Source organism: Glycine max, chromosome 19, assembly GCF_000004515.6.
Source record: "Glycine max cultivar Williams 82 chromosome 19, Glycine_max_v4.0, whole genome shotgun sequence".
Lineage (NCBI taxonomy): Eukaryota > Viridiplantae > Streptophyta > Magnoliopsida > Fabales > Fabaceae > Glycine > Glycine max.
Window position 1 is genome coordinate 27,495,621 of NC_038255.2, and position 72,089 is coordinate 27,567,709.

General features: G+C 30.6%; 3 protein-coding genes and 1 long non-coding RNA gene across 5 annotated transcripts; 2 read left to right on the top strand and 2 right to left on the bottom strand.

Moving 5' to 3' along the window:
• Positions 1-16,178: 16,178 nt before the first annotated feature.
• LOC102663753 (uncharacterized) lies at positions 16,179-16,490 on the bottom strand. Its single transcript, XM_006605040.1, has one exon. The coding sequence runs from the start codon at positions 16,488-16,490 to the stop codon at positions 16,179-16,181; it is 312 nt and encodes a 103-aa protein (XP_006605103.1).
• A 12,976-nt stretch (positions 16,491-29,466) lies between these two features.
• On the bottom strand, positions 29,467-33,023 carry LOC102665834 (uncharacterized). 2 transcript variants are annotated; one of them, XR_005890090.1, is made up of 4 exons: positions 32,487-33,023; positions 30,184-30,573; positions 29,893-30,029; positions 29,467-29,579 (listed from the first exon to the last, which is right to left on the bottom strand). It is a non-coding gene; the product is annotated as an uncharacterized lncRNA (long non-coding RNA). The 2 variants fall into 2 exon arrangements; XR_419850.4 differs by lacking the exon at positions 32,487-33,023 and having other exon boundaries at positions 30,184-30,588.
• Positions 33,024-38,851: 5,828 nt separating this feature from the next.
• LOC100306290 (uncharacterized) lies at positions 38,852-42,424 on the top strand. Its single transcript, NM_001249613.3, has 3 exons — positions 38,852-39,297; positions 41,134-41,214; positions 41,607-42,424. The coding sequence occupies exons 1-3, from the start codon at positions 39,120-39,122 to the stop codon at positions 42,020-42,022; spliced, it is 675 nt and encodes a 224-aa protein (NP_001236542.2). The 5' UTR covers positions 38,852-39,119; the 3' UTR covers positions 42,023-42,424.
• An 11,272-nt stretch (positions 42,425-53,696) lies between these two features.
• Positions 53,697-56,300, top strand: LOC100818044 (UPF0481 protein At3g47200). The gene is made up of 2 exons (XM_003555071.5): positions 53,697-54,530; positions 55,363-56,300. Exons 1-2 carry the CDS (start codon positions 53,884-53,886, stop codon positions 56,132-56,134), a joined length of 1,419 nt encoding a protein of 472 aa, XP_003555119.2. The 5' UTR covers positions 53,697-53,883; the 3' UTR covers positions 56,135-56,300.
• Positions 56,301-72,089: the final 15,789 nt, after the last annotated feature.

The window sequence follows — 72,089 nt, forward strand, 5'->3', positions numbered from 1 at the left end:
GGCAACTGCTCCACCTTCATGTGTCTTTAGGTCTAGGAACATAGGTCATTCCCCGTCATGTGTCATAACTCATAAGCATCCACTATCTAGGTATCAACTTAAACCCTGGCCTTTTCCTACCAAGGATATATGCAATAGGCACTATTTGAGATTTTGGTACCCATATCTTTTTAGGTCCAACATAGTTAGTACTTTTAGACATTTGTTTCTTCTTATGGGTGCATCTGAACTTGGAGTGTCCAAATTTACCATAAAAGTCATTTTTTTGAAATAGATTGTGACTTGGAGGAAGTTGTTCCCTTTTCAAGGCCTAGACTAGACTTATCATGAGGATGTTGATGAAATTTCAAAAGAGTGGTGAAAGTTTTTGAAGTTTCCAAGAACTTCCCAAAGTCATTAGTAAGACATGCTACTTCTTCCCTTAGTTTTTCAACAATGGAAGTTTCATCAGTCTTACTAGCTAGGCTCAGACTCTTTTTTAGAGTTTGGATCTTTTTTTTTAGATCCTGATTTGATTTCTTTAATTCAATATGTTCATAAGCAAAAACTTTGAATTTTTCTTTAAACCTTTTACATTGAAGATAAATCATATGATAGTTCTGAAGAAGAACATCATAGGGCATATCCTCTTCATTGTTTGATGAAGCACAAGAAGAAGTATCAAATTCAAAATAGGTTTTTACCTCGACCTTATCGTCTATATCTACCATTAGACAGATGTTGGCTTGTTCATCGTATGAGCTACTACTTTTCTCACTGTATAAGTCATCCCAGGTGACCATCAAACTTTTCTTCTTCTTGTCCCTAAAGTATTACTTCTTCTTTAGTTAGGGACATTTAGCCTTCGTATGTCCATGCTTTCTACACTCAAAGCAAATGATCTCATTGTTTTCCTCTTTGTTCTTTTTTTTGAATCTGGAATTTTTACGTCCAGGGGATTGTTGAAACTTTCCCTTCTTCTTCCTCATCTATTTTAACTTCCTGGACATGAAGGCCAACTCACCATTTATGGATTCATCAAAGTTGTTTGATCCATCAGATTACTGCATCTGCACTTTTAGAGCTTTGGACAAGCTCTTCTTTTCTTCTCTTCTTGTCTATTCAGACTTAAGGGCAGCAAAATTATTCCTTTGTAGATGCTCCTTGTTTTGAAGGTGGACTTCATGGACTCAGAGGATGCCTAACAACTCATTCCATGCAAGATTTTTCAGATCTCTTACTTCTTAAATGGTTGTGATCATAGGTTCCCACACCTTGGGAAAGTTGTCCAGCCCCTTTAAGTTTATCTAAGCCTTGAAGTATGCTTGCCGAAGAGACTCTAGATTGTATAGAAGAACTTGAAGTCTTCTAAACATGTCGTCCATAGACTCTCCATCCTTCATGATGAAGCTTTCATAATGTCTGGTCAGAGTCACGACTTTCCTAAGTCTAACATCTTCACTGCCTTCATAGTTTATGTTCAATGAGTCCTAGATCTTTTTAGCAGTTCTCAGTCTGTAGATCTTGTTGTACTTATTCTTTGATATGGCACATGTCAGAGTATATCTGGCTTTAGTGTTGAGCTCCATAATGGCCAGATCATCATTTGTCCAGTCAGCTTCAGGTCTCGTAATGGGAATATCCTTATTGGTGATGATGAATCAGATTCTATACTAGGTGGACTTGATGTACATCTTCATCTTGTCCTTCCACTAGGGATAGTCTTCTCCAGCGAAGTCTGGTGGTCTTGTGAGAGATTTTCTCTCAGTGATGAACTAGCATTGGTTATTTGCCATCTAGATCTTTTCCTCCAAACATTGTTAAGTACTTAAACCTTAAAGGCTAAGCTCTGATACCAAACTGTAGAAGCAAATAACACAATAAGAAGAGGGGTTGAATTGTGTTTTTAGAAAATATAAAACTTTTCTTAAGATTGTAAAACACGTTTATCATCTAATGAATATAAAAGATCAAACAATGAAAAAAATATTTAAAATTAAAAGATCTAAAAACAAATTCAAAGCCCTTTGCCAGTTAAACAAGAAAGTACACAAAGAATTTATATTGTTTTGTCTTAACCATAAGACTACGTCCAGTTCTTAACAACCACCAAGTTTCCACTAACTTATCAAAGTTACGAGTATTGTTCATTGTCATTTCTAGCTCTTACACTTGCAAGTTCTACCCCAAGCTTGACTTAAAACCAGTATTCTTTGTCCTACCAAGCCATTGTTGGCTCTAAACAAAGCAACTATATTTGTTGAAAGATTGCACACTGACTAAAGAGTATGATTGTCTTATAGACGGATATAACACGCGACACTTTTAGTATTTTCTCTCAAGGTATACAATGTGTTTTGAAAGCTTTGTATCTTTACAAGAATTTATAGAAAGCTTTAAAGGAAAGAATGAAAGAATGATTCACATAGATTATTCATATCTTGTTTCTTCAAAAGCTTCTTCTATATATATTCTTCATCTCCAAGTATCCATTGTCTCTCAACAGTTGGATTCTTCACTTTGTTCTTTGTCTGGTGTCTTGAATCCATTGAAGCATTTAATGCTTGCATTAAATGCACGCCCCTTCTTCATGCAAAGTTCATGTAGTTAGGATAACGTGTATGTACTTTAGTAGGGAAGTCGCTTCTCTGGAGATAGAGAGAGAACCAGTATAATATTGGTGTACTTCTTATCTTGATCTTACCTCGTTCTCTCTTTCTCTCTCATTGTATTCTCGATCAATTTGTTGAGTTTAAAGAAAATTTCTTTTTGAAAAGAACATTAACAAAAGGATATTGTGTACGAGTGATTGATTACATATTGGTTTTAAACAAAATTTTGGGATATGATCCTTGGAAGCGAAAGCTTTTCAAAACTCTATCTTTAAGTATGATTTTGATTTCAAAACCAATTCACCCCCCTCTTGGTTTGTGAGTTCCATCATCTTTTTCATTTTCCCCTAATTCCTATTTTAATTAAGAACTCACAGTTACCAATTAATTGCCTAATACCTCTTATTTTAATTATCAGCCTATGATGAAGGTTTGAGAATATTCTCCCCCCTAAATATATCCTACATTGGCCATTTGGGATTTAACTTAGGATTAAGGATGAATAGCAAAGAAGTTTGTAAAAAGGGGATTCATGCTACCAGTTTGGTCATGCAAGCTTTTTGAACCCTATCATTCTATTGGCTAGTTAATTACGAGAAGATGGTCACAAACATACAATTAACTAATAATCAGAGTGATCAATTCCAATATAGAAGTGAAAGTGATATAAAAATACAATTAACTGAATAACATTGAAGTAGGCGTGTTCGCAGGCCGATTCAGACTGGTTTTGGTCAAATTCAGGATCCAACCCAATCAAATTTAATCGGTTTGGTTCGATTCAATTTTCACAAATTTTTTTTTGAAACTCAACCCAACCCATTCATGAAAGGTTTGATTTGGTTCGAGCCAATGGATTACCCATTTAAATTTGATCTTTTTTTTCTTAGAACTACTATTTTATATCATGATTCATCCAAATATCAAATACAATTAACACAATATTATCAAATGTCTGAAAGTAGTAAAATTGATCCATTTAATACCATTAACATAATATTCTAAAATAGACTGATACAAATTAAAACAAAATATTTTTCAACGAGATTTACTATAATAGTTTGAAGCACAACTATTTCCTACAAACTAATTTCTTGCAATAAGCTTTGCTGCAACTAGATTTGCGACAACCAGATTTGTTGCAATCAGATTTGTTAAAACAAATGAACAAAATATGATCAATTAATATTATAAACATGGCTGAAAAAAATATGAAAAAAAGGTGAAACAAATAACAATTTACTTGAAAGTAATACCTTAAGAAGTTCCAACACTAGTAGATAGACTCCAGCTTCTCATTTATAGACTCCTAAAGATAATTACTTTAATTAGACACACTATAGATAGATATTCTAATATGATCTCTAAAGATAATTACTTTAATTAGGCACACTATAGATAAATATTCTGATTAGATCCCTAAAGATAATTACTTAAATTAGACACCAAAAGATATTTTCCTTAATTAAGCTTACTACGGTCATAGTGATATCTACCATGTCTGTTATCGGAATCCAAATACTGAAGCTTGAGATGTTGTAAAATGACGACGGTCCTCATGATTGACCATGGCCTTCCTGGTAGACCAAGGTCATGGTCAATGTACCACGATCATTATCAAGTGAAAATAACATCATATCTTCATAAAATTATGCATTTTCCAAGTTTTTCACTTGATTGAGCGATTGTACTTCTACAAGGTAAAAACTAATGTCCAAACATGAGTTCTGCCAAGAAAATACATGAAATAGCACAAAAAATCACATAAAATATCACTCAAATTATGATTTTTTTATTAGTGCACCAATTTGTATAACTTAAGGTGGTTATGGATGAACTAAAAGGTGAACCTAAGCATCAAATCTACAGGAAAGGAACATAGGATTTAGGTCATGAATGCATATTTAATTTCTCTATGGGGAGCAATTGAATTATCAAAGAATGTAATAAGTCTCATTGAACATAGTTACAACAAAAGTAGGACTCCATTCAATTAGATCCCCCTTAGTGTCATGAAAGAAAATATAGTTACATTGAAAATAGAACTCAATTCAAATAGATATCCTTTGTTTATTGTTATGCTTCAAACATAATAAGCAAGTGAACCTAGTCTAATTTGTATAAAAAAAAACAATAAGTATAAAGAGTTATCATATCCATAAAAACTATGTGTAACATAAAGGAATCAACAATTTTTTCACTCATTCGCTGCAACGAGTTGTCAATTCGATGTGGCGAATGCATGGAGTTTTATTTTTAGAAAAGAAATATTTTTTTTGTAGCGAGGCGTCAAATCGTTGTGATGAAATTAAATCAATTGATCAAAATGTTGCTGAGATGAAATTCATAGAATTCTTCATATCAAAATCATTCCTAATCAATCTCCTAGTTCAATGCAACCAATATCCAAACTACAATGACTAATTCTAATTCCTTAGCAATTAATCCTTGAGTTCCAAGTCAAATCTCCAATTCCTTAGGTAACTCAAACCTAGAAACTCAAAATAATATCAATGAATCTCTACAAATGCAAGTATTTTATCTAGCATCAAAGTTGTAAAGACAAAAATCATAAGAAGGGGGGTTGAATTGTGATTTCAGAAATTTTTAAAAACTTTTCCCCTTAAAACAAAGTTTTCGTCTGATAAAACATTGTAGATAGTAGATAGAAGATTTTTTTGAAAATCTATCAGACGATGTAAAAAAGTTTTCAGAAAACACAAGATATTTGTTTTAAATCTAAAAAAATTTCACACCCTTCGATTAGTCTAAAACTTTAAAGGAAAGCAAAAAAAAAAAAAATCAGACACAAAAAGTTTTATATTGGCTCGTCTCTACCACTAAGAGTATGTCTAGTTCTTGGTAAACCACCAAGTTCCGCTAATTTCACACAAGTTAAAAGTATTGTTCATTACCACTTCTAGCTCTTACACAATCAATCTCTATACCAAGCTTGACAAAAACCTAGTATTCTTTGTTCCACCAAGCCAGTACTGGCTCTAAAAAAATCAAAGTATTAGTTATTTGAGATTGCTCACTGACTAAGTTTTGAACATCTTATAGAAAGATATACAATCAACTTTTTTAGTCTTTTCTCTCAATATATTCAAAGTGTTTTGAGAGCTTTTGAACTTTACAATAATAAACAGAAAGCTTTTTACATAAAGAATAAAAGAATGAATGCATGTACGATTCATAGTGACCTCACACATGTCAGAGCAGGTTTGCACAATAGAGCGCATCTTTTGATGATGATCAACACCTTCAGATCCAGAGTGAGAGGGATCCAAAGGTATATAGGTATGAGACTGTACAATTAAGGATGACTTCAAGAAATTAATTGGTACTACCTATACCAACAAGATGCATCTACTTTTTGGTAGCCCATCACTTAAGAATTCCACAATTAAGTGTGTTTGACTTCGACCGATTTCAAGATGGATGACCTTCTGGTAAGTTTCCTAGAAAGCGTGTGAGTAAGGACAAAGCATACTGAAAAGTCTTATCTTAAATGCCTCATCATATCATTGTTTATGCTTGTTGTCGTCTTGAATATCAGACGCAAAATAGCAAATTATGATCAGATGATGCGTTGGACGCTTCTTTTACCTTTTGTACTTATTTGTATCTAATCAAAATAATTAGAAGCCGTAATTCGTCTTAAGTTATAAATTTACTTTTGACTTAACAAAAGCCTTGCATGATTTCAATTCAGATATAGGATTTGAACTTGTTTCCACACAATCCAAATCCCTAAAAGTTAAGTCAATCACTCCTAACATGCATCCAAGCATAGAACTAAAATAGGATCACATTGACTATTAGAATTGATCAGAAAAATAGAGTTTACATACTTGAATTCCACTTCAATCACTCAACATCTGTGAATTTTGGCACATTTGGATCATGAAGGATCAAAATAGAACCTCAAAAGAACAATAATGGAGGAAAAGAAGAGAGAGATGGGAGAAAAGTGAAAAATGTGGGATTTCATTTCTTAAAAAGTCAAATGAACCAAAAGTTCTCACAATGATATTACAATCTCTTTTAATGGAGATGATATTACATTATTCTTTTATGCCTCGGAGAAGTTTCACCACAGCAAAATTACACTAATGAACTAAGGACTCTAAACTTGATCTTCATGCCTTCAGACCTCTATTTTCTAAGGACAATTGTCAAATTGTTGTGGCAAGTTTCTCTTAATTCCAAGGTCTTTAGTTATGAAAATTTGCTAAGGTGAATTCTCTGTCAGTTCCAGCTGATCAAGTGTCATGTTTTGCTATGGCAAAAACATATCTTGTTGTGGCAAGATCATCTCTGCAACTCTTTAATTCTTGATTTATCAAAATATGCTCTTGTAATATCAAAATTTACACAAAAACATCATAAACTATCCTTTTAAGTTTTCAAAACTATTTTATATCAATTATGAACAAAAATTCTAAAGAAAAGCTAAGATAATTGCTTACAAAAAAAGTGTGAAAAACAATTATCGTTTACAAGCCAAACTCCTTTTTTGTATCACTTTTTGTTGGAGTACAATTGTGACCATCTGAGGGGGAGAAAACACCTAATATATCTACACCACATTGGGTGAAGTACAACATTAGGCATGGAGATCTCTTGTATCAAAAGTCTTCATGGCGGTTGATCCATACATGGAGGTCAGACGACATGTCCGATTGTTGTGGGCTAACAATGAAGAGCGGCAATGTAAGGTACTAAAGTAATAAGCTCTACAAGCACCACCATTGGATACCCATGGATTGAAAAGGATTTTTGCTTGAAGGGGAGCTACCATATAAAAGAGACTTACACTTGAGGGAGAGATTGTTGGAGTCCAAATGTGGAGATAAAGTCTCACATTGAATAAAAATGGGCAAATTAAGCAACATATAGGTGGAAAGACCCATAAACCTAAAGCCTTAAGGTTTTGGGTTAAAGTATAGTGTCAAGTTCACTTATGTGGTGTGCTCAAGGCCTATTGGTGAATATTTATTCAAAGTTTTATCCCCTCAGTTTGCACAACAATTGGTATCAGAACCGATGGTTCAACCAGGCAATTGACTCAGACAAATATAATGAAAAGTGGTCTAGACTTAGGCATGGGGATCCTTGTATTGAAAGTCTTCCTAATGGTGGTTCCATATATAGAGATCAAAAGTCTTCCTGATAAAACATATGGATGCCAGATGACGTGTCTCATGGCCATTGAATACTCGTGGATTGAATAGCTCCTGCATGAGGGAGAGCTATTATGTGAAAGAGACTTATACTTGAGGGAGAGATTGTTGGAGTATAAGTGTGAAGGTGAAGTCCAAGATTGGGTAGGAATTGGAAAGTTAAGTAACTTATTAGTGAGGAAAAACCCACAAACCCAAAGCCTTAAGGTTTTGGATTGAAGTGTGGTATCAAGTTCATGTGTGATTTGCGTGTAATCCATTGGTGAAGATCTCTCAAAGTTTCAACCCCCTTATTTGGGATAACACTTTTGATTTTTCTTCACTTATCCCTTCTTCTTACTTTTTCTCTATAAACTCACCTAGTTTTCATAAAAATGTTTTGGTGTTAATGGAACAAGAAAGAGTGATGTTATGTTGGTTGAACACAAACAAGTACCTATTGGTGAAGCCATCGTGCTTCATTCACTAATTGAACTGCTAAGAATGCCTAAGCAATAAGTGCTTAATTTGTTTACCTTGGTGTTATATCACATAATACACCTCATCTTTGAGAGAATTAAGGCTTTCTAAGATTCCAAGCTTTGCAAGAGAAAATTATGTTTAAATTTGAAATGGTTTAGGTTCAAAAAAAGAAGGAAAATAAAAATTTACAAAATACCTTTATGAAGAAGTTAAGATGAGGACAAATTAATCCTTTCATTAGTCTCTATTCCATGTAATTGATGACAAAAACAACTTATAATTATGTGATATGATGGAGCTTGTAAGGATTGTACATGTCGGAGCTAGAACTTAACTTTTTTGGAAAAATTTCTTTTTGTTTTTCCCTTCCTCTTTCTTTGTAATGCTCCACCTTTTTTGGGAACAACACTTGATCTGCCTTCCTTATCAATATGGCCAATACAACACAAACACAAGTTAATCAAGAGTTGGATCAAATGGGAGAATGCCTTCATTGTTAATTGGGAAATTGGATTTAGAATATGAACACCCTGTAAATGCCAACAATAAGGTCATTCTTAAGGGGGCGATCGAAGATGTTCCTTTCCTTTCCTTACATGAGTCAGGTGAGGGTGAGGGTACGAGTGAGTTGGGTGAGGTGATCGATGGAAAAGTAAAGGGGACAATGATTATTGACGTTAGGGCTTGATGCAAAAGGTCATAAAGCCTCCTTGAGAGTGTCACCATGGAGCTCAACATTTTTTATGCACTACTATTATTGGTGATGTTGGGTTCTAATTTAAATCCTAGTGATGATTAATAATGACAATTAAAAATCACCACTCTGTTAAAAGTAATTATTTCAAATACATGTGTCTAGTGATGATTCAAAACTGTCAGATACTGTTAGCACCATTTGGAATTTAATAAAGATATGACAAAAAGACAAAATTTGTAACATTTTAAAAGGTGGGGGGGAATGTGGAAAATAGAAAGTAGGAAACAAAATTTATTAGAAATGATAAGTTAAGGATAAAAAACACAATTAAGTCATTTTTTTTTTGCCTTGACAAGATTTACCATATGACTACACTTAGCTAGCTTGACTTTATCTCAGTTCATATAAATCATATACAAAAATGCTAGATAGATAAACTTCTGGTATAGTTACTTGTTAGTTAGTTTATATCTTGAAATACCTTTCTAGATATTCACTCTTATTATTTTGAAAGAAAAACTTACATAGAAAAGTTCATTGAACTAAAATGACACTTTTTTTAAAATAAATTTCTTCATAAGCATTTATAAAAACAAAAAAACAGAATTTATTATTTAATAAACTAAAGAGCAAATTACACTCATATCCCTTATATTTAAGACTTATTACACTTGTACTCTCTCATTATTGAACTCCTACAAAAGTCTCTCCTAATTTTTACAATTATGTTATAGATACACCCCTTACGCCAAAATGGTGTTACTTTTGTTAACCCAAATTCATCATGTGAGATGCACATGCTTGTTTTATGAAACTTTGGGACAAAAAAAATCCTCATCTTTCTTATTGGCTCATTGCAGAGTGTCTCCTATCCAACATGCGTATTGAAGTCAACCCTAAACCAATACTTGATACAATTCTCTCAAATACAAACAACACTTATAAGTTATATTCTTTCTGTCCTTAATTATAAGACTTTTTTCAAATTTATAAATTTATTAATTATTAAAAAATATCTTATAATTAGAGGTAGAAACAGTATAAGCTGCTAGATCCATTCACCTTCATTGAATGCTCCATTGCTTCGTTGGAAGCTTCCAAATCCGTTCCACTGCAACCTTTCCCTTCTCTCCCATTTCGATCGACTTCGCTACCAGCTTCCACCACCACCACCAAAAAATCTCGCGACCTGTCCTTCGCCAGCCACCAACCACGCCCTCTGTCATCCCCCATCATTCCTCGGCCTCACTTGCCTTGGGATCTTAAACGACCGTCGAGGGAGGAAAAGATAGTCGAAGGGTTCTATAGGCAGAGATCACTGCAGCACATAATGGAGTTACCTATATATATATATATATATATATATATATATATATATATATATATATATATATATATTATTCATTATTTTTATCCTTTCTGTTTGATTGCGATCTGCTTTATTTTTCTTTTATGGATAACTTTCCTTTTTTTCTTTTCAGATTGCAAGTTTATTTGATTTGGGGAGAAAATTGATGGTATTAAGTGTTAACAACATTGAGTTACCATCAACAACATGGTTATCATTGTAATCACGGTCTAAGTTTAGTTGTCGTTTTTTGAAACTAGCATTTTTTATTTTGCTTAAGAATATACTCCCGTGGAAGATGCACCTCAAGCAAAAAAAATGTTTTTTATGTAATTTTTAAAATTTTATGTCCATGGTGGTTGATGAAAAGAGAGTAGATATTGTACGTATTTGTTATGTTTCTTGAGTTTCAATTACTACTTGTTTTTGCTGCGTTTTATTTCATCATGATGTAATGTAATAGATTTGATAAATTTGTTATTTTATCACGAATTTGGTGGTCAATCGGGTGTTGAAGGTGGTGTTGTGGTGGGGATGATGACTCTGGCGTGAAGGACGGGAAGGGGTTAAGTGGTTAGTGTTAGACTAAACCTTTTAACCTGTGATGTTACAAACTACAAAAGAAACACATGTCATTAAAAAAATGCGGAAAATAAAAATCAAATCATACCTCCAGCCATTGCCATGAAAGAGTTGCTTTGTTTTGGTTCTTCCAAGCTCTCTCTCTTTCTCTCTCTAGATGGTGTATTAGATGAATTGGAAGAGATGAGCTCAGGGACCAAATGCATGTGCTATATATAGGCATTCTACCATCAAGAATGCATTTAGTAGCCATTACCACTCATTATTGGTCATTACAACCCATTAGTGGTCATTACCACCCATTAATAGTCATTCAATTTGGCTTCCAAAACTGACGAGCGTTTCATTTTTTTTTAATGTTAAGACCAAAAATTATTACATTCTCCCACTTGGTCCAAACATTTTGACTCAATGATGAATCTTCTTAAGAAATGAATATACGAATCATAGTGATAGTTCCTCTTATAACGAGTAATATCATCCATGTATTACAATATGCTCAATTTCCCAAGCAGTATACTCAAAGTGGTAATAAAACTTAATGAATAAACCCAATGTTTATTCTTGGTCCAAAACATAATTTTTCTCAAATAAATCAATGTGCACCTAAATATGAGAAAATATGGCAATATAAAAGTTTCAATTTGAACATATAAGTATACAATCATAAAGTGGAACCAAGTCCCATTCTTTCTACATGATCCTTAAATTTAAACGGTGGCATGCCCTCAGTTAAAGGATCAGCGATCATCAACTCAATTCTTATATGCTCAATGACCACTTTCTTGTCTTTTACTCTTTCTCTAATGGCTAAGTACTTAATGTCGATGTGCTTACTTCGACTTCCACTTTTATTATTCTTAGCCATAAAGACAACAACTGAGTTATCGCAGAAAATTCTCAAAGGTGTGAATGTATGTATAGATGATTTTGATGATGTCAAAAGAACAATCAAACAAGGCTCATTTTGCTTCAAGATTAATACAAGATTGTTTCAACAAACAAAGCCTTGATTCAAGATTTCTTCAAGATCAAGCCTTGCCTCAAAATGAAAAGATTTCAAGTCATCCAAGGCACATGTAATTGATTACCAATACATGTAATCGATTACCAAGGCACATGAAAGTGTGTAATCGATTACACATCATATGTAATCGATTACCAGAGACTCTGAACGTTAGGAATTCAAATTTTAAATGAAGAGTCACAACTGTTCAAGAAAAATAACTGTGTAATCGATTACACTAATTCTGTAATCAATTACCAGAGAGGATTTTCAAGGAATATCGCCAACAGTCACATCTTATCATTTGGATTTTGAATGGCCATCAAAGGCCTATAAATAGGTGACTTGGGCACGAATTAAAGTGAGAGTTTTTCTTGGAAAAAATGTCTTATCCTCTCAAAAGACAATGAGAGAGATTCCAAAAGAACTTCATTGTCAAATGCTCTCTCAAAAGAAATCTTTGACCAAACACTTGCAAAATCTATAAGGATTCTTACATGATCTTCATTGTAATATTCTTCTCTTGAAGAGAGATTTATTCTTCCATTCTTCTTATTCAATGAGATTGGCTAAGAGACTGTGAGTCTCTTGTTGTAAAGCATCTGAACACAAGGGATGGGTTGTCCCTGTGTGGTTCAGACTTTGTAAACGATTTTACAAAGATAGTGGAAATCTCAAGTGGGTTGCTTGAGTACTGGACGTAGGCACGGGAAGTGGCCGAACCAGTATAAAATTGTGTTTGCATTCTTTCTTCCCTTATCTTATTTATTTTGTTGCAATCAATTTGTGTCTTGCATGTTTAAAGAACATTATTAAATTGATTGTTGCTTCTTCTGCATTCTAAGCCTATCCCTCTTAAGTTATTGAGGCCACAAGGTCTAACAAAAGGCCTTGAAATAGTATCAACTATCTTTAGCCCAAAAATGAAACTTTTAAGCCATACACCATGTGATGTAGCCTCAAAACAAGAGACAAACTCAGCTTTCATGGTAAAAGTAGCAGTCAAAGTCTGCTTAATACTCCTTCATGAAATAGCTCCACCAGCCATCATGAAAATGTACCCAGATGTTGATTTACAAGAGTCAACACAACCAGCAAAGTTGGAGTCTGAATAACCAATCACATCTAGATTGTCTGTTTGTATATTCATAAGCATGTAATATTTGGTCCCTTTAAGGTACCTTAGCACTTTCTTAGCAGCTCTCCAGTGGTCAATACCTGGATTACTCTTATATCATCCTAACATTCCAACTGCAAAAGCAATGTCAGGCCTTGTGCATACTTTAGCATACATGAGGCTTCCAACAACTGAAGCATAAGGAATGTTTTTCATTTGTTCCCTCTCAAAGTCATTCTTTGGACATTGGTTCAAATTAAACCTACCACCCTTCACAATGGGAGCAACACGTGGTGAACAATCTTTCATCCGAAATCTCTCTAGAATTTTGTTAATATAGGTTTCCTGTGATAGACACAAAATACCTCAAGATCTATCTCTATGAATCTTAATGTCGACAACATAAGATGCATCACCCAAATCCTTCATGTCAAAATTCTTAGAGAGAAATTGTTTCACCTCATGTAGCAAACCCCGATTATTGGCTGCAAGTAAAATATCATCTACATATAAAACAAGAAAACATATTTTACTCCCACTGACCTTGTGGTATATGCATTGATCCATGAGGTATATGCATTGATCAATGATGTTTTCATCAAAACCAAATGAAGAAATTATGCCATGAAACCTAAGGTACCACTGATGGGTGGCTTGTTTTAAACCATATATAGATTTATCAAGCTTGCAAACCAAATGTTCACCACTACTAGAAGAAAAGCCTTCGGGTTGTTTCATATAAACCTCCTCCTCTAAATCACCATTAAGAAAAGTTGTTTTCACATCCATTTGTTGCAACTCAAGGTCAAAATGAGCAACTAATGCCAAGATAATACGAAGAGAATCTTTCTTAGATACTGAAGAAAAAGTCTCTGTGTAGTCGATTCCTTCTTTTTGAGTAAATCTCTTAGCAACAAGTCTTGTCTTGTATCTCTCAATGTTGCCTAATGAATCCCTTTTGGTCTTAAAGACCCATTTACATCCAATGGCCTTTGCCCAATTAGGCAACTCTACAAGGTTCCAAACTCTGTTACTCTACATGGAATTCATGGCTTCATACCATAAATTTGACTCTTTACAACTCATGGCTTGATCAAAAGTTTCGGGATCATTTTCAGCTCCAATATTATAGTTAGATTCTTGCAAATATACAATATAATCACTATGAATAGTTGATTTTCTTACTCTAGTAGACCTCATTAATGTTGCATCAACATTTTCTTGGGGATCACGTTGTTCAACTGGTTGTTCGTCATTTTCACGAATTTGATGATCAACTTGATCTATTGGATTATCAACAACAGTTTGTGGAATGCCAATCATGTGTTGTTCATCATCCCTTTGAACTTGAGGGGTATGAATTACAACCAATCTTTCACTTGATGTGGAAGGTTGAGACTCTATATAATCAATTTCAGAACCTAAGTCCCTCAATTGATCACTCCCACTGATCAAGTCATTTTCAATAAACTTGGCATTTCTTGATTCCACAATCCTAGTAATGTGATGTGGACAATAAAACCTATAACCTTTAGACCTTTCGGCATATCCAAAGAAATACCCACTAATAGTCCTCGAGTCAAGTTTCTTCTCTTGTGGGTTATATATTCTCACCTCAGACGCCAACCCCAAACGCGCATATGTTTCAAACTCGGTTTCCAACCTTTAAACAACTCAAAAGGTGTCTTTAGGACAGCCTTGGTTGGAACACGATTTAATATATACACTGCCGTCTTTAGTGCTTCAGCCCACGAGGATTTAGGAAGATTGGAGTTGCTAAGCATACTCCGCACCATGTCCAATAATGTTTGGTTCCTTCTTTCTACCACACCATTCTGATTTGGAGAACCAGGCATAGTGTATTGGGCAACAATCCCATGTTCTTGAAGAAACTTTGCAAAAGGACCAGGTGTTTGTCCATTCTCAGTATATCAGCCATAGTATTCTCCAACTCTATCTGATCTCACTATTTTTATTTGCTTGCCACATTGGTTCTCAACTTCAGCCTTAAAGACTTTGAAGGCATCCAATGCTTCGTATTTGTTATGAAGCAAATAAACATTCATATATCATGAATAATCATCTATAAAGGTGATAAAATATTTCTGACCACGTGCATCCATATCTTGACAACAAATATCAGTATGAATTATTTCTAATATGCTTGAACTCCTGTTAGCACCTTTCTTAGACATGTTGGTCTCCTTACCCTTAATGCAGTCCACACAAGTCTTAAAGTCAGCAAAATCTAGAGTATTGAGTACCCCATCTTTCACTAACATTTTAATCCTCTCAATGGACATATGTCCTAATCTCTAGTGCCATAACATAGAGGAATTCTCATTAATATTACACCTTTTAATACCAGTTTGAACATGCATTGAACTATAAGTGGCACAATTTTGTAAACCAAGAAGATAAAGACCATCAGACAAGATACCATTCCCAACACATTCAGAATTATAAATAACTCAAATGATGTGTCTTTGAAATTAAAGGAATATCCAAAAGGTATAAGTCTAGAAACAGAAATCAAGTTTCGAGAAAAACTAGGTACATAAAAGGTCCTTTCTAATTTTAAAATAAAGTCACTACTTAAAGTTAAAATGCAAGTTCCAATGGCCTCCACATTGAGCCTAGCTTATTGCCTGATAAAATGCTTTGCTCACTTTCCACTGGTTTCCTTAGGTTTTGCATACCCTGTAAAGAATTTACAATATGAATAGTAGATCCAGAATCAATCCTCCAGGTGTTAATATTAACACTAACCATATTAGATTCATAACATACTAATGAGATTGATTTAGCTTTCTTCTCAAGCCATTTCTGGAATCCGGGGTAATTCTTCTTCATGTGTCCCTTCTTCTTGCAAAAGAAACACTTTGCCACCTTCTTAATATCAGCTTAAGGTGGTATTTTACCATTCCCCTTCTAATTAGCTTGAGACTTAGTTACTTTGTTCTTCCCATAAGCAGTTGTCAACAATGCACTCTCACCCATCTCCATTACAAGCCTTTCTTCTTCCTGAACACACATGGTAATTAATTCATTGATAGACCATTTTTCCTTATGTGTGTTGTAGGAAATCTTAAACGGCCCATATTCATGCAGAAGGGTGTTCAAAATGAAGTGCACTAAGAAGGACTCAGACATATCAACCTCTAGTTTCTTAAGTTGAGCTGAAATATCTCACATTTTCATTATGTACTCACGCACACCTTTCACATTGGTGAGCCGAAGAGAGGAGAACTTCATGATCAGGGTGCTTGCTAAAGTCTTATTTGAAGTGATGAACTGATCATCAATGGCCTTAAGCAAGTCTCGGACCTTTTCATGCTGGTCAATAGAACCACGTATTCCAACCAAGATTTTGGTCTTAATGAACATCACGCTGAGTCGGTTGGATCGCTCCCACTGCTCATATAGCGTAACGTCAGCTGGGCTACTTTCATCAGTGATTGCAGGTGGTTCGTCTTTCCTTATAACATAATCTATGTCCATCCACCCCAATTGCAGAAGAATTCTCTCCTTTCATATCTTATAGTTATCTCCTTTGAGTTCGGGAACGTCACATTGAATATCAGAAAAACTAATAGTTTGAGAAGCTGCAAAATTCAAAGGCTTATGTCAAAATTTGAGGCATACTAATATTAATTGTATCTTTTACCAATGTAAAAATACCATAAAATTGAATCTTGTGACATAAAAATTGTCTGTGGGCTAAATTTTTAATTCAATAAGAAACAATTAAACCTTATTATAGAATAATCAAATTACATGCTCAAATTCATGCTTTACAGGTACAACATGAAAATAATTTAATTTCTATCACAAATATTTACTTTATGATAAAATCGACAAATTATACATACCTCATGATGTCTGTGGGTAAACCATGAAAAACAATATGTCATTTTATCCCAATTAATTATACAAATATAATAAAAATTCCTGTGGAATAAAATTCATTATATAAGTACAATTAATTACAATATTATGTTTAATTCCTTATATGATCTATAACCAACTTAATATATAATTTTAATCAAAATATAGATGTTGTGGCTAATCCATAATTAATCAAAATTATAAAGATCACTTAGACATACAACTTAATTATATGAGAATAAGTCATATTATGTATTTCAAGATCAAGATATAATATAATTATGAATAAGATTCTCATATAATTTCATAATTGAAACATAATATTATGCATTTGATTTCATATACGTATGCATAGAATAAAATTTTCCAGAATATATTCATGCATAAATTAAATCAAAATTCCATAAATTGTAAAGCAGAATAAGTATATAACATATGAAAAACGATTGCATTTCAAAAAACCTTTATACTGTGTTTGGATGGAGCAATTCAGCAGGGGAATTCATTTTTTCAAGGAATTTAAAATGATTCGTGAAAAAATAAATAGCTTGTTTTGATAGAATATTTGAAAGGAGATTTAATTTTTGGTATTTTTATGAATCATTTTGATTGACTAAAACAGTGTGATTTCAAATTCTCTCAAAAATATAGAATTTGAAATTCTTTTTTTGGAGATGCTCATTCTAACTCACGTTCTTGCTCACGACTCTTTCTCGCTCAACACTCACAATTACGGGTAACCAAAGTTTTTACGGTCGATATTGACATAAGTTGTTTTTCACTGACGTTGGTCAAGGTTTTTTCGGTCAGAATTTTTTTGTATGATCTTAACCAAAGCTATTTTTTGTCGATATCGGCTAAGATTTCTTTTAGATGATGTTGGTTAGGGTTATTTTCTCACTGACGTCAGTCATGGGGAATTTTTGCTAACGTTGGCTAAAGATTTTTTTTTTGCCGTTGTCCTCTAGGTTTTTTCAGTTGATGTTGACTAATGATTTTTTTGGCCGATGTTGGCTAGATTTTTTCTACTAACATCGGTCATGACTAACTTTTGAGTAGACACCTGTTAGGGTTTTTCAGCCGATGTCAGCTAGATTTTTTCAACAAACATCAGCCAAAGCTATTTTTTAGCCAATATTGGCTAGGGTTATTTTTTAGTCGATGTTAGCTAGGGTGTTTTGATTGATGTCAACTACATTTTCTTAGCCAATGTTAGTTAAGATTTTTTTGCTGACATCGAATAGAGTTTTCTGACTAACATCAGCCAGAGCTATTTCTTAACCATATTAGCTAGGTTTTTTGGTTGATGTTGGCTAGGGTTTTTTTTTTTTGCTAACACCAGCTAGGTATTTTTGACCGACATCGGGCATAACTATTTTTAGTCAACATCAACTAGGTTCTTACAGTCGACATCTACTAGAGTTTTTTCAGTCGATATCAATCAGAGCTATTTTTTAGCCAACATCAGCCAAAGCTATTTTATAACCGATGTTGGGTAGGGTTTTTTGTCCGACATTGGTCAGGGTTATTTTTTAGCCAACTTCGACTAGGGATTTTTCGGCCAACGTTGACCAATGATGTTTTTCGGCCGACATCAGATCTATTGGTCAGAATCGACCAAGCTATTTTTTAGCCGATATTGGATGGATTTTTTTGTCAATGTCTACTAGGATTTTTTAGGCCGACGTTGGCTAAAAATAGCCTTGGTCAATGTCATTCGAAAAGACTCTAGTCGGTGTCGACCAAACAAACCCTAGCCGACGTTGGTAAAAAAATTTAGCCAACATCGAGTGAAAGATAGACTCAACCAACGTTAGCCAAAAAATATCCCCAGCTGACAAATATTCCAGGCATACTTTGACAAAAAAAAAAAAACCCTATTTGATGTCGACCAAAAAATAGTCTTGATTGATGTCGGCTTAAAAACATCACTGGTTGTGGTCAGACAAAACAACCCTAGTTAAAATTATCAATATTTTGTATTTATAAATTATTAAAAGTTGAAAATATTTTTTTAGTTAATATTTCAAAATTAGATTGTGTTTATTTTCTATAAAGTTTAATATTAAAATTTCATCTATTTAAAATATAAAATTGAAATTTTGCATATGGAGGAAATTGAATTGCTCTATCCAAACAAAGGATTTAAAATGGAAGAAATTTGAATTGATTTATCTAAACAAAGCATTCGAAAAATGAAGGAAATTAAAATCAAAGCAATTCAAATTCTAGGCATTTCAAAATCTTTGAAATTTTAAAATTCCTAATCCAAACACAAGGTTATTGATTCAGTGGTTTGCACATACTAAAGCGTCTTATTTGTCATGGGTTCAACACCTAGTTAGCACAAAATGTGGGATTTTTTCATTTTTTTATTTTAACACTATTCATCATCTTCAACCTCTAGCGGGGTCAAACCCAACCCATATGCAGACCTGGTCGGTTCTCAGTCATTTGGACACCGTTTTACACGATTCAAAAGCCAAAAACAAGGAAATTGAACAAAATAAAGATTTCTAATCTTATTTTTTTAAGAAACAAGGCCCTTCATACCATAAACAAAATTAAATCGGAAAAATATTGAAAATCAAAAATGAACAAGGCAGAGGCAACTGAGGCTCTGATACCAAATGTTAGACTAAACCTTTTAACCTGTGATGTTACAAGCTACAAAAGAAACACAAGTCATTAACAAAATGCGGAAAATAAAAATCAAATCATACCTCCAACCATTGCCATGAAAGAGTTGTTTTGTTTTTGTTCTTCCAAGCTCTCTCTCTCTCTCTTTCTCTCTCTAGATGGTGTATATGAATTGGAAGAGATGAGCTCAGAGTGTTATATATAGGCATTCTACCATCAAGAATGCATTTAGTAGCTTTTACCACTCATTATTGGTCATTACAACACATTAGTGGCCATTACCACCCATTAGTATCCATTCAATTTGACTTTCAAAACTTACAAGCGTTCCATTCATTTTTTTTTAATGTTAAGATAAAAAATTATTACAGTTAGGATTTATATTTATTTTTTATTTTTTTGACATTTCATTTAAAATTTACAGCGTTTTTAACAGAGGCTTGGGGCAAACAAAAGTAATGCATTTGAACATAAGTGAGAATGTAAGAAGTCCTAACTATAATAAAGACAATATAATAAGTCCTAAATATAAATAAAAAAACACGCTTGAAATTTACTCTAAATTAAAATTAGTTTGTTCATAAATGAAAATCAGTTCTTTGGAGAAGTTAAATATTAGAGATGTTCTAAAGACAAAAACTAAATTTACTTATGCATACATTATTTTTTATTTATAAAAATTTTATTTTATTTTATTTTTTATATTTTATAAATAATCATTGAGAAACTTATCCAAACTGTTTGAAACATATATAGAAGGAAGATACTACGCCATAAAGTGTTCACGATCGACTTCCAAAGGTATGATCGATTTATATAGCTAGCTTGGTAGTTTATTAAAGATATACTTCGTTGGTTATTTCCATCTTTTTCAGATTTGTCTTTATTCAACGCATTTATTCTTAGTCGCACTATTAATTTTTCTATCTTAAATCAAATCAAGCTGAAATTAGGCAATCGTACGTCAGAGCTAAAAGTTGATAAGATAACAATATAGGACCAAGAAATAAAAGGAAATGAAATCAACCACGTATATTTGTTTATGCGTTTAAATAGTTTACATTATTCAATTTATTGTCTTATACCAAATTATCAATCATCCAAGTTTGCATATATGTAAATTAAGTTAAGATTTCCTGTCGGCAGAAGGTTGACATTGCATGATTTTTTCTTTGGAAAATGCATGTGGATGTTTTTCTACTATTTCATAATTTTATATTTGGAAATACGAACAATGTATTATCTCATAGACACTTTTAAATATATTCTTAATTATTATCTGAAATTTAGTAAATTCCATTTTTTATTTAACAAATCTCACCTATTATTCCATTTTTTTTTTAGCAAATTCAATCAATAAAAAATGTGTTAACAAGTGTCTCACTAATCCTCTTCTTTCATATTTTACCTTTCTAAACGTGATTTGCCCCCTGCATTATCGACCATGAAAACAGGACGATTTTCCAAGTATTAAATGGAGATACTAGATCTGGAAGTTAGAAATATCCTATTAGGTGGTCCTGGGTGCTTCACAATTTGCATAAAATATTGAACGCTAATTAATTTTTCATCCTTGAGAGTCATTTCATCAACACTTGGTACTAGTTGTAATGATTTTATGTTTTTTAATTAAATGATCTAACGTTCGAATCCTGATTAATTTTTAGATATAAAATAAATAATATTAAAAAAAATACTTACTTTATATACACTCTGAAGAAAATTAATCATCACTTTTAATAGAAATTACTTCATACAATTTCATATTAAAAAAAATCATCACTTCACCTGTCACAGAGAACAAATTAGGAGTAAGTTACAGATGGACAATATATTATGCAGGCATTACATATAAATTGTGATTCGAAATGACGAACCTTCTCTATTTTACAAAAAAGGAAAATGGGAATTTCATTTGTTTTATGATTAGTTATGCACACTAATTCCACATGATGAACGCGTGTAAAATCTAATCTATAATAAATACTCGCTTTTTACTCGCTTCTTACTCGCTTCAAACGCTGAAACTTAGGGTCATTAGGTCAACGTACGTAGTATTGCTATGGCTGCCGCAAGTAAAGGTTAGGTAACAACTGTTGATTCTGTTCCAGCTGCCTCTATTTGACAAATTTTCCTTTTTAATAACTTAATCCAATGTTTTGACCATTTGTGGCTTCATAATAAACACACTATTTTTCAAGATTTGTGAATCAAATTCATGCTAGGGGTGAATAATAAATTGTCATCAGACTAATTAAAATCTAATTCTCACAATCACCATGTTAATTAGTTGGTAGAAAGCTATTTTAATTTAATGATTACTTTTAAATTCTTGGAATACAATTGCGTTTCTACCAAATTATATAATTAAAAGGCATAATTATAATAAATTCTCTCACAATATTATTTTACTAATATTTTTTTTTGATAAATTTACTAGTCTTCTTATTCGTATTATAAATTTTGAATGGGTTTGTGCCTTTTAAGACATTAAATATAGTTATTTTATATTTAATACATTCTTTATTCGGTAATGTAAAAAACAGTGAAACATATCCTACCAAAAAACGATTCCCTTGTTAAACTCTGTCCTACAATATTTGTCACCGAAATACCGACTGATTACTTTGCGTTGCAAAAATCCGACATTTCGGTGCAACTACGTAACGGTCGTTGTTGATTGAGCAAATCAGCGACGGAAAACTTCAGTCGCTAATAAATAATTAAATTTTAAATAAAATAAATAAATAAATTAAAATATAATTCACTCTCTAAGTTGGTCATTATTGAATAATTAATTTTAAAATAAAATTATGAATAAAAAAATTTGTTCACTAATTCAGTTGCTTATAAATATTTTAATTTGAAATGCAAAATAAATTAAAATATAATTCGGTCTCTATTTAATAATTAATTTTTAAATATCAAATAAATTAAAAATGCATTTAAGTCTCTATTTCAGTCGCTATTAAATGTTTAGTTTTGAAATATAAAGTAAATTAAAAATACAGTGCAGTGTCTATTTACTAATGAATTTTAAATAAAATAAATCGGTCATAGATTCTGTCGCTAAAAAAATATGTGGTATTTTTCTGTTTTATTTGTTATATTTTGACCTACTTAATATTTATTAACTGTAAATATAATTGTTAATTAAACTGTATAATAAAACTTATAAGTAAAATTTCACATTCATAATGTGTAAATATAGCTACAATAACAAAGTTCTAATTTAAAGATTGATAAAGTGCAAATTCAATGTTTTCAAAGTTTAATAAAATGTAATGTCAAAATTTACAAAGTTCAAATTCATAACTAACATGACATAATCAAACTAAAATAAATAATAACCAGGAGTCAATGGTCCTTTGACATGTCATGAGAACGATCAACCTGAGCATCGTCAACATGATACTTAGTTCTATCTATTGTGGTAGTCGATCGACTAGGGGCTAGCATGATAGACTGAATATTCAAGTGTTGTAATATATGTTGCATTTTTGCTCATTTTGTTGACGAATTTGTTCATTTTGTTCTTCCATCTGTTATCACATCTCTTGACTTTGCTTGTCATGATTTTCCATCAACTGCAACATCTTTTCTTCAAGTGTCCTTTCCTTATCTGCCTTTGCCTAAAGCTTATTCAATTTAGTAATCGTCTCACGCATTTTCTCTATTTGGTCTTCCACATGAGCAATAGAAGTAGATGGAGCTAATTTTGAGCAACTAAACCTTTTGCTCAAAGTACCTAGCTCGTACACATTTCCCTTGTAATTTGGACCTCCAACAACATTCAAATATATTTCATTATCATTAACAAAAGTAGTAGTATTAGGGAATCTTATGTGAACCAAGGTTTTAAAAATCTATTTTTAGAATTAACTCAAACCTGATTTAATGGGTGGACCAGTTCCATAACTTATAGGTGTGCAGGCCTCAGATTTTTTATTAGAAGATAGAACAGTGGTAGCCAAGAATAAGATGGTGGTAATAATGCATAGTTGAGGTTTATTGTAATGGAAGGAGATTTGAAGGATCATTTAGTTCTGGAGATTTGAAAAGGATGAAGACAAGAGAAGAAGATAAATTGTGTGGAGTCTAAGGTATGCATTTAGAGGATATTTCAAAGTCGTTGGTAGGTATGTATTGTGGAGATTTTTTGTGAATTAATTCTTCAGTTTTAGCCTTCTAGCAGCAGAGACTTATTTGTGAATTAATTCTTCAGTTTTGTAGTGGACAGTTCTAGCCTTCTAGGCCAACAGGAAAAAAGATGAGTTGTTCTATTTAGCATGTAAAATTTAAGTATAAATGTACACAAAATTCATGACGGTAATTCCTATTGGTTGATTAATAAATTAATCAGAAATAAAAGAAAAAGGTTAAGGAATGAAACAAAGCTAAGACCATTACATCATGTTTTGTAGAAAAATTTTGTATTATCCATCAATTTCAAAAAGATATCGCCAGATTACAAAAACCAAACATGTGAAAGCTAGTTGTTTCGAGCAATTTTGTCTAAGTATTGTGATTTTGTGACGCAATATATGACTCCTATCTTTGTTCCTTGAAGCATTCAAAACCCATCCAAGAGTGGGGGTGGGTAAGGGGGCCGGCTGGCTCGCGAAAGCCCACATTGGCAACGGATCGGGCCAGCTTGCCCACACTCTTACACGGATTTAAAATATTAGTTCGCCATCGTCCCACAGATCCCGCAGGCCAAACGGGCTGGTCCGCAGGCCTATATATATATATATATATATATATATATATATATATATATATATATATATTAAAAAATCTTAATAAATCTCTAACAAATACTTAATTACAAAAGTTTTAACACAACCAAATAAATTTTTATCATAAATGCAAAGAAATTTTAGATTGAGCTTTTAAGATTAATTGGGTTTGGGTTGGGCTTAATTGGTGGTTGCGGGTTTGTGGGCCAACCTGCAGACACCGCAAGTCAAACCTGCATAGCCCGCGAATTATGCGGGGCGGGCCTAAAATCCTATATAGCCATGATTTTTTAAAAAAATGGTCCATGGCCCGCAGGCCCTGCGGGCCGGCCCTTGGACTTGAGCCCATTTACCCACCCCTAAGTGGAGTGGAGAAAACTCCAAACTCAAAAATAGACTTGTTAAGTGACTCACTATGCTAGGGTGTTACTACCTTAAGCAACACAAGAAAACGGTATAGATGTTTTCTAAGTGCCAACACTAACATATATATATATATATATATATATATATATATATATATATATATATATATATATATATATATATATCTTGTATTCTAACAGGATGTATTGTATCACATTTAATTAATTTGTATGTGAGGCATAGCTAGCATTACAAAATATAATAATAACTCGATTTTCAGGGTTCCAAAAGCATCATGTGTTTTAAGGCGTTGTGCCAGAGGTGTGAGAAATATACCTGGGGTGGATGTGGCAATCACTTAAGCAATGTTTATATTAGCATAGAGGAGGGAAATCATTGTATGTGTCGCTCATGGCCTGGCGTTGTCATACCAAGACCTACTCAGAAACCAACACAATAAAGTACTACTCCACCCCAAGGGATAACTATGTTGTTTGATTGTTGGAGATATGCATCTATTACATCTGTTGCAAAAAAAATGAAACACGCAACACTCCCCCAGACTAGAGAAAACAACAAAAATCAGTTCCTAAACCTCACAAGTGACATGATGATCCCTAATACACCTTTCATTAAACTCAAACATGAACAGAAAAGGAGAAAAACTCATTATTTCTTAAGCAGATTCACAAAAATCAATTCAACATGAGCCGGATGTATAAAGAAACACTACACAGAGAATATTATACCACTATAGCATGTAGCCAAGTAAAATATATCATACCAGACTATTGGTCCTCCTCCTTCACCAATCCCACTCATTTTCCTTCCTCTTCTTCGTCTTCTTCTTCGTCTTCATCCTCGTCCATCGCGGCTTCCAGAAGGGCCTTCACAATGGCCTTTCTCTGCCTCTCATCCTCCTTCCCCTTCGAGCCCTCTTCTCTGAACACCACTTGCTCAGCCCCGGCTCGAAACTTCTCGTCCCACGTTACCTTTGCCTCGCCCTCAAGGCCGTAGTGGGAATTGTCGAAGAGGAAGGAGGAATCCTCCTGATATGAGTGTTGTTGTGCAGACAAGAACGCACAGAAAACAACTCAAGGCGCGAGGGAATAGAGGCTTCTTCTTAGGGTTCTCAAAGCTTTCATTATGGACCATGGAAATCTTGTTGTTGTTGATGGAGATTTTGGGGTGGGGTTTTAGGGTTTGTAACGCCACTGCGTTTCGATGACAAACAGTCGTAGGTATAGAATATCTTCAATTATATTATCTCTCAATTATTACACTCTACTCTACCAGATTTAAATTTAATTTACTATTAGAAAAATTACATTCTTATCTTTCACAAAATGATAAATTTGAATAGTCTTAAAATAATTATTTTAATGGTCAGTTTTGATTAATTGACTGTATACATTTTTTACGCTAACAATACATATATCACCATGTTAATTTACATCGATAGAGATATAAGTTCTTTTTCAATTGGATTTGAATTATTATAAGTTGGCTTAAATTAACTTCACTACTACAAAAAGATGATTCTAAGTCGGTTCTAAGGCACTTTTAACGATGGTTTTGAACCGTCTATGTAATTAATGCAGTAAAAAGTCAAAACTTTTTACAACGGTTCTTGAAAAACCGTTTAAGAAAAATTATATTTTCTAAGACGGTTATTTTCCTTAAGAATTGTCTTAGAATGTGAAACTTTTTTAAGACGGTTTTTCAAGAACCGTCTTAGAATATATTTTTTAAAAAAAATAAAATAAAATTATGATTCTAAGAGAATGTATTTTTTTAAAAAAAATTAAAATAAAATAAGATTATGATTCTAAGAATATATTTCTTTTCTTAGAATGTATTTTTTAAAATATATATATATATATATATATTTAATAATATATTTTTTTTGTTAAGCATGTTAATTTAAATAGAAAAATAAAAACTAATTAACTTAAATAATGTAAACCCTTACTAAACCAAACATTTATTGTTTTGCACAACTAAGATTTTTGATTTATTAGTTAACTATGTATATACAAAGTAGAGACACATTTTTTTTGGGTCCTACTATGTACAGACGTGTAGAATAAAAAGAGAGAGAGAAACAATTTAATGGATGATTTTACTAAAGCTTACTCTTAAATCATTTAATGACATTTTATTTATAAATTCATTCTAAGACTTACCACTTTAAAGGAACAGAAATTCATGGAGACATGGAACACGACATATCCGATGAATAAAATTGTTTCCCTTCAATATGAACAGTAGCTAGGTTCTAGGTATTAGACACTCCAATTTTGATTGCACAAAAAAAAAGCTAAATTAGCAAGGTTCCAGGTATTCGACACTCCAATTTTGATTGCACAAAAAAAAGCTAAATTAGCAAAATAAAATTTAACATTTGTTTGCCTACAAAAGAAGTATAATTATACTAGTACATGATAAACTAAAATTAAATTTATTTGTTATTAGGTGATGTTTACGTCACATTAAACTAAAATAAAAAGTAAATCAGCAAAGATAAATTTATTTGCTATTAATAAAAACATTAAACTAGAATAAAAGCAAATCAGCGGAGAAATTATTAATGCAAAACACTTTATAATATTTTATTTAGACTAAAGAAATAAAAACATTACTCCCTCCGTATCTTCTTTAATAAAAACATTACTCCCTACCACCTAAATTAAGTCTCGTGTTATAATATTTTATTTAGGCTAAACAAATAAAAAGTAGATTAAAAAAAAATTCAAGACATAAGTCATGACACTGCGCTTGCACCAACACTCCTTAGAACTTCAAGAATAGAACAAACCAAATGGAACATAGAAGAGGCCATCATCATAATAAAATATAGAAGGGAACATTCAGATTCAATACAAATATTGCATGATCATGAGTTAAGTACCTGACTAGTAAATTTTCTCTCTCTGATCATTAAATACAAAGCTGCCAGTAATAAGCAAATGAAACCTTTAATTAGATAAGGAAAAAAGAAGAAATTATATGTAATAAATCCGGGTAATCTAGAATTTAATGATTCCTAGGAACCAATTCATCCCTTTAAACACCATATATTAAAATCTAATTACTTATTATAACTCCAAAAGATAATTTCAAATATTTAAAATATTTAATTGTTATGAATTTTATAATAACATAATTTATAAATTTTAATTATTTATTATGAATTATAATTATATATCTTGTGCAAAGCTCAGGCTAAAATATTACTTTCAAAAGCAATTGAAACCTTTAATTAGATAGGGAAAAAAAGAATAAATTATGTAATAAATCAGAGCAATCTAGAATTTAATGATTCCTATGAACGAATTTAAACACCATCTTTTGATTTTGATAACAGAAGATAAAATAAAAACGATATAGAATAGGGGGGAAATGAATGGTCCAATCATGTATCAACTGTCAAGCAAAACCCATCTGAATCAATTTAAAAAATACATGTAGCCTTTAACTAATTGTAGGAAAAAAAAGTTTGTCAATTGCCCTTGAAAAAGATAATGCTTGGGGAGTTTCAATTATTTCAAGGAACGGTTTTATCATTTATTACTTGCTCAATTTTCTAAGAGCGTTGAGGCATAAGGTTTCATGTTCTTATAAATATTTAACCAGAGTCAACATGATTAAGCAAATAAAAGTTTCAGCTATGAAACTCATAATTTAGTATCATAAAAAGGTATGGCAGATGACATATCCATCAATGTTAATTTAAAACTGAAAGCTAATATGTAATGCTAACATGACCAGGACAAGAAACATTCTTCTTAACAAGATAAGGTAAAGTACTCTCCTTTACTTTATCCAAGTATGCCTGGATCATATAAGCAATAGATTCTATCTTTCAACAGAATCATAACAGGCCTTGCATGAAAGCTCATTTAAGATTAGAAAAATGCCTAGTGTATGCTGAAATTATTTCATCTTTTGTGAAACTATCCTCTTGAGAGCCAATCTCATGAAGATATAGACAATCTGGATTGCTACAAGGCTGGTCATCAAGATCTATCTCCAATCAAGCTTTAACTAATGAAAGAACAAATTATAATTCATAAGGAATTAGTAATTTACAAGCCATGTTTCTGAGCCATGCATGACAATATTTAGTGGTTCCAAAACAAGCCCTGCAAATGCATAAACCAAAAGCATTGAGAACTAATAAGCTAGAATTGGATTACCAAAGGCTAATCACCCTGAATAACTTCAGTAAATCCAGATAGGTACCTTAAAGGTCTACCCTCCAAAAGGAATCCATGCACATTTTGAATGCATTGAATTGCTTCTTCTTCCTTTGAGTAAGTAATATATCTGAGGCAAAAAAACAATTCAGGAACGGCTACAGTTTTCTATTATAAAGAAAGGTAAGCAGACATAACAGTCATGGAGAGGGTGAAGTAGGCCAGAAATCCTATTTTGGTCTACTTTTAACAATTGAAGTTTAGAATGTAAGTGGCCTTTTTTTATTTCTTTTACTTAAGAAAAGATATTGCTTTCGTGAAGTCTTTTGCTCGTCATTTCCTTCCATCCAGTGTAGATCTTAAGGGGTTAGAACAAGGAATTTGACTCCTGATAGAGTAGCAGTCAGTCGGCCACTATGGACCACAACAATGAAGTGCTCCACTACAAGCAATTAGAATTGGCCATGAGTCACTCTGCTATGCCACTATGGGGGCTACCACTGTTGCTACTAATAATCTTGCACAATACCACTAAGAAAAAAAGCTAAGATGCATTGAAGACAACATAAACTTTCACACTACATGTATTGAAGACAACATAAACTTACACACAACATAAACCAAGTACCAAATGTGTTGAAGTCAAACTATTTGTGGTGGAGGCTTACTTATCCACAAACTGCAGAATCACAATGCCAAGCTTCTGCTTTCTTGGCACGTTCATCAAAAACATCTCTAGAGAACTCCTTATCCCCATCCTTAAACATGGAAAAATCACAAGAAACAATAAATAAAACCAAATAAAGTCCGCAAAAATGTACAATTTCCTGTTCCTTTTAAAATAGAACCTGTCTATATAGTTAATTATATATGCTACATTTGGCCTAAGATTCTAGAATTAGCTTCAGAAACATGCTATGATCTCTTAAACAAGTTAGTTAACCATCAATTTCTGCTACTTCATAACATTTCTTAAAGTTTTAACTTTCAACTCAACAATGTTTCATAAAGTAATAAAGATTTCCAGTGTAATACTATTATCAATGTAAAATAATAGCAACAGGCCCACACCTTACTGACTAGGGTACACACAACAATGCTTCATGAAGTATTTGACACACCAAGCATTGTACTACCTTGGATTGTCTATCTTTAATAGCAAAAAGCATCTCTTCCTCTTTCTTCAACATATTCAGTAGATCTAGTGCCTGAATATGGCACAAGATAAACTTGAGAACAATGGAAATAAAAGCTTCAACAACTGAAACTATTGCATAAGTACAAACCAACCTTATAGATTGCCAAAGATAAGCTCGCAAAATATAGCATCACACTAAAATAAATAGCAGATCAGACACAAACCTCTCTTTCTTCTTCCCCATCATCATCCAATACTTCTTCCTCTCTTGCCTCAACAAGGGTGGATGGGGCAGTTGCTTTAGTAGAACGTGTGACACCCTCTACCCCTCACATATATATTAATAAAGGAATAAAAATTCAAATATTAATTAAAAGTATTTTTAAAACATTTTTAAATACAAGCTTTTCAAATGGGAAAAAGTTTCACATTCATTTTTCTTTTACATCATATTCAAACTTGACCAAATAAATAATAAAGTATTCTCGACTCAACAAGGTCGTCTGAGCTTCATACAATTAATATAGAACTTATATCCTAATGTCACATCCTATCAGAGCGTTGTGTTCCCGTGTCCTCTAGCATGAGATTCTTCATTGTCATCCACCTATTTTCTGCTCCCCCGAACACAAGTTCAAGATCATCACAGGATCCAAACACAACCACACACAGGGAGTGAGTTATCACAATCCTAACTAATAGAGAAACAAGACAATTAAATATACATATTATATAAATGAGATACCACTTGCTTAAACATAGCTCACGTAACTTCACCACTTCGTCATTCAAAATTCACTTTTCATCCATCAATCACACTTTTCAATCATCAATCACATTACACAAAAATCACATTCTCTGATCAAGACATAATAACACATTAATTTCATAATAAACAATTAGCAAGCGCATGAGACAGTTATGCTAAGACTCAAGCCTATATGCAATGTGGTACCATGTCAGTGAAAAACCACCCTGGGGCGCTTAGGAGTACATAACAAGACACACCACACAATGGATTTGTCAGGTCACTCTCACTAAGTAAGATCATAGGGAGACCAGTCAGGGTCACGATGTTTTGCGAGAATGCTCCAACCATATGGGATCAGCATAGGCTTAAAGGAGCACTCAAACCCGGTGACCCCCAAGGCCTACACTCCGAAGAGTCCGTCAGGGCCTCTCCCTCCTGATTCAGGTCCAACCCCTAAAATCATTTTAGCACACAGACACTGCTAGTGAATTATACAATACTCACGACCTCACACTCGTGTCTTAAGCACGTACAACATATTGCGCTACAATTTAACACTGGTTCCTAAATAGGAACCTACACTTTCTCTTTAACACTGGTTCCTAAATAGGAAACCTACACTTTCTCTTTAACACTGTGCATTTACACTTTTCTCAAGATAACACTGGTCGGGTTATTGTACAATTCACAGCTTACAACACAAATAATGTCACATCAAGAGTTAATCACACACTTATTCACAACCAAAACTCATTCACAATTTCACATCTCATAATGTCACAATCCACCATCACATGTTTTCACATATCTCACAATTCAACACCTGTTCTACTTTACACTTTTACTCAATCTCAATAACAATATTATAATCTCAAGGCAACATATCATTCCACAATTCATCACATATTTCATTTATAAGCACTGCTCATGAATTATACAATACCACGACCTCACACTCATGTTTCAAACATGTTTAACACAATTGCGCTACAATTTAACACTGGTTCCTAACTAGGAACCTACACTTTCTCTTTAACACTGCGCATAAACACTGGTCGGGTTATTGTATAATTCATAGCTCACGATATAATTAATGTAACATCAAATGTTAACACATCCACTTATTCTCAATCGAATATCATGTCCACACTTTAACATCTCATAACATCACATCAACCATCTCATAACATGCCCAATGATATTCATAAGGTACAACATACACATGTTCATAAAATTTAACCATAATATTCTCAAACTCCAACACTTAATAATTTTTGGAATCATACTATAACACTCTACAATATTATTTACATAAATTATTAATATAAATAACTACCTCTATATATATAAACTAGCATACATCATATTAAATCACAAATTTCAAAGTAAGCTTTCAATGCACAAATTCTAAATAATTATATGAACACTTTGGTCAGTTTCAATTATGATATTAATTTTTTTTAATTTATATATAAAAACCTAAACAGCAAAAAGAAGAGAAAATACAAAATCAATATCTCTCTCTAAATTTCTCCTTACTTTATTTTATCAATTCATATTAATTAGAAAAAGTACTCAATTTATATGGTTCACACTCAACATAATAACATATCAATTTCACAACAATTGGTCTGTCAAACATATATAATTTACTGTAATAATTATAAGGATAAAATAAAATTGCAAAAACACTCAAAAACTTATTCCAATTGATATCTCTAAGGATCCCTACACATGTTCTCACTAGTTTCCAATTGTGAATAACTCATCTCTTACCTCTGAGCGGACTCACGTGTCTTTAGCAAGTGATAGCAACATCTCTAGCGGTTCCCTGAAATTCTTTCAATTATTCCTCCGACTTTTCCGATAGAATCCCCAAACGTCAGAGAGACAGAGAAGAGATTGAAACCTTCACTTGTACTGTCTCCATGCGATTCCTTTTTCTCCCTCCACGAATATTATTTCGCAAATCCCAACGGTGGAAGCGTTCGGAATTGAATTTCGAACAATATATCCAAATTTCATGGAAATCCAACGGCTAACGAAACCGGGGTCATAGTTTTACCGAGACAGTTTTTGGGTTTCTGCGGGAAATTAAAATGCTACAATGCGAAGGGTTTTCCTCTAATCTCAGATATGATTTTGAAATTCCCAACGGTGAGAATGTTCGGAATTGGGTTGCAAACATGATACTCAAATTTCACGACGATCCAACGGTGAACGGGTTCGAGATCGTCGTTTTTCTGATACTGGTTTGGTGGGCTGCGGGAAAAAGAAAGGGTTTTGAGAGGAGAAGGGGAAAAACGAAAATGAGGCCAAAAGGAGACAGCTGACTTAACATAACTATTTATACCTAGGGTACTCAGCCTATTATTTGCTCTATATTTATTTATTTATTTATTTTTACTAAAAAGCTTTTTAAATTTATTTACGAAAAATTGGGATGTTATAGAACGCCCACGCCGTTTCTTTTGCTCTTTTATTTCCCACAACTTTGATTCGGTAGCTCTCTGATGTTTGAACCTAGCGATCTGCACAACAACAAGATTCAAACTTATAGTGCTTGAAAGATAGGAGGAAGCCAAAAGGTGAAGCAATGTATCAATATGCTCAAAGGCTTATGTTTCACTCTAAAAGCATCATAAGCTAAACCTAACTGCACATTACTGCTTCACACACATGGTTTGATGGATTGGTTTACCAGTGTCCGACTTCATAATAATTTCTTCGACTTTGGGAGTTGGAAAAATTGAATACAATGGCTCTATCGCTAAGAAATAAAATAAAAATAAAAATAAAAAAAGTTATTCAACTTTTCCAAACACGATCTAGATAGGTGCATAGGGGTATTCATTTTTCCTTGATTATATAAAAGCTAAAATAAGTAAACTGAAATGTATGAAAGAAGAATAATGATCCAGTGAAGAAGTACGAACCAGAATGTACTTGAGATTGGTGGTGTTGATATCTTCTTTGGTCTTGTTGGGAGAGAACAAACCTAGGTTATTGACCATGTCCTCGCATCTATGCAGAGCCTCACACCCCTTCTTCACAACCTCCTGAACCCCAAAATCCTAGGTTATTGACCATGTCCTCGCATCTATGCAGTCCAAACAAGGGGGTGTGTGGTGGAAGCGAACGAAAAAGAAGGCAGTGGTGGCGATGAACGAGGTTAGGGTTTGGAGTAGAGGGGGTGTGAAACGCGAGGTTGTTTTGGGAAAGTAGGAAGACAAAAAGTGAGGTGGCAGAGGAGAATGAAGATGGTAACAGAGTGAAAGAGAAAGTCCTGAGGACGGAGAAGTAGTGAATGTGAACAGTTTTTTAATACTTGAAGACTGAGCCATTTTTAAACAACGTGGGCATGACAACGAGAGGATAAGGCTCATAAGCAAGAATGGCACTAATTTCAAAGACGGGTTTAAGAAAATCGTCTTTGAACAGCCATTTTTAACACGGTTTTGATAAGACCTCCGTTGTATTTATTTCATTATTTACAAAAATACCACCTTTTTGTATACTAGGACAGTTTTTCGGGAACCGTTTAAAAAAGTGCGTCGTAAAAAGTTACTTTTTTAGTAGTGCTTTTAGTATTTATATGTTTAAATATAAAAAAATTCTAATTCTCTTTAAGTAATGTCAATTTATTTAAATATAAATTATATGTTTAAATATAAATTATCTTTTATTTATGAAAATTACTTCATATTGTGATATAAAATTATTTTAACTATTGATAAATTATTTAAAAATATATTCAAATGTAATTTATAAATAAAAATGTAAATAACATATTAAAAAAGATAAGAAGTTTAAAAAATCTCTAACGACACTCTCAATAAAGAAAAAATAGTTAAAAACACTCCCGCATGAGATAAAGTATTCTTTAAAAATAATTTTTTAGAATTTTATTTTGTATTTTTCTTTTTTTTAAAAATGAATGAGCCCATGGGCCAGCCCATTTGGTCTGTAGAGGGTTGGGCCATGAAAATAACATCTCGTCTCAAAATTGGCCTAGTCCGGCGCAACGCAAAAATTCACCGGCTCAAAGTGGACTAGCACACCTCTATTCGTGGGTAATATCCGTAGGTAAAATTTATAATTTCGAAGGATGCATATTCCATGGGTAATATATATGGGTGAAATTTAATTATTTTTATTAATTTTTTCTAACTTAATTATAACTCAATTATCTCTATTAATTTTTCTTAAATTATTTTATAACTTTATCAATATAATATTTAATAATTATTTTTATACAAGATATTTAAAAAGGAGCTTAACATGTAATATATGAAATTTAAAAAAAAACTTGAACTTGACTCTTTTACATAATCAAGTGAGAGTGATATCTAAAAAAAATGGTATCTTAAAAGAAGTGAGTGTACAGTACACATTTATATATATCAGTGCATTACTTTCTTATAATATAATTAATTTTACTATTTTTAAAAATAAATTTAATCTTAAATTATTTTTTATAAAATTAAAAAAAAATATTAATCCATCAACTTGTGTATCACACGGAAACACGCACTAGTAACTTTTAATTAATTATTAAACTTTGGTTAGTGTATATGTTATACTAAATTTGTATTGAACCTTATTAGGTTTCAATCAATCATATATTAATTGAAAAGTGGTGAATGCATAAGATACACATTGAAGCTTAATAAATCATTATTGGATCTTCATTAGTGAATATGTTAAATTAAGGCTTAATTGTAAAATATGTTTTCCTATTTTGTCTATTTCACCAAATCGTTCATCCTATTTTTTTTAATTCACTATCTAAATCTCCCTATATTTCAAAATTCACTATTTGATATTAGATTAAATTCTATTTTCACATAAATTAGAATATGTATACTTATATAAGCTTTATTTTTGTTTTATATGTTATATTTTTATAATCTTATATATTTTTATCACATTATTCAAAACTTATTTTATACAATATAGATATTATATAAATTTTATCTTTAATGTATTATATTTTATATAAATTATAATTTCAAAAAATGATAGTATTTTATATTCTTTTAAAATATTTATATATGTAATTTAATGATAGTATTTTTTTTACCTATATTAAGATATTCTTGTTATTTATTATAATAGTATTTTTTATTTATATTAACTTTATTTAATCAGGATTGTAATTTTTTTAAAGAATTAAATTATAGGGTAAAAATACGTAATTAAATAAAATGACACTATTTTTTATTTTTTAAAATATTTATGCATGTAATTTATTGAAAATATTTTTTTAACTATATTATAATAAATAACATATGAGGGCGAGCCCTGGTGCAGCGGTAAAGTTGTGCCTTGGTGACTTGTTGGTCATGGGTTCGAGGTACAATGGGGTACGAAGTTTTATTATAATAAATAACATGAATATCTTAATATAGATGAAAAAAATGTCGTCACTAAATCGCAGGCCTTATTTTAAAAGATAAATATAATATATAAAAAAACTTATATAAATATACATATTCTAATTTAAGTAAAAATAGAATTTAATCTTATATATTGTATTTTAAAAGATAATATAGAATATTATAAAAATATAATAAATTAAAAAAGAATAAATTTTGAATTTTCAACTATTTTCACATAAAACTTATATTAATACTATATTTTACCTTAAAAATTCAAATTAGAACTTGGGTGTAGTAGCAAATGATTGTGTTTTTCACTCTAAGGACCGTGTTACTAGTCCTTTCTCAAGCATTTTTAAAGTTTTTATTTTTTAAGAAAATATTGGTCAACTTTCTAATTTAGTCAACATTTAAACTTTAATCATCAATAGTTCAAATCAACAACTCTTATGCCTTATATTTTAAAATATTTAATTTTAAAAAATTTGATTATGACATATTTTCGTGATATAAAGGGTATATGTTAATCAAATAATGATAAGCATGATTATTTTGTACAAAACTCAAATTAAAACTAATGTTAAGCATGATTTATTTATCTTAATCAAATAATGTAAATACTGATTTGTTAATTTTATTAAAAATCATCATAGTATAAATAAAAATATTATATATTTATTACGTTTTACAAAATATTGTAAATATTGGTTTGTTAATTTTAAAAAATTACTAATATATCAATTTTAATACTTTTCAAGTATAAAATGTATTTAAGTATATTATATGTTTATTATGATTTATAATAAATTAAAATTTTAGTTTCTTAAATTTGTAGAACAAAACGAATTCGGTCACTATCTTTAAGATGATTTCGGTCACTATATTATTTTGTATTTATATATATATAACGACCGAAATAGTCGTCAAATATTTTGGTGACCATTCATTGCGATTGCTAATTTGCTTGTTACACCATGATTGATTTCGGTCACAAATTCAATCATAAGTTGCGACAGAAACTGTTTGATCGCTAATCGCAACTGAAAAGTTTCAGTTGATAATTTCAGTCACTAAATTATATTTCTCTAGTAGGGATAAGAAATACAAGAGAAGAAACATAAATAAATTTCTAAAAAGGATCTTATATATAAGCACCTGAGTAGTAATAGAAAAATTTATATGAAGATTTGTAAAAAGAAAATGACATCCATTAATATATATAAATTAGAGTGATTATATTGAACAAAAAAGTTTTTTGGTGTCATTCTGTAACGAGATTATTTTTAGCTTTTTTTTTCTTCTCTAGTTAGAGAGCTTTTACGGATTTTTATCAACTTCCTATCTCTTCGAATCTATATTTTTCAATATTTTTAGTTTTACTTGAATTTTAATAATTTTTTTTAAAAAAATATGAATGATTAAAAATAAAATTGTATCAAGCTATAAATTATTTATCATAAATCTAAAATCTAGTTTATATGTTAAAAAATATTTATTTAGTATAAATTTTATTTATAATAAAATTTACTCATTAAAAAACATTTATTCATAATAAATTTTAGTTATATAAAATAAAATTTTATTTTGTTGGCAAAAACACTAGTTATTCATAAAAATTATTGTTATATTCTCTTACATAATTTCTTTAAAAAAGTAAATGAAAAAAATAAATTTAGTTAATGTTTAAAAACATGATTTCAATATTTATCATTAAAAAGAAGATTAAAAAAAATATGTGGTTAGAATATTTAGAATTATGTATTCTGATCTCAACGGCTCACCTCTTTGATCACCAAGAAGAAAAAAATAAATAAATAATTCATTGCATTTATTATCTACGAACTAAAATAATTAAAGATATTTTAGTAAAAAATAATTAGTGTAAAAAAGTTAGTAATTTCGTTTATAAAAGAAATAATTTTTAAGAATTAATGTTAATGATAAATATTATTATTTATCATTAAAAAGAAGATTAATAAAAACTATATGGAATATATATTTAGAGTATGGGAGTATCTAAATAAAACTATTCATCTTCTTAAGTGAAAACTATTCTCTCTATTTCTTTTTTACTTATAAGATTTTTTTCAGAAAATTATTAATGATTTTTTATATATATTCTTCTTAAGTAAAAATTATTAATTATTTTTTTATCTCTCAAAAATTTAATTAATTAGATGAGAAACAAATAAGTGAAAAAAATTATCAATTTAAAAATTTAAAAGATATTATTGAAAGAACTATACTCACTTTGTTCCAAAATAATAATTATTTTAGGTTATTTTACACAGACTAAAATAATAATAAATAAATAAAAGAAAATATTAATTTGAAAAAATTATTTCTAGATTTTAATTCATCGTTCATATATAAAGAATTTTATTTTCACGAACTTAATATATAAAAGATATAAATAGAAAAAAAATAATTATCATTATATTAAAAAACTAAAATAAAAATTATATTAAAAAAAATTTACACAGCAATGATAATCAGGATTGGACGGAGGAAATACATATTATTAATTAATTTAATACAATTAAATAAAAAATTAACTGTTCTTTTAAACTAATCGAAGAGCCTTATAAATAAATACTCAGTTGTATGAATGGGGCAAAAGAAGATCAAAGCAATTATTCTGATCACATTCACATCAAACCCATGACCCATCTATTTTTTCCATGGGCCCCACATCGGAAAATCGACATCCAATACAGTATATACATCCCTTACCATAGCAGCACGCACCACACCACACAACGTTGATGACATAACATAACTTCACTTTCAAGGCCAATCCTATTTACCTTTCATTTTTCCCTTCTCACAAATTCACATTTTTCCCCCTACCCTTTAAGTATAACACCAAACACGCACGCACACGCGCATATTCATACATACCCTTTGCACATTCTTCTTCTTCTTCTTGTTCTCTTTCTCTCTCTGAAGCAAGTGCAGAGCAATTAATAACTCAAGTTTTGGGTCACTCCGTGACCGTGATGATCGTAAAGTTATTGTCTTTTGAGTGATGGGTTTGTGCTCTTCGGTCCCCAGAAACGCTAACGAAGACATGAAGCTCAAACTCTCGTTCGGTTCAAAATCTGAGAAGCTTGTGATTCCTCCAACATCCATCAAGGGACAACAACAACAACAACCCCAAAATGGGTGGTCAACGGCTCGGTCAACGACCACCTTCACTGACCATGGTACGGTCCTTGTTCGTTTGTTGCTTCAGGATTTGTGTTCGTGGTTGTTTTTCTCTGCTTTGTTTGATTGGTGGGTGGGTGTCCAAGGTTTTAAATTGTGGTTGCAAACAGAAACATTCATCATGATTCTTAATGTTGTGGGAAATCGCTGATAAATGTTTTTTTTATCGGCAAATGTTAGTTATTAATTGCAGATAAATGTAATCACAATTGTGGTTGCGGTGATGGTGAAAACCTTGATGTTGTGGCCAAAATCGCGGTTGTGGACTGTTTTTTAAAACGTTTTTATTAATATGTAAATGTTTCTGGGGATTTCGTTTTAATGTGTGATCTGAAGAATTATTAATCTCTTAGTATGTGTCTGAACAAAATGCCTTTTTTCTTTTAAAAAATTATTTGCATATGTGATGTGTTATTCAGTGTTATTGGTGTTTGCTTTTTTGCGAAGCATTGTTCAGTTTGATTTCTTCTGCCCTCTTGTATTGGGTGATCTGTTGAGCATCTTTGTTTATGATTGATCTAATTGATTAATAAATTTAATTTAATTTAATTTCTGTTGCACTTAGCAATGATTAAGTTATAATACCCAAGTGGAAAATTATTGGATCCTTTTTAGTCAAATGCATCCACCAATAGGAGGTAGACACGTGGAACAAATGGGCCCCATCCATCTTCGCAAATTGCAACTATGCTGTGGATGTCTCTCACCGGTTTCATGTTTTTTGTTTTTATTGTCTATATGAATATGAAGATTTTTTATTCATTCCAGATATAGGGTCTAGTCAATGCTTATCTTTATATAAACGTTTGGTCACTAATACATTATTGTTTATATAGGGTCTAGTCAATGTTTATCTTTATATAAACAGATATAGGGATTGAAAGGACAGTAACCTTTAATACTGATTCATTAGTTGAATTCTGCTTATACCCAATTGTGCTTATATTTAGAAACAGATACAAGAATTTCATGCACCGTGCTTATTTCTGTGACACTGTTGGGTTGAATTTATGATATGCTTGGTTGCTACTTGTTGATTTAATTTCATATGATTATGTTTTTTTTCTTCTCCAAATTGGCATTTTAACTGAACTGAGTACTGACTATGGTTTATGGTAGATGCTTATTATATTCTACCAAAAAAAGATGCTTGCTATAAGAGACAATTGTCCCTGATTTGAAACTTCCATTCTTGTGGTAACAGTTGTCTCCACTCTAATTATGAGTTAGAAAGAGATGAGCAATAAAGTATTGGGTGTCCAAACGTTGTAACCTGTGTTTTCTGACCTTTGCAGCATTTATTCCTCTTTAACTGCATGTGTTGCTTTCTATTGAGTTGGATCTATATCTATTAACTCACTAGAGCAGAAATAAGCTTGATTGTTGCTGGCATGTTGCAAATAAAATTGATTCCTGCAAGTTGCCATGATTGTTTATACAATTTTAATGTCTCTGTGTATTTTGATTGAGATCCTAGATCATGTGACATGAATGATATTAATTTTGATAACTTCCTCCTGAAAGTTCAAACTAACCTTGATGTCCAATTGACCTAACAACAACTAGTTGAATACCATCTATCTAACGCCAAAAGTAATGAATTGAAGTGACTACTTTGTCCTCATGAATTATTGATCAATGAAGGAAGTGTTTGGGTGTAAGAGTTTGTTTCTTTCCCCACCTCCCACTAGTAACATTCCAAACTCAAGAATCAATCGTGTCAGCTCAATTGGCTGGATTAACTGTTTCTTGTTATTATTTCATCTGTTGAATTACTTTGTCAAAAGTTTCACATCCAAGTTCTCCATTCACAAGTCATTGTTTCTTCTCTGCAGGTAGCAAAGAGGAAGCCTTTTTTGATTCCAAGGCCTGGTTAGACTCAGATTGTGAAGATGATTTCTATAGTGTCAATGGTGGTAAGCATTTCCTTCAACTCTCTCTCCTTTTGTACTTTTTTTCTTCTTCTGGTAGAGCATTTAAATTTGTTTACTTGACCATTTTGTTATAATATAGTTATGACATGGATGATATTGGTTAGAGGTGAGGCTTTGTGGCTGATAATATGTGATGGTAAACATTGTCTTACCATTATTGACATTATTTATAATATGACAATTTAGTTTGTCATGGACAAATGGATATTGTATCATAATCAGACTTTATGTAATGCAAGTTGATGAAGAAGGAATAACTCATTTTAGAAATTTTGGATATATTGTTTTACCTTTCTTATGTAGTTTCTCTTTCAACTATTTTCATTACTCTCCCCAACCACCTTCAGCTGTATTGTCTACTTCATTTTATGCAGACTTTACACCATCTAGAGGGACCACACCAGTTCACCACACTTTTGGGACCCCTTCTAGGAATAGAATTCATGGCTCTATGGCTGAAACATCCCCAGAAAAGAAAAAGAAATTGTTAGAGCTTTTTCGCGAAAGTGTCAAAGATGACCAAGGTGATGTTCATGGACACAAAGAAGTCAAGCCAACTATACAAGATGTTATTATGCCTAAATCTGCACATTGCACTCCTTATCTCTCAGAGGCTAACTCTGCCTGTAGTAGTGAAAGGACCATGAGCATGAGCGAGGATCGTTCATCCATTAGAGAGAAATCAGTCAAGTCTTTGCAGTGGTGCATTCCAAGCTTGTCTTCATGCCGAAGCTTTCGCGAGAGGAGGCCAAAGACGAGTCCTGCAGTAGAAGTAAATGGAAAACATTGACTTCTCTTGCAATCAGATGAACCAAAGTTTCTCTTATGAGTTTAATTTATATACACTGTCAATGTAAAACATTTTTACATAGATATCCTATAAGATTTGATCGTTTTATCAAGTTATCTTATTCATTAATATAATATGATGATAAGATAAATTATTATTGGATGTTTATGTAAAACTGTTTTACACTGAGAGAGTGTATATAAGTTAAACTAAACTTGTATTTGATATCCAAGAAGGTAAAGTAGTCGAATTAAATTTTGGTAATGTACATCAATGTATCTCTGGAAAGAACCAAGCAAAATGAACTTGAAAGCATGTAAACATGAGCAAAAGAGATGCTGTAAATCATTATGTAATGAAATTTTTTCTGCCAGTAATCCAACATCTAGGATAACTGCTTCATATTTAGTTGTATCCGTTAGATAGTATTTTTATATTTAGGTTATATTTGGTAAAATTAACTAAAAGTTAATTGGAAGTTGAAAAGCTAGCTAATAACTAAGCTTGAAACTGATAGTTAAAAGTTTGAAAAACTAGTCAGTAAATTATAAGTGTTTGATAAAATTAGCTGATTGTTAAAGTAGTTAAAAAGTGTAGAATGATAAAAAAATAATAAAATCATGATTTATTTAAAAATAATAATAAAAAATTTTAATAAATATATTAAGAATTAAAAGGAAAGAAAATATAAAAAATTAGAAATTAGCGTTTTAAAAAATGTTAAAAGTTGCTAAAAAAAATTATTTGTGAACCATCAACTAAACTTTTGAATTAGTAAAAAAAAAATTAGAAACTAGTTGAAATCACTTTTCGAGCAGGACTCTGGTTAATATTTTTTCTAAAATTTATTTTGGAGTTATTAAATAATAGGTAGCATATAGGTGTTGTATACAGTCACGAAGTCTGCCAAATAGAAAGGAATATTTCTGGTTCTTTTACTTTCATTGATTAGGCGATTTTAATAGCATATTTCTAACAAATTAGTGTACATGGTCATGTAATTTATATATGGTGTTGCAAAATTAGGGACCAGTTCTTTGGCAAAACGATGGAAAGGGAGTATCTTTTTAAATTTTTTTTATCAAAATAGGGTAAAATTTAAATTAATACTTATAAAAAAGGGATAAATAGTAAGTTATCTTGTGACTCTGAATTGAAAGCCATAAACTATGTTACAATTTTTTTTTTCTTTTTTCATTGAAGTTATAAAAAGTTTTACAACTTAATTTTTTTTTTCAACACGACTTTAAAATCGTAAGGGAGTTTTTTTTTCATTGAAGTCATAAAATACTTTACGACTTCAATTTTTTATTTTTTTTAATATAACTTTAAAGATGTGGGAGTATTTTTTTTAAGTCCTAAAGTATTTACAACTTCAAAGTCATAAATAGTTTTTTATTTTAATTATTTAACAAATTAATGTATGTTTTCTTTTTTAGTTTTATTTAATATTTTCTATATTTTTAGTATATTTTTTTATTTATTATATTTTCTACATTTAATATTTTTCTATAATTTTCACTAATGTTATTTGTAGAAGCAAAGCTTCCAAGATTAGTTTGATGATGTCAAAGATTATTAAAGATTCATTCAAATAAGATTAAAGAATCAAAAAGATTCGAGTGAAGATTCAAGAGAAAACTCAAGATATGCAAGAACGTCCAGAAAAGCATCAAGATATGTATAAAAAAATTTCAAAGAAAAGATTGAATAACACAATTTGTCCAAAAGAATTTTTCAAAGAAAGTTTTTTTACCAAAGTTTTTACTCTCTGGTAATCGATTACCATAAAGCAGTAATCGATTACCAGAAGCCCAAAACAGTTTTATCAAAATAGTAATCGATTATCATGAACATGTAATCGATTACCAACGTTTTTTGAACATTGAATTTCAAATCTCAAGAGTCACAACTTGTGACAAAATATTTTCAAAATAGTGTAATCGATTACACAATATTTTCTTGGTTGTAATCACTGAACACAAAGGAGGGAAATCCTTTGTGGTTCATTGCTTGTAAAAGATTTTACAAAAATAGTGGAAATCTCAAGCGGGTTGTTTGGGGACTGGACGTAGACACGGGTTGTGACCGAACCAGTATAAATCCGGTCTTACATTCTCTCTTTCCTTAATCTCTTTTACTTTCTGTTGTGTTTATATTTATTTAAGTTTACTTTTCCTTATTTATTATTCGAGTAACTTATAATTAAATAAATAATTGAATCTAGGGAATATCTAAGAAAGGAAAATTTTCAATTAGGAATAGTCAACGAAATCTTAATTCAACCCCCCCTTCTGAGGCCACTTGTCCAACATTATTATTATTTATTTTGTAAATTAAAAAAATAATGCAAAAGACTTAAATTTAAATAAAAATTAAAAATGTTGATACAAGCAAGTTGACGACTAATATTATCATAGAACTGAAGGACACAATCGTAGTAACAATTTATACAAACAAGTTGGTTGATATTGGGTCTACTTTTTAATTTTATGTTTAATTTGTATTATTAATTTATATTAATGTATTATGCTATTTTTTTATTTTAACAACTACTTTTATTACTAAATTATTTTATGTTGCTAATATTAAAAAAATTATAAAATAAAATTAATTAATATTATTGTATGAAATTATTAATATACTTAATGATAACTGTAAAAATTAATAATTTTTTTTAAAAATAAAAATATTAAAATTTCCATACAAGTAAGTTGATGGCTAATATTATTTCTAAATAATTGTAGAACTAAAGGATATAATCATAGTAATTGTCCATACAAACAAATTGACGATTAATATTGTTTTTACTTTTTAATTTTATGCTTGTGTTTAATTTATATTGTTCATTTTATATTAATGTATTATTTTATTTTTATTTTAACAACTACTTTTATAACTAAATTATTTTTTGTTGATAATATTAAAAAATTATTAAATAAAATAAATTAATATTACTGTATGATATTATTAATTTACTTAATGATAACTGTAAAAATTAATTATATTTTAAAAAAATTTAATATTATTTGATAAATTATAAGTTAATATTATTTATTAATATTAATATCAAAACATTTTAATATTTTTGTTAAACAAAGTATATTTTAATATTTTTATTTAAATTTAAGTCTTTTTCATTTTTTTTAATTTACAAAATAAATTATAATCATTAAAATTAGTAAAAAAATATTCATTAAATAATTAAAATAAAAAAATATTAATGATTTTGAAGACGTAAATAATTTATGACTTTAAAAAAAAGAAAAAAAAAATATTCCCACAACCTTTAAAGTTATATTAAAAAAAGTTAAAGTCTGTAAAGTATTTTATGATTTTAATGAAAAAAAATTTCTTATAACTTTATGTTGAAAAAAAAAAGTCGTAAAAAAATCAAAACACAGAGTTTCAATCCATCATAAAATAACCTACTACATACTCTTTCTAAATATTAATTTAAATTTTATTCCTATTTAATAATTTTGAAAAAAAAAATTAGCTCTTTCTGTCGTTTCGCCCCATTTCTTCATCAAATGACTATTGAAAAGGGATGTTTCTAATCAATTATTTTGTCGCATATCAACCCACCAAGGCACACCCTTAGACCATCAGTCAATTCATATCCCAACGAGAGTAGTCTTTTCAATAATAAATTTGTTTTCATTTTTATTAAAGAAATAGACTTGGAAGTTGGAACCGTGGAGGGTATAATAATAATAATAATTATTATTATTATTATCATTATTATTATTATTATTATTATTATTATTATTTTATATTTCATTTATCTATATTCATTATTAGTGTTATTTTTATTTTTGAAAAATTATAATCTTAATATATATATATATATATTTATATTTATTAAAAAAATTTCTTATTTAAAAATGTATTTTTTATTTTTTATTTTTATTATAGTTTTATTTTACCGTTATTAATAATTAATTAATATTACTAAAGGTACAGTTTGTAATGTAGCTTGATATAATAATCAGCACAGTTCAAACTTCATTAGATATAAGTATAGATAATATTTTTGTCAAAAAAATGTAGATAATATATGTATATTTACTGGAATATAGATAATATATTTTTACACTGATGAATTATAAGTTTTACTAAATTTTATAATAACTCTTTTAAAATTCATACTAAGATAATTTTTGATAAATTAATATTGTAAAAACCTTTATTTGATAATATATATATATATATATATATATATATATATATATATATATTAATCATTTTTAATCTAATTTTGGTGAAATAGTTGTTTTACTCTGGAGTCTAAATATTATTTTTATTTAATTTTTTTAATGAACTATATCAAACCGATGAGATAGAAATATAAAATATAGGGGTTGGTAAGCGGGCCATCCCACTCGCATAAATCTTCATTGGCAGGGGATCGGGTTAGTCTGTTCCACATTCTTACACGGACCAAATAAATTGGTTTCCCCTGTCCCGTGAACCCCGCGGATCAAACGGGTGAGTCCGCAAACCTAATTTTAAAAAAATTTCAATTTCAATAAAAATACAACACAATCAAATTAAGTTCAATACAAATGTAAATAAAATCTTAACAATTAGTCAATTACATCAATAAAATAAATAATGTTTAACAACAGAAAATCCAAACAATAAATCTAAAATATGAAACTAAAACATCTCCAACAACAAATGATTTCATATTTGAAGCAATAAAATCCTAATGCGGGCAACCCGTGAACCCCACGGGCCAAACTCGCATAGTCCGTGGGTTAAGCGGGGCGGACCAAAAAATATGACATAACCATAGACCGCTTAAAAATATTAGTCTATTACCCACGCAGGGCCCCGCAGGCCAGTCCATGGACTTGGGTTCGTTTACCCACCCCTAATAAAATACTGAATCCGATCTTGAATATAAAATAAGAAGAAGAAAAATTAATTTGTACTTATTAAGAAGAAAATTTGCGTTTACAAGAAGAAAGTTTGTTAAAATCATCTAATTCTATCAATCTCATCTAAAAAATAAAGATTTTCCTAAACTAATCTTTCTTGGAAATTAATATAAGAATAAAAGAGACATTAAAAATAGAACCTCAATTAAATTAAATGAAAAGTATTTAAAAAATATCTTATTAAATAAAGTAAAATTAGTTAAGATTTATTTATATTTTTGTCATTTTTTCATTTGAGATTGAGAGAAATACTTATTAATTACATATTTTAATTTTCAGACCATGTATTAATATTTTTTTTTGGAATGGAAGGGATACATGCAATAATATATTAAGGGTGAAAAGTGAATATCAATTTACTTTAATGCTTAGTGTAAATGAGTTTCATCAATATATAGTTTTAATAAATCTGTACAGCCATTAACAATCTTCCATCACCTGTCATGATATGCTACATTCTATTTTTTTTTTTTTTCATTTTAACTACTTTGAGTGTGTTGAGATTTCAGATGGGAGGGTCCCAAAGTATGTTTGAGGGAAAAATGAGTTTGAGATCATGTTTACTTCCCATGTTTGAGACTAAAGTTTTGCCTAGAAACTTAGTTTCTAAAAAATAATAGTTGAGATACTTTTGTAAACTCATTTTACAAACTTTAATTTAATCTAATTTAAGTTTATAAACTTTAATTCAAACATGTATTTTTACTGGTGTGGAAAGCGTGGACCAACTTCTCTAGTTTGCACACTTAAGTTTGCTTCATTTTTTTTAACTGAATTGTTTCCACTAGAGACTTTTACTCCAAAACTACAAAAAAAATAAAAATTACACATATAATACAATTGTAAAATTATTTACCACAGTTATATAAATCACTATTCATGGAGAAAACCACTTTTATTTTATTTTTAAAAATATTTTTTAAGATTTTTTTATTTTCTTTTAATTTTCAATTTTTTGGTTTATAAATTTTAAAAAAATTACTTACAAGAATTAGTTAATTCCTTTAAAATTTTCATGGAGGCGGTTTTTGCACTATTTAGTTCATGTTTATAATGTTTTATCAATCAAATAATGATGTAGTCCCATAAATACAAATTGTGGGTTAATACAAATTTTATAACAACAAATTAATTTTAACTTTTTATAGAAAGATTAAAATATTTTTTTAAAAAATGGAAATGAAAAGAAAACGAAAATTCACTCTAAAAATGAATAAACAAAAAATATAGAATAAAAAAAACAAATGGCACATTGAAAAACCAATATAGGAAAAAAATAAGAAAATAAAAATTTAAGAGAAAAAAGAAATAAAAATAAAAATACATGTTGAGAGATCGATGCATGGGAAATCGATTTCCCAACAATGAAAGAAAAAAAATTCTGATGCACTTTGAGAGGGAGGATCATTTCTCTCTATGAATAATAATTTTTATCATTTTGATAAATATTTTAGCACATGTATCATTTGTGTAAGTTTCTTTTTTTCGGTAAAAAATTCCCACTTTTACTCTATGATTTGTAGTATGCACTATGCTATAAGTTGACTCTAGGGAATTGCATTCCCAAAGATGTAGTTTTGCTTGTTTTGTTCCTGTTTTATCTTTATTTTCCTTTGTTTGTCGGCCATCTACCAAAAAACAAAACTTGTCTCATTTCTTTAGTTATTTAAGGTGTTTTTTTTAATAAACATTGATCAAGAAATTTAATGAAAGTAAAATATTGTTATATTTAGACTAAAATACTCTTAATTAATATTTTGTTTTTCTATGCTTGCACTATCAATAGTGAATATATTTAAAGAAAAAAAAACATTAATTAGACTTTGTGACTCTAAAAATTTGAGTTGACTATTTGGGAATTGCATTCCCAAGGATGTAGTTTTGCTTGGTTTGTTCCTGTTTTATCTTTATTTTTCTTGACAGGCCATCTAAAAAAACAAAATTCTGTCTCATTTCTTTAGTTATTTAAGGTGTTTTTTTTAATATTCACTGATCAAGAAATTTTATAGAAAAAGTAAAATATTGTTATAATTGGACTAAAATATTCTCATTTAATACCTTAATTTTGGAATGCTTTGCACTATTAATAGTGAATATATTTGAAGAAAAAAACATTAATTAGACTTTGAGCCTCTAAAATAACAGTTGTTTTGGGGAAAAAATAAATGGCTAAAAACAGCTAATTAAAGAAAATGGAATGGAGGAAGTAATGTTTATTTCAATTTCTAACTTTATTGTATAACTCAAACAAATATAGCTTTAACGCTATCAATAAACCTTAAAAATGAGTTTAAATCTGCTCACTTATAAAGTTTTTTTCTTAAATATAAGATATTGATTTTGATTCCAGAAATAAAAAAAATCGCTGATAAACAATATGAAGTTCTAAATAAAATAGATTATGGCAATCATTTTTATTATAGTTCGCTAATGGCTAAGGTATAGTTTCAAATTGAATTTGCTAAAAAGAAAAAAAAAATAGTCTCTTAACTTTTTTCATATTACTTTTAGTCCCTTAAAAATGATTACAAGTAAGGATGAAAAAAAATAAAAAATAAAAAGTAAAAATGAAAAAAAAAATGAACTTAAACACCGCAATTAAAATTTCTGGGACTAAAAGCATAAATTTAAAAATGTTTAAATACTAAAAAAATAGTTTTTTTTATAATAAAAAGAAGAAAAGACCAAACCATACCTACTTAATTTTCCGTGAATTATTCCAGTCTTAGTTGTCTTCTTTGGATTCCCTTGGTCGATACCCATAAAAATTGACTTCTCATAATTCAAGTTTACAGTCTCCTTCCTATATAAAAAAAAAAAAAAGTTTATAGTCTCATTTTCTTGTTTATGATGGGTTGAAAATCTGATTGTAATAGAGTTCATATATTTGAATGTAAACATCTTCAAAAACCAATTAAACTATAGGTAAATTATAGTTCCTCTTGGAACATTATGTTTAATTTATCTTACGTAGCAGTAAAAAAAATTATCTTATTTTTCTTTAATTTTCTGTAATTATATTTTTTCTTCTTTAGGCAATCTTTATCCTAAAAGTCAAAAATAATTATTTTTTCAGAAATCTTTAATTAATTAAAAAAATAAGGGTAAAGATGAAAAATAATGTTTTTGAATTATTTTTAAAATAACTTGATCATTATATATATATATATATATATATATATATATATATATATATATATATATAAATGTGTGTGGCCGGCCTTAGATTTTTGTCTCTTGAGTGGACTGAAAAAATTATACTTTTGTAATAATCACTTGAATTATTTTTTTTGCATTTTTTTGACAAAATCATTAATAATTTGTTCATAGTTAAAATTTTCAAATAATCTATTCAATAGAAATCAAAAACATGTTTATATAATCTACCCTATGACATAGTTTTAAATAAGATTTTAACAATTTTAAATTTGATAAATTAGTTTCTTTTTAGTGTATGCAATAGTTAATATATTGTTTATAAGTTGTACTTACATTAAGAAAATAATTAAATATTTTCAAATAACTCAACATTATAAAACTTGATTTTTATTCAACCGTTGAAGTTTGAATTATAACCATTATAATTTTTTGTTCAATAACTTTGTTTACATAATTATGATAACATTAATAAAAAATAGAAGGGAAATAATATGTCATACTTTTCTCTTTTACATTTAAACATTGCACTTGAATTGTCCATTCATTTTCTCAAAATTGTGAATATATTTTGTTGATTAGTGTAAATATCACAATTAATTGACTAATTACTGATAAATGTTTCTAAAAAAGAATTCCATTCAAAATTTATTTATTTTTATAATAAGTTATGTATATAAAAAATTTCTTTTAATAACGAATAATGTTCTTAAAAGTTGGTCTTTATGTAAGTGCAACAATATTGTGCAATTTATGTAGTGAATCTTATTTAGTGGAATGAAACTTTAGGTAAAATCATTTATTAGTGATAATTTAATCTTTAAAAAAAATAAAAAAAATGATTTATTCTCTGAAGGTATAAAAAATATAATAATTATGTCCCTCAATAGTTTTGTGGGACTATTTTTTGTTATTAAAATATTGGCTAAATTACAATCTTTGTCTCCCTAGTTTCTTAAATTCTTGATTTTGGTACTCTTGGATTTTAATTGTAATATTTGGTCCTCTAATTTTATAAATTGGTGATTTTGGTCCTCTTGATAAATTATTAGCAAATAATTCTGATTAATCGAGTTATTAAGTTAATTATAAATTAATTTAAATAATTAATTATTAAAAATTTAATAATCCTAATTCTCCACAACATTATGCTTCTCCTCTTCTCCACAAACACTTCTTCCACCTCTATTGCTGTGGGCAACTCCACGGGCAACAATACCACATTAGGGTTAATAGTCTTTTATAAAAAAAAATTAATGATTAGTAATTTTTATTTAATTTATAATTATTTTAATATCTCAAATAATCACAATTATTAGTTAATGATCTATTAGGGTGCCTAAATCACTAATTTATAAAATTAAGGGACCAGATGTTACAATTAAAAATCAAGAAGACCAAAATCATGAATTTGAAAAACTATGAGGACCAAAATTATAATTTAACCTAAAATATAATGTTTTTTATAACCATTATATATATAATGTTTAATGACTAATTTAACATTAATTTATATTTTTTTGAAGAACAATTTGATATTAAGTTGTAATTAAAGTTCATTGATCAATTTGTCAATAAGTTATAATAATTAAGAATGTAATTATTATATTTTTTACATATTCAAGGACTAAATTAATTTTTTGTGTTCTTTCATTAATTAAATTTTCATCTTTTATTCATTTAAAATTCAAAATAGTCATTTATCCTAAATCTTTTGCTAATATTGTATACTTTTTATATTATTTGTAATGACAACTATTATCTTATGACAACAGACAAATTGAGCAGTTAAATTTTATATAGGGAAAAAATTATGAATAAAAAATTTATTTATTTTTGGATATATATGAAAATCTAATTCAATTGTGTAATGATGAAACTAAAACAAAATATTTTACTAAAATATATGAACTTATTTGTCATGACAACTATTATGTTATGTAAGACATTGTCTCTTGGGTAGATATGGAGGAACTTTGGACACAAGGGCACAAAAATGTATTTTCGGTATGTTTAGAGACACATGGGCTGATTAATAGACACATGGGCTGATTAAGTGTTAAGCCTAATTAAGTCGAGAATGATGCCGGGAAAGGTTTGTATTTGGGGTTCTTACTTTGAGAAGCTCTTTACTAAAGCCAAGCTAAATCAAACATTAGAGAAAAAAATTCCTGTTAGGAGAGCTGGTTACACTATTTTGTAAGTGTTCCTAACAACAATTTTACCTCCTGTGGAGTATTCTTGCGAATGCAATCTATACAAAAAATAAGAATCTTCATAATAAGCTGTAAAAAAAACAAATTATTTTTTAAATATATTAATATAAAATTAATTAAAAACTTGAGGCATTTCAATGTAAGTAGTGGAAGACTTAATTGTAATAGTTTGATAGAACACAAAATCACAGAGCAGATTGTTTTTAAGGATTAACTAAATTTTTAATCTTAATTTTTTTTTTAAATTCGATTTTTAGTCTTTAAATTTTTGTTTGATTGGTCAAGGTCTCTTAATTTTTTTTCTATTAAGATTTTTAGTTTCTAAATTTTTGTTTAATTGAACAAGAATCTTAAACTTTTAGAAATTTCAGATTATAGTCCTTGAACAAAAGTTTAAGCCTTTTATTTATATAATGAGATGAGAAGGACTAAAAACTGAATTTTCAAAATTTTTGGGACTACAAATCTTAATGGAGAAAAGTTGAGAGATATTAAAAAATCAAATAAAAGTTTAAGGACTAAAATCTTTAATGAAAAAAAATTAAAAGACCTTAAATTGTCAAACAAACATTTAGGAACTAAAAACTAAATTTAAAAAAAGTTTAGGAATTAAAAACTTAATTAACCCTAATTTTTATTAATTAGTACATTAGAAGTAACTTTAACCCAAAAGGTTATTGTAGCGGCATAAGGTTCTACTGTATTTACATAAGTGACAACAATTTATTTAACAACATGTCATTTTCATAATGTGTAAAAAAATTTAGACTAATGATAATCACAAACTGTTTGTGAAATTAGTCTCTGACCTAATGAGTTATGAGATATCCGTGTTGTGTGACTAAAAAAATAAAAAGTAGCATCTTAAACTTAGAAACTGTATATTAGTTAACTGCACTGGGATAGGGTAATTTGTATGTAACTAGTAATTAAGCAAAGCAATCTCGGCAGGTTCATTTATATAAAGTATTGCAGCACTTCATTTAGTATCACTTACTCTTATGAAGTCCAAAACTCTGAAACATAAGTAAACTAAAGGGTCTATAATCTTTAATGTAAAATCTGATTCTACGTACTTCCCTTTTTTAGATGAATCACTTTTTCACCACGAATCTATTCAGACTTGAAATATTAGCAAAGTAAAATGCCTTCAGTATTCCTTGTTGAGTGCTTTTTTACTTCGAATTCTGTAGTATTCATTCCAAACTTGAAACAATAACAAAGCCTAATGCATCTAGTACTAGTACTCTCGTTAACCCAAGAATAAGATATACAATGTAGCGTGAAAGTGTTTTCAGTTTGTTTTCTTTCTTCATTTTAAATTATTTATTAGAAAAAATCTAAGTCCGGCATTGGTTCGAGGTAATACCAAGATAAAATATATAAGTAATTTTCACTTTTGAAATTTCTGATAAGGCAATTTTGCTATATCACTGAATTTCTGAACTCATATCGTGAAGCTTTTTCATGAACCGTGAACTTCACTAATCTAGAACACGCAAAAATACCCACCAATTCTTCAATAGCATTATTATTGCACAACATGACTGAGACACCACACCTCAGCCTAAAGTTTGAGCAACTAGAGAAAGCAAAGCAAATTGCACAAAATTCAGTCCCAAAGATACAAAGGGTACCACATCATCTGCGAGATCGAGAAAATTTTGCCAAGCATTACTTACCCAGGTTGGTGTCAATTGGTCCAATCCATCATGGTGCAGAGAAACTGCAGCTGGGAGAAAAATATAAGCTTATGTGGGCAGCAATGTACCTTGAACGCACCAAACAAGATGCTCAAACTCTGTACCAAAAGATCGCATCGAATATCGAACAACTGAAGGATCTGTTTGCGGAGGATGTTATTAGAGACTTCCCTGATGACGAAAAGCTCTCGTGGTCGTGGATGCTATTTGTGGATGGATGTTCTCTGCTACAAATCTTGGAGAAGGGAGAACTTCAGGATCCAAAAGAAATGAATGTAAAGGTTGATCAACTTGTTCTTGTGTGGCAGGATGTGCTCTTGTTAGAGAATCAACTTCCCTATCATGTGCTTAAACTGTTGTCAGACCATGAGGATGATGCCAAGCTGGTAAAGAGCATGAATGAGTTTCTTAAGTGTCATCATTTGTCACCAGAGCTAAGATCAAAGAAACAGGACATTGGCAACTCTATGACCAAGGATGAACACAGGTATGCTTAAATATAATTAAGTTCATTATGAACATACCAACTTTCAAGTCTTAATCCCTTTATAATTTGAATTTTAATTTGTGTTAAGTTGCTTATATTGTTAAGAACGCAGACACCTAAAAGTCTATACATTATCATAGGTGTATTACATGTTGATATGTTATACTTTCATGTAACAATTTTTAAATGTAACACATTGGAGAACAAAAAACTAATAATAAAAAAAAATCATACTTTCTAATTACATAGCACATTTTAATTTGAATATAGAAAAAAGAATCATGAAACAAGATAAATGATATCAATTCATACTAAAACAAACATAAAACATGCTTGTTTCTACCTAAAAGCCTATTTAGAGAAACAAAAATTTAAAATAATGATTTAAATATGTTTAAGGTCTCTCGTAAATAATCAAATTTTATTTTAGGTCCTTAATAAATTTTTCGTTGTTATGAGTTTTCGATATATTGAAACTTTTGTTTTGAATTTTTGTCATCCGTTAAGTAATGACGTCTCACTTTACAAATTGATGTGTTTAACATTATCAACGATTAGGATGATGTCACATCATTACTTAATTAATGATAGAGACTCAAAGTAAAAATTATTTATTATGAACCTAAAATAAAATTCAGTCATTTAGCATGAACTTTAAATATATTTAAGTGTCAAATATTTATCGAGATAAAAAATATATACATAGATACTCAAATTAATAACAATGTATGTGATAGAGATTTGGTTTGAATTATTATATCATATAAGATTTTAAAAATGATTCAGCCTGTATGGAATTATGACTATGCTTTGAACATGTTATGTGTTATAGAGCGTTGGATGAAGAAGGGTACACAAGTGTTTATGTAAAGAACGAAGACATCCTGCATGGAGAACACAAAATAGAAATATCCCAGGAATCACCTATTCATCTGCTTGATCAGCTTCGCAGATATGTCCTTGATGATCCTCATAAGAAACAAAAAAATGAAACAGGAAACGTGAAAAAGGAAGATCAGAACACAAATGAAGACTTGGACATGACAACATACAGGAACATACAAGAGCTGAGAGCAGCAGGGATTAAACTAAAGAGAGATAAGTCGCGTAGGCGGCTAAGAGATGTGTCATTCTCTTATCGCTGGATGTGCCTGTGTGCGGAATTGACGCTTCCTCAGATCACAGTCGACGACACAACAACTCCTACATTTCTCAACTTGATAGCGTATGAGATGTGTCCTGATTTCAAGAACAACTTCGAGATTTGTTCCTTTGTGGTCTTCATGGACTCACTTATCGACCATCCCGAGGATGTGAAGGAGCTGAGAGCAGCAAAGGTTCTGCACAATGCTCTTGGAAGTGATGAGGATGTGGCAAAGCTTTTCAACACCATAAGCGCTGACTTGGTGCCTGACATGGAGAGTTATTTGCATGTTAGACGCCAAATTGAGAAGCATTATAGGAGCAAATATAGGACATGGATAGCTCTTGGTTATCATACCTACTTTAGTAATCCATGGGCAGTCATTGCTTTCCATGCTGCTCTTGTTGTTCTAGTTCTCACTTTCATCCAAACTTGGTTTACTATTCACCCTATTGGCTAATTCACTCACCATGTCAACAAAGTTGAAATCAAAATTCTTTAATTTAATTTGTATACTTTCTTGACTAGTATTTCAGGTCTCTTTCAGGTTCAGGTGATTTTGTATACTTTCTTGACTAGTATTTCAATTGTGTTGTGTATCTAGGAGGCACCTTGGTGCCTTCCATTAGAGAAGATTCTTTTTTATGTATAATTTGAAACATATGATTATTTTTCTTAAAGTGAATTAAAGATTCTGATATCAATTAAGTTAGTTTAAAGGTACATTTATTATGCTTCATAATGTAAAAGAGAAATGTCACTACTAGAAAATGGTATTTTTACGACAACCTTTCTATGACGGTTGTTTTAGAACCACCTTAGAAAATGAACCGGTGACATTTTTGTAATTATTTATTGAAAAAAGTCTTGTACGACACACATGCTAAGACGTTTATTGAAAACCGCCTTAGAATGTGTGTTGGTAAAAAAAATTACAATGGGTTTTATTAAAACACCGTCGTTATTTCATTGGTCTTATCCACACTCTTTCACAAAGGTTGTGGTGTCCGACCCTTGGCATTCAAAAGCACTGAAAGAAACCTAACAACATAGCATTCTCTAGCCCATCGTCCCTCGACCTCCGCACACAAAGTCCCTCTCAATCTCCCTCACACGCTCCTCACTAAGCTTCTTCCTGAGAAGCGAGTACAAGCGAATATCGCGCAGATGAGTTCGTTGGAGAAGGTGAGCCTCAACATTAACCCGCACTTCTTGAAGCAAGTAAGTACAAGAGACGCAAGCAAATATCGCGCAATGGGAGTTGGATTTCTTTGGTGAAGCGATCGGCGGGGTTTTCTAGGACGATGCCGTCGGAGGCGGCGAAGAAGGCGAGGACGTAGGTGATGAAGTGGCACACGCCGTTGCTGAGGGTGGCCCAATGGCGGAGGTCCTACGAGAGGTCCACCTCCTCCGCCGTCCAGAAGGAGGCCTCGACTTTCTTATACATTTCCCAAATTTCAAGGTTGAGAAAAAGATGCACGTTGTTCAAGGTTTGTTTTTTTCACTTTGTACATGCATTTGTTAATGCGATAATAACAAAAACTTACATCTCTTGGTTTTTAATTGAATTGTTTTTTTCCTCCTGGCCTATAGCCTATCAAAGGCTTCTATTTTGACTCGGCCTGACCGTTTTAAAATCCTAGTCTGGTCTGATAGCCTTTTTATAAGCTTTCTTCACATTAAATTTTAATATTCATTTGCTATGGAGTAGGAACGTAATAGGAAAGTTAAAGAAAAATGAAACGTTAACAAGAATAGGAAAGCCAATAAAAATAAAATAATGAGGAATATTAAGGGGCACATGACTCACACCTAAATTATAATTAAAGTCTTACTTGATTATAGGAATAGAAGTTATGGAGCAGTAATGTGTAATCAAAGTCTGTTAGTTTAAAAAAAAATTAATTGTACCAAAAAAATAATATAAGTATATATTGGTACCCAAAAAATAATACAAGTATATATACATATATATAGGCCGGCCTATTAGGCTTATAAGGTTTTTTAATAAGCCTAAGCCTGGTCTATTTAACTTAATAGACTTTTAAAAAAGCCTAAGCCTAACCTTTTAATTAAATAGGCCAGTGCATGTCAGACTTTATGTAAGCCCCTGTAGGCTGGCCTGGCCTATTCCCACCCCTAGTTGTGGATGGAGTATGAAGCAAATTCTTCTCTAGAAGCTAAATTTGTCAAGGACCTTGACAAGGTTTGTGGATTTTTTGCTATTGTCTTTCAATGAGTTACATTTGCTGTAAAAATATAAGCCAATAAATAATTGAAGCAGAATATAAGATAAATTATACAATGTTTATAATTTTAATACTAGTTTTTATAATGATAGAATATCAAATGAATCAAATATGCTAGGACTGATAGGTGAAATAACGTTTAGTGGCTTGTACTTAATATCATTTAACTATATTAAATACCAATATAAGAATTTATGGAATTTTGAAGCAAGGAGATTAATAAGCCAACTAAAACGATGCTTTATACTTACAAATGAATGAACATTTTTGTATGAATATTGAATGTGTAATTGTGTTTCTTTGTTTTTTACTAGGTAGCAAAACGGTAGATGTAGCCTTACAATATGAGGAGGTAGTGAATTTCTTTATTTTATAAAATTAAATTTATTATCATTAATTCTTTTTTATTTTTATAATTTATATTATTAATATTATAAGAGATATGAGTAAGAAAAAATATTTATGGTGAGACATAAAGACTAACTCTTAGTGAGTTGTTTGTGGTGTTGGATCATGATGAAAGCATCAACATCACGCTTTAACCTATAGTTCAATTAATCTATTCCTATAGGGATTGTTTATTGAATTTTGATGTTTCTGATACAGACTGAAGATGCCAGGACGAATGGAAGATTTGGAGAACCAACTGAATCAGAATACTGGAAGACATTATGGTGGTAATAGAGTGGGCAATGTTGGACTCACGCAACACAGAATGGAGGGGCAGAACAGAATTGAGGGAGTAAAACTCAATGTACCTCCTTTCAAGGGTAGGAGTGACCTAGATGCCTACCTTGACTAGGAGATGAAAATTGAGCATGTATTCTCTTGCAATGATTATACGGAAGAGCGGAAGGTGAAGTTCGCAGCAGCTGAATTTTCAGACTATGCCCTTGTTTGGTGGAATAAAAATCAAAGAGAGATGATGAGAGAGGAGGGGCGGGAGATAGATACATAGACAGAGATGAGAAGGGTGATGCGAAAGAGGTATGTCCCAACTAGTTACAGCAGAAGCATGCGACAGAAATTCCAGAGGCTGTCCTAGGGAAGTTTAACTGTGGAGGAGTACTACAAGGAGATGGAGAAGACACTAGTGAGGGCCAACATTGAAGAGGAAACTGAGGACACGATAGCTCATTTTCTGAGTGGCCTAAATTCTAACATTAGAGATGTTGTTGAATTACAGGAGTATGTGGAATTGGATGACTTTCTGCATAAAGCAGTCTGGGTTAAACAACAACAGAAGATGAAAATTGCAGCGAGAAGGAACTCATCCAATAATTTCAACTAGAACTAGACCAATAGATCCAAGAAGGAGCGGATCGCTTGATACAGGCTACGGAGATTTGGATGACGCCACTTCCGGTGAAGGAAGATAAGTCAGGGTAGACGCCACAAGGATTACCTTGATAAGTCTGAGATTGGTTCAACAAGAAACCCAGAGAGAAACTCTCACCAAATTTTATGAAAATGCCAAAAGTTTTTATTGAAAAAAGAAAACCAATACCTATAGTGTATCTGAACAAAAAGATAAAAATAGGCATGGGTCTTCAAAACAGTTTGGGCCAAAAAAATTATAAATAAAAAAATAGAACATATTTATTATGGGTCTTCAAATTAATCTGGGCCTTCAGTGTGACACCCTCTACCCCGACATATATATAAATAAATAAATATATAAAAATATACTGGTAAACAAAATCACATGGGTAAAAGGTTCACGTTCACTTCAATTACCAAATAAAACTCATTAAAAACATATTCGGCTCAAAATAAGACCGTCAAAATTTACAAAAATATTTTGTTAAATCAGTGAGGTGAAATAAAATAGACTAACATCATAAAATTAATATAAAAACTTATATCTCAATGTCACATCTTATCAGAGTGTTGTGTCCCGACGTCCTTCAACACAATATTCCTTAAACTAGTTCACCTAGTCATCTGCTCCCCCGAACACAAAGTTTAAGATCATCACAGGATCCAAACACAAACAGCAAACCGGGAGTGAGTTATCACATTCCTAACTAATAGAGAAACAAGACAACTAGATATACACATCATATAAATAAAATAAAATATACTTACACGTAATTTACGTAATTCCACCACTTTGTCATTCAAAGTTCACTTTTCATCCATCAATCACACTTTTCAATCATCAATCACATTACACAAGAATCACACGCTCTGATCAAGACATAATAACACCTCAATTTCATAATAAACAATTAGCAAGCGCATGAGACAGTTATACTAAGATTCAAGCCTATATGCAATGTGATAACATGTCAGTGAAAAACCACCCTGGGGCACTTAGGAGTACATAACAAGACACACCACACAATGGGTTTGTCAGGTCACTCTCACTAAGTAAGATCATAGGGAGACCAGTCAGGGTCACGATGGGTTTGCGAGAATTCTCCAACCATATGGGATCAGCATAGACTTAAAGGAACACTCAAACCCGGTGACCCCCAAGGCCTACACTCCGAAGAGTCCGTCAGGGCTTCTCCCTCCTGATTCAAGTACAACCCCTAAAATCATTTTAGCACACAGACACTGCTCGTGAATTATACAATACCCACGACCTCACACTCGTGTTTTAAACACGTACAACATATTGCGCTACAATTTAACACTGGTTCCTAAATAGGAAACCTACACTTTCTCTTTAACACTGGTTCCTAAATAGGAAACCTACATTTTTTCTTTAACATTGCGCATTTACACTTTTCTCAAGATAACAGTGGTCGGGTTATTATACAATTCACAGCTTACAACACAAATAATGTCATCTCAAGAGTTAATCACACACTTATTCACAACCAAAACTCATTCACAATTTCACATCTCATAATGTCACACTCCACCATCACATGTTTTCACGTATCTCACAATTCAACACCTGTTATACTTTACACTTTTACTCAATCTCAATAACAATATTATAATCTCAAGGCAACATATTATTCCATAATTCATCACATATTTCATTTATAAGCACTGCTCATGAATTATACAATATTCACGACCTCACACTCGTGTTTCAAACACGTTTAACACATTGCGCTACAATTTAACACTGGTTTCTGAATAGGAAACCTACATTTTCTCTTAAACACTGCGCATCAACGCTTTTCTCAAGATAACACTGGTCGGATTATTGTATAATTCATAGCTCACAATATAATTAATGTAACATCAAGTGTTAAACACATCCACTTATTCACAATCGAATATCATGCCCACACTTTAACATCTTATAACATCACATCAATCATCTCATAACATTCCTAATGATATTCATAAGGTACAACATACACATGTTCATCAAATTTAACCATAATATTCTCAAACTCCAACACTTAATAATTTTTGGAATCATACTATAACACTCAACAATATTATTTACATAAATTATTAATATAAATAACTACTTCTATATATATAAACTAGCATACATCATATTGAATCACAAATTTCAAATTAAGCTTTCAATGCACAAATTCTAAATAATTATATGAACACTTTGGTCAATTTCAATTATGATATTAATTTTTAAATTATATATAAAAAACCTAAAAAAACAAGAAAAAGAGAAAATACAAAATCAATATCTCACTCTAAATTTCTCCTAAATTTACTACATCAATTCATGTTAATTAGAAAAATGTTTGATTTATAAGATTCATGCTCAACACAATAGCATATCAATTTCACAACAATTGGTTTGTCAAACAAATATAATTCACAATTATAACTATAAGGATATAATAAAAATGACGAAAACACCCAGAACCCATTCCAATTGATACTCTAAGGATCCTTACACATGTTCTCACTAATCTCTAATTGTGAATAACTCATATCTTACCTCTGAGCGGGCTCACGTGTCTTCAGTCAGCAATAACAGCACCTCTAGCGGTTTCCTGAGATTCCTCCAGTTATTCCTCCGACTGTCCTGATAGAATTCCCAAACGTCAGAGAGACGGAGAAGAGATTGAAGCCTCCACTTATACTATCTTCATCGATTCCATTTTCTCCCTCCCTGAATATTGTTTCGGAATTCTCAATGGTGAAACTGTGCACAATTGAATAGGGAACAAAATATCCAAATTGTATGAAAATCCAACGGTTAAAGAAACTAAGATCATAGTTTTATCGAGACAGCTCTGGGTTTCTACGGGAAAGGAAAAGACTACAATGCGAGAGGTATTTCTCTTTTCTCAGACATGATATCGAAATTCCCAATGGTGAGAATGCTAGGAATTGAGTTGCGAATGTGATGCTCAAATTTCATGACGATCCAACGGTGAATGAATCCGAGATCTTGGTTTTTCTGAGACAGATTTGGTGCGCTGCGAGAAAAGAAAGGGTTTTGAGAGGAGAAGGGGGAAAACGAAAATGAGGTCAAGAGGAGGCACCTGACTTATCATAGCTATTTATACATAGGGTACTCAGCCTGTTATTTGCTCTATATTTATTTATTTATTTATTTTTACTAAAAAGCTTTTTAAATTTATTTACAAAAAATTGGGATGTTACATTCAGCAATAATTAATAGTCTTGATAGTGTCTCTGCCTCTGGGCTTTCATCCTTCTCCACTTGGGCCTTCATCCTTCTCCACTCGGGAGCTTTGTCATTCTCCACTTGTGCCTTTAGCCTGTATTTGGCCAATTTCAGGATTCTAATCATTCTCTCCTTCTTGGAAAATATTTGCCCTCAAATGTCCAGGATCATCACTGGGTTCAAGTACCACTTCCTTCCTTTTCTTGTTGGCTTGCTTGGCATAACTTTTATTCTTCTTTGCAATTTGCACCTTCATTTGGTCATACAATCTTTTCACATACTCAACTTTGGCCCGTGCATCCTTATGCTGAGTCTCTTGGGGTTTGCTGTTGTAAGTTGGCCTCTTAGGCAATGAAGCTTCTGGAAGGAGGTCAACTTGATGTTCTATGTTTCTTGAAGGTGGCAGTCCATGAGGAATCTCCTTGGGAAAGACATCTTTAAATTCCTGCAATAAGGGTTGAACACTAGGAGAAACATAAATAGTTAACTGATTAGAATTATCACTTTCTCTCTCTTGTGTATCACTCCATCTCTCAGGTGTATCACTCTTCCTTTTTCTATTCCACTGTGGTGCCTCACTATTGTCTTTCTATTGTTTTCTCTTTTCTCTCCTTCTGATTTGGTCATCACACACTTCTCTGAGGGATAGAGGTTTAAGAATAATTTTTTGGTCATGGTGCTGGAAAGAAATCTTGTTGGTGAAGCCATCATGCACTTCTTTGGTGTCCTCTTCAATGTTGGCCCTCACTAGTGCCATCTCCATCTCCTTGTAATACTACCTCTTTCGCATAACCCTTCTCATCTCAGTCCATGTATCTATCTCCCGCCCTTCTTCTCTCTTCATCTCGCTTTGATTTTTCTTCCACCAAACAAGGGCATAGTCTGAGAATGTAGTTGTTGCTAACTTCACCTTCTGCTCTTCAGGATAATCATTGTAGGAGAATGCATGTTGAATCTTCATCTCCCAGTCAAGATAGGCGTCTGGGTCACTCTTGCCTTTAAAAAGGGGAACATTGAGTTTTACTCCCTCAATTTTGCCCTGCCCTTTTATTCGGTTCGGTCCATTATTGACCCTTCTGTTCCTACCATAAGGTCTCCCAGCATTTGGGTTCATTTGGTGCTCTAGTCCTTCTATTCGTCTGTAGAGCTCTTCATTGTTACGGTTCAGCAATTGTTGCATTTGTGTAGTCATCGCGTCCAGTAATAAGCACTGAGATTCGTCCAATTGATGATAATCACCACCACCATCACCAGCTCCTGCCATAATAAACAGAGAAGAAAATCTTCTGCAGTAATTTAAAAAAAAAGATTCAGGACCTCACCACACTCTACTCACATGTTTCTCTCTTTGATGGTAGTTCACTCGTATTTGATGCTCTCAATATAGGCTTTTGTGTGATGTTTTCACTTTAGCCTTTTCCCACTCACTCCTTCTTAAGTTCCTGGATGAATCAAATTAGACACACAAGGTAATATAATAGGAAAGATAGTATAATTATCACAGACTGAGTAAAAGATTTGATTTGGATAATAGATTAGACTTGATTTGAATAATAGATTAGATTTGATTTGGATAACAAACTAGATTTGATTTGGACAATAGATTAGATTTGATTGGGTAATAGATTAGATTTGATTTGGACAACAAATTAGATTTCATTGGATAATAGATTAGATTAGATTTGATTTGATTTGGATAACATATCTGATTTGGATAACAAATAGAATAAACAAAGAACAAAGAAGCTAGTTAATCACAAAAAAGAAGAGAACAAATTTAACGAAGATGACAAGTAAACTTCAAATGGTCATAACTTTTGCTATGATTGTCCGTTTGAGACCCACTATATATCAAAATGCTTAGAATTCAAAGGAGAATCCAGATAAGGGGATTTGGTACACGATTTTCTGCCCAAAAAAAAGCCTCTAACTGCCTCTATTTCGTGTTCAAAGATTAAACACCCACTTTTTTTTTAATTTCTGCAACTTGTTTTTTATAATGCTTTCCTTTCAAATTTCTCTAGAATAATTTAGGCAGTTTATTCAATAGGAAAATAGGCACATAGATTCAAGAGTCCACTCAACCCCTAAATTCTTCCAGTAAGCCAAATTGTCCCCAAACAGAATTTGTAATAGAATCTGAAACAAAGTTCAAACATATTTTTTTTTGACACAAAGTCTGAAAGACACAAGAAACAAGAATAAGAACGTGACAAGAACAAGAACGCAAATACAGAACAAGAAAAAAAATCAGAACGCAACAAGACCTAAACAAGATGTAAACAATAACAAAACAAGACGCAAACAAGAACACAAATAACAGAACAAAGACAAAACATGAACCTGGACAAATTACAAAGAAAAAGAATAGGATAGGATAGAACCTGTATCAAGAGCCGAAGCTCTGATACCAGATGATGTGATCCTGACTAGGAGCGGATCGCTTGATACAGGCTACAGAGATTCGGATGATGCCACTTCCAGTGAAGAAAGATAAGTCAGGGTAGACGCCACAAGGATTACCTTGATAAGTCTAAGATTGATTCAACAAGGAACCCAGAGAGAAGCTCTCGCCAAATTTTATGAAAATGCCAAAAAAAAATTATTGAAAAAAGAAAACCAATACCTATAGTGTATCTGAACAAAAAGATAAAAATAGACATGGGTCTTCAAAACAGTTTGGGCCAAAAAAATTATAAATAAAAAAATAGAACATATTTATTATGGACCTTCAAATTAATTTGTGCCTTTAGCAAAAATTAATAGTCTTGATAGTGTTTCTGCCTCTGGGCCTTCATCCTTCTTCACATGGGTCTTCATCCTTCTCCACTCGGGGGCTTTGTCCTTCTTCACTTGGGCCTTCGTCCTTCTCCACTTGGACCTTTAGCCTGTATTTGGTCAGTTTCTGGATTCTTATCAGGTTCAATGGAGAAAATTTGGAAAAGAACAAGTTTTTCTATAATCGAATTGTTGATTTGGCTTCTAAACATTCATGCACTCCTTCTCAGTTAGCCTTAGCATGGTTTCTCCATCAGGGAAATGACATAGTCCCTATCCCTGGTAGTGTCCTTATTACATTTAAGAAGACTACATAGTTTAACATATGTGATGAGTTGCTTACTATATGCTTCTACAGTTCCACATCCACTGTTAATTCTTCAACTTTCTTAATCATATGTATGTTTAACAAATTCTGCCAATTTATTTTTCTGTATTTTACTTATTTCTCTTCTAAATACAACTTGATAAAGAAGAAAAAAAGAGGATATTTATTTGTGCATTTAAGTTTGGTAATTATTGAAGAAAAAAATAACTTGTAAAATTATTAAACTATTAGCATACACGATATAAAAAAAATTAAACTATTTGTAGTTTCTTTGTTCTTGCTTCTTGTTAACTCTAATTTAGACTAATTATAGAATAAAATATATAATGGATGATCTTATCTTCATATTGATCAACATGTTTAGTTTGAATTTTGATATTTTTAAGTTGATCTATTTTTTAAAATGAAACTTTGAATAAGATGCACATTTCTTAAAGTGGTTTATTTTAGGATTTGTAGATGTGTTTATTTATTTTTTGTATTGATTGTAATTATGAGTATTTTGGTCTTATTTAGTCATGTAAGATTTATTTGTAGATGTGTTTTTTTATTTTGTATTTTTTTAATTATGGTTTCTATAAGCTTAAAGTTAAAAGGATTAAAAGAGAAAATATTAAAATATTAAAGGATATATTTTCTAAGAAAGTTATTACATCAGAACCGTCTTAGAAAGTTTATCAGACCCTACTTTTTAAGACGGTTCTGATGTAATAATCGTCTTAGAAAATAGGTTCTGACAAACTTTTTAAGACGTTTCTGATGTAATAATCGTCTTAGAAAGCTGACATTCTAAGATGGTTATTCAAGAATCGTCTTAGAATGTTAACTTTCTAAGACGGTTATTACATCAAAACCATCTTAAAAGTTTGTATTTTTTACAATGGTGTTTTTGGAAACCGTCGCTAATTGAAATTCACTTTTAACAACATTAATTATAATGACAGTTGAAAATCGTTGTTAAAAGCCCAATTTAACCGTCGTTAAAAAACTTTATTGTAGTATTGTGTTAGGAATATGATTTCTAACACACTTTTTTAAATATATTTTCTTTCGATTAAAATTTACTAAAAATTAGGTATTGACTCGTGCATTGTGTAGATTTATAAATAATAATTATACATGATATAATTTAGAGATATATTTAAATTTGGAAAAAGATTATTACGTTAAATTATAAAATAATTCAATGTAAAATGTTTGCTGAAATTATCATAAAAAATATATTTATAAAAAATATATCACTTATATCAATTATTTGTAAATTAATATTTGTATGTGATATAAGTTGAGGATTTAAAAGTATTAAAAAATAGTATATCAAGTTATATAAATAAAAAAAAGTCTAAAATGTTTATTGAAATTATACTATAAAATTAACATTTGCCAAAATAATATTATTTATACAAATTAGAAAACATTAACACATGATATATGATATGATTACATTAATGATGTAATAAAGCTTAAGAATAAATATGAGTTCTCATCCACTGGTATCATTTTCAATAAGATTAGATGTTTCTTATTTTGTGCTGTATGCATATTTTCTAAATAAATTACTCTTGAAAACTCAATTATCAGAGTTTATGTTGAGATCTTACAGAAATGAATATTCCATTTAAATTTATTGGATTCTTTTGCGAAAAAAGATAAGGTAGAACAATATATTTAATTATTTACATATATTAATAATTTATGTACAGATTTAAAATATTTTAGAAAATAAAATTGAAACCCTTTTAAAATAGACATACGGTAGTATCTTTGTAAAGCCCTTTTCACATGATCCTCTTATGGTAAGTGACGTCCAATTGAACTTAGCCCATCGTGTATACAATTCCTTGAACTAAATTTCCCTTCAACTATTATATATGTACATAGCATCCAAAAAAAAAAAAAACTATTAGCTATGTAACTGCCCATTCTCAAGCTTAATTATTTTTACGGTTACATGTCATTTGATAAGGACTGTTATGTGAGTGTTTACATCTTTGTTTTTTTTTTTTTTTTCAATTTTATCTTGGAGCCACTCATAAGTACCAACACTATGTGAGTGTAGACTGTATTCTTTCCAAACAAACAATCTCCCTTCTTCTCCCTTCTCTTTCTCTTTTTTTATGTGTAGTTGTGGTTAACTATGGTCAACACAAAATAAGCACTACTAAAAAATATGTTTATACGACGGTTATGATATTCTTATAAGACGATTATGTTCCTAGAATATTTTAAAAAAACAAAAAAAAATGAGGATTTTATGATGATTTTTCAAAAACTATAAGAAAATAGATTTTTTAAAACGATTCTCTGAAAAATCGTCTTTGAATCCTTGTTTTTTTTTAAATAAAACATTTAAAGATTCTAAAACGATTTTTCAAAATAACGTCTTAGAATGTTTTTTTAAAAAAATATAAATTATAATAAAATAATAAAAAAAGGAAAATTCTAATAAAATAATAAATAAGGTTACTAACTAAATTTCTATATCAATTCTAATAAAATAATACAAAATGATAACCATGCTTACATAAGTCGCAATTTTCATTATTTCTTATACAAACTTTAGAAAATAGGAAAAAAAGTGAAAATATAAATTGTTTTTTCAAATTTCACAGTATATTATCGACAACAAAGAAAAAGGTAAGATTCAATACTTTCAAGTGATTTATCAGTTGAAGTAAAACTATCTTCTATAATTCCCTTTTTCTCATTCTCCTCCTCTAGAATAATAGATTTAGAATCTCCATATGCTGCAATTTAAGATCTTATAAGATACAATTTATGACAATAAGAGAAACAAAAAAAATCCAAAATAAAGAAGAAGAAAAAAGAGCCCAACCAAACAATGAGACACAAGAGTTAACTTTCCAATCTGATATAACCAACTAAAGAAACATCAACAAAGACAAAACACTACTCTCATGTTAACATGTTAAACATGATTTTAAATATGAACATCATTTAATCTGTGCTATTTTCTTAAGTAAATATATATAAAGAAATCAAGTGTGTCATTACTTGATTTCTCACCTTTTCCTCACCTTTTTCTTTAAATTTTATACAAGTATGTTGCTAAAACGGATTCATAAAATAGACCTTGCACAAGGCAAAATAATACAGTATTATCATTAATACCGAGGTAAAATAAAGCGAAAACTCAAGTGCCAAGGACAATACTACTCCAATCTCAAATATAACCAAAAAAAAGATTATCATTAAAATTCGCACAAGCCATATAAAAATAAATAAATGAATGATACTTTGATAGTCCTAATTTAAAATAATAATAATAATAATAAGACATATATGCGGGTGGAATGGAAAATATTTATGCATTCTCGTAAATATATGTTATTCACGTGAGTATAATATATTTAATTATTTGCATATATTAATAATTTATGCACATATTTAAAATATTTTAGAAAATAAAATTGAAACTCTTTTAATATAGACATACTGTAGCATCTTCGTAAAACCCTTTTCACATGATCCTCTTAAAGTAATTTATTTTCATAACATTCATTTTCATAACGTTTTTAATTTAATTACTTTAATAATGAAATATTAGTTTAATTTAATTCAATTCAATTTGATAGCCGTTTAGAAACGTTTTTAAAAACAAAGTTAGTGACGTCCAATTGAACTTAGCCCAAATTGACCTCAACCCACCATGTTAAGAATTTTATAATTCATAATTAATCAATTACTATAGACTTCTTATTATATTATAATATTTATATTAATTATTTATATTTATTTTATGGGTTCAATATAAGTTATTTAATTTGGCGAGTTTATTAGACTATTATTAAAAAAATAATATAGACTTAATAAGCGGAAACTGATTTGACCCATTATAGAATAATTTGAACTCTAACAGGTTAAAAATCATAAAACACGGTTATGGTCTTCATTAAACCAAATCAAGAAATTGTATTCTCTTCTCCCTTGACAAGAAGACGAAGGTCTCAAAAAGAAAAATAGAAATTTGGCTAAGATCACTGTCATCAGTACGGTTAGATTATTGAAAATTAAAGTTGTTTTATTAGTGTTATACCTATGTTGATTTGTTACGTAAACCCTAATTTTATTTTGGAATATTTTTTATCACCATATTAATTAAAAATTGTGATTGCAAGCCTGGACATTTTTTTTCAATCACGATAAAATGGTCATGATCACGTGTTCATGGTTTCGCATTGCAATTGCATGAGAATTTTTTTTGCTCCACTAATTGTTGGCCATTGATATACATGCCTTTATGTATCATAGAGTTGGAAAAATTAAAGTATTTTCTTTCATATGAGAGAATAAAATCTTAATTTTTTTTGTTTATTTTTTTTATGAATTGCGTATACGATTTACGTTTTTGCATCTACAAATCCAATGTTATATTTGGATGCAAATCTAGCAATTACAAAATCCTCTCCCTTTTGTGTATGGTGATTTTGATTAAATTAATTGAAACAGTATGTTACTAAAGCAATCTCTATTGTATATACTAATTTAATTAGAATTGCATAGATATTAGTATGAAATTTTTTATGCGAATTGTGTTTAGCCCAACGGAAGATACAATTTGACCAAATAATATTGTACTTGTCATAAATATGAAATAATTATAAAGTGTTTTCATGTGAATAATAATCTATCCAAACATTATTTGACAAAATTTATTGTCAACATTTGATCATTGCATTGAGAATACCAATTAAAAATTTATTTATCCATCCAAAGATGATGAATTAACGTTGTGCTGGATATCTTGTGACGAGTTTATTACGGGAACTATTTTTCACATGTCATGTTGTATATATATTTTATATAACTTGTTGGCTTACTTGTGAGCATGTAATTATTTTATTTTTCTTATTAGTCGATTTCTGTTGCTAGTGCTACAAATGTATATATGCCCAAAGTGAATTGTCCCAATGTTGAATGAGACAAATTTTAAGGTAAGAAATGAAGTCATAGAAATTGTTATCGGTGGTATGAATTTCGATTTGACATTGAGACCCACCTCCACTACAGAAACCTCTAATGAGGCAAAAATTGAGAAATGTGACCTTTCCCATCATCATGAAACACCTTATTCCAGAAGCATTTTAGTCGGGCTCCATGTCCTAGGTTGAAAATGCAAAGAAATTTTGCCAAAAAAAGAACGAGAAGGCAGATATGAGTAACCTTTTGACTAATGGAAATGAAATGTCTACCTTGACATCAAAACTGAAAGTACTTAAGCTAGAACTAGGTAAAGAATGCTCATGCACTTAGTTTTGGTCTCACTTCCCGCACACTTTGGATAATTCAAGGTGAGCTATAACTCTTAGAAGGACAAATGAGCCCTTAACGAGCTTAGTCTCATTGTGTGTAGGAAGAAGAGAAGTTGCAAAGGGATAGATTTGAAAGTGCTCATTTAATCTTGACATCTCAACATAAGAAAAGAAACGAAAAAAACTAAAGGTACTACAAAAGGGTCTTCTTAGCAAAAGAAACAAAAGGAAGATGAAAAATTTACCTGCTACATCTACAAAAGTTTGGACACATAAAGAGTATCCAAGGTGGCTGCATGGTGTGTAGAGAAAGGTAAATCTCTTGCTCTTGTTTGTTCTGAAAGTTAATTTAATTTTTGTACCTGAAAATACATGGTGGGTAGATTCTAGTGCTATTAGTCACATAAGTCTAACCATGCATGGTTGCCTATGGAGTTGACTGGATGATGAAAGATTCATATTTGTAGGTGACAACAAAAGGGTTGCATTGGAGGTTATAGGAACTTTTAGATTACAATTGAAAACTGAATTTTATTTGAATTTATTTGAGGCTTTTGTTGTACCATCTTTTAGACGCAATTTGATTTTAATTTCTAGTTTGGAAAAATTTGTTTTTTCTTGTTCATTTGAAAATAATGAAGTTAGCCTCTATCATAATCTAAACTCGATTGATTCCAATTCTTTAATTGATAATCTATATATGCTAGATGTTACTTGTTCCTATAATGAAATACTGCAAATAAATATTTAGGTTATATCTCTGAACAGAGAATTTAGAGACTTGTGTTAAATGAAATTCTTGAACCTTTTAGACTTATTAGACTTTGAAGTCTATGTTGAATAGATAAAGGGAAAACGAACAAACATGAGAAAATTAGGTGTCGAAAGAGCTAAAGACGTCTTGAAACTAGTACATATAGACATTTATGATCCTTTTCCAACACCTTCTTGGAATGAGTAACAATACTTTATCTCGTTCATAGATGACTACTCTAGATACGACTACCGATATTTGATGCATAGTAGTGAGTACTATGGCAGATATGATGAATCAATCCCTAGATGTTTTTAAGAGTTTCAAGGCTGAAGTTGAATTTCAACTTGAAAAGAAAATTAAGGCTGTCAAATTTGGCCATAGTGGTGAGTACTATGGCAGATATGATGAATCAGGAGAACAACTTTAGGACCTTATGCACTTTTTTTTTCAAAGAGTG

Coding starts and splice junctions, on each gene's coding strand:
- LOC102663753 (XM_006605040.1), bottom strand. CDS start 16,490: ATGGACATAGATTATGTTATAAGGAAAGACGAACCACCTGCAATCACT.
- LOC100306290 (NM_001249613.3), top strand. CDS start 39,120: ATGGGTTTGTGCTCTTCGGTCCCCAGAAACGCTAACGAAGACATGAAG. Junction 39,298..41,133: donor GACCACCTTCACTGACCATG/GTACGGTCCTTG, acceptor TCTTCTCTGCAG/GTAGCAAAGAGGAAGCCTTT. Junction 41,215..41,606: donor TTTCTATAGTGTCAATGGTG/GTAAGCATTTCC, acceptor CATTTTATGCAG/ACTTTACACCATCTAGAGGG.
- LOC100818044 (XM_003555071.5), top strand. CDS start 53,884: ATGACTGAGACACCACACCTCAGCCTAAAGTTTGAGCAACTAGAGAAA. Junction 54,531..55,362: donor ATGACCAAGGATGAACACAG/GTATGCTTAAAT, acceptor TATGTGTTATAG/AGCGTTGGATGAAGAAGGGT.